This window comes from Rhinoraja longicauda, chromosome 20, assembly GCF_053455715.1.
Source record: "Rhinoraja longicauda isolate Sanriku21f chromosome 20, sRhiLon1.1, whole genome shotgun sequence".
Lineage (NCBI taxonomy): Eukaryota > Metazoa > Chordata > Chondrichthyes > Rajiformes > Arhynchobatidae > Rhinoraja > Rhinoraja longicauda.
Window position 1 is genome coordinate 35,451,952 of NC_135972.1, and position 60,948 is coordinate 35,512,899.

The 60,948-nt window shown below is 43.9% G+C and overlaps 2 protein-coding genes across 2 annotated transcripts; both read right to left on the reverse strand.

The window, feature by feature from the left end:
- Positions 1-35,678: 35,678 nt before the first annotated feature.
- LOC144603462 (interleukin-22-like) lies at positions 35,679-37,018 on the reverse strand. The gene is made up of 5 exons (XM_078416672.1): positions 36,857-37,018; positions 36,699-36,764; positions 36,433-36,582; positions 36,086-36,148; positions 35,679-35,786 (listed from the first exon to the last, which is right to left on the reverse strand). Exons 1-5 carry the CDS (start codon positions 37,016-37,018, stop codon positions 35,679-35,681), a joined length of 549 nt encoding a protein of 182 aa, XP_078272798.1.
- A 20,608-nt stretch (positions 37,019-57,626) lies between these two features.
- LOC144603463 (interleukin-22-like) lies at positions 57,627-59,451 on the reverse strand. Its single transcript, XM_078416673.1, has 5 exons — positions 59,290-59,451; positions 59,132-59,197; positions 58,867-59,016; positions 58,375-58,437; positions 57,627-57,719 (listed from the first exon to the last, which is right to left on the reverse strand). Exons 1-5 carry the CDS (start codon positions 59,449-59,451, stop codon positions 57,627-57,629), a joined length of 534 nt encoding a protein of 177 aa, XP_078272799.1.
- Between the last annotated feature and the right edge of the window lie 1,497 nt (positions 59,452-60,948).

Consider the following 60,948-nt stretch of genomic DNA (forward strand, 5'->3'; position numbering starts at 1 on the left):
CTATTCTGAAGTGTGAAAGTGTGAATGTGTGATTATGAAATAATATTTGTGAAAAGCTAATTACTGTTGGCACAGCGAGTCTCTTTGCCTCAGGTTCAATTGACCATTTCATATCATATCATATCATATATATACAGCCGGAAACAGGCCTTTTCGGCCCACCAAGTCCGTGCCGCCCAGCGATCCCCGTACATTAACACTATCCTACACCCACTAGGGACAATTTTTTACATTTACCCAGCCAATTAACCTACATACCTGTTTTTCTATTACAGCTGGAGCAGTTATTGCTGAACACTAATTTTGTGCTTTGTGGGTTATAGTGCAGCAAGTAGCAAGTCACATTGTGCCATTGTGATTTCCTGCTGGTTTAGTTTGGTTCAGAAATACCATGTGGAAACAGGCCCTTCGACCCACTTTGTCCATGCCGACCATCGATCACCCGTAGACTATTTCCATCCTACACTCTAGGGACAATTTACAATTTACTGAAGCCAGATTAACCTACAGACCTTTGATGCCTTCAGAATGAGGGAGCAAACCGGAGCACCCGGAGAAAACCCACGCAGTCGTAGGGAGAATATGCAAACTCGGTACAGACAGCACCCATAGTCAGGATGGAACCCAGGTCTCTGGCGCTGTAAGGCAGCAACTCAACTGCTGCGTTACTGTGCCTTTCCCTTGATCAAGGTGCAGGACATGGATTGATCTGGTCTGTAAACACGACTCTTTACTTTCGACTTTAGACTTTAGAGATGCAGAGTGGAAGCAGGCCCTTCAGCCCACTGATTCCGCTCTGACCAGCAATCACCCCGTATGCTAACACTATCCTACACACTAGGGGCAATTTACAATTTACCGAAGCCAAATTAACCTTTGATGTCTTTGGAGTGTGGGAGAAAACCAGAGCACCCAGAGGAAACCCACATGGTCACAGGGAGAACGTACAAACCCCATATAGACAGCATCCTTACTCAGGATCGAACCCGGGACTCTGGCGCCGTAAGGCAGTAAGTCCATTATTGTGCCACCCTGTGCTGGTTCATGGTTGTTTAGACATTATAATGCTACCATTCACTTAGTTGAAAAAACACGTTGGATTCACGTGCCCAGATTTTTAAGAAGCTGCAAAGGTACAGCCAGATAGCATTTGTTCTTGCACCTAGTGATGTTGCACAACTTAGCTACTCGCAGGGACTGGCACATAGTGCACCCACTTGCAGAAAGCACTTCCTGCAGTGGTAGTCCTTTATAATAGTGCCACCTGGAGTCTTGCTGCAGAGCGTGCCATTGCCAATATAAACTCTACCCATGAACAGAACTCTGCAGAAAATCCATCTCCAACTTCAATATCTGAAAAATAATTCGTATACTTGATAGAGTTTCAAACACTGTCCCAATTTTTTGCTTGTTAATAAATAAATAGACTTTATTTTGAATAGAGAGTTAAGGGCCTGTCCCACTTAGGCGATTTTTTTAGGCGACTGCCGGCGACAGTCAAAGTCGTAGCAGATCGCCGAAAAAATGAACCCTACGACAATGTCCACTACAATGACCACGACAATGCCCGCGACAAGCTACCACATAGGCGACGGCAAGCTGACGACAACCCGCGACTCAGTCTTCGCTACCTCGGACGTCCACTACGACAGGGACTACGGCAAGCTAAGACAACCAACGAAAACCTGCACTTATGTGGAGGTGACACAAGCACAACTCACACGTGAACAAACCGACAGTGACATTTCTAGGTAAATTTTACATTCGTTTGAAGTGTCCGTTTAAAAAAAAAGATTTTGGCATGCAGTTATCCATCCTCCATAGGGATATATTGTTTTTGAATAAAGTTGATTTTGGTGATTTTTTAAAAAATAGGTGTCGGAATTTATTGTATTTCTAAGTATTTTATCACGACATCTCATTCAAAGATTCTAGTCGCATTCATTTTGACCATTAAAATCAAACGCTGACACACGCACTGCGCCATGAGAACTCTTTTCATTCATTTACTTAGATCAATGAGGCAAACACATGCACAGGCATTTCACTACGTTTACTAAAGGCCAAAGCTCACACATAGACAGACACTACTAACACAAAGATAAACTGAGTTTTACTGCTATGCTGTTTGTAGGGGGTATGCACACCTGACCATAAGGATAGCAAGGTCCGGCGGGCCCAGCTTTGACAGCATCGCGATCTCCGCCCACAACCCACACCTGGCTGTTGTAGCTGCTTCTCAGTGGACGGGTTTAGACCACAGGTGTAATGCTCAGAGGCACCATTAACGTGTGAAATGGTCTGGCCGGACCTTGCTGTCCTTATGGTCAGTTGCGTATGGATTATGGGCCAAATGCAGGCAGGTGGGACTAGTGTGGATGGGGCATTTTGGTTGGCATTGACAAGTTGGGTCGTGGGGTTTCTTTCCATGACTCCATGTCTCTATGAGTTTATGACTTTATGACTTTATGACTCCATGACTCTATGACTTTATGACTCTATGACCCTGTGACTCTATGACTCTATGACTGTGACTCTATGACTCTATGACTGTGACTCTATGACTCTATGACTCTATGACTCTATGACTCTATGACTGTGACTCTATGACTCTATGACTGTGACTCTATGACTCTGTGACTCTATGACTCTATGACTGTGACTCTATGACTCTATGACTGTGACTCTATGACCCTGTGACTCTATGACTCTATGACTGTGACTCTATGACTCTATGACTCTATGACTCTGTGACTCTATGACTCTGTGACTGTGACTTTATGACTCTATGACTCTATGACTCTATGACTCCATGACTCCATGACTCCATGACTCCATCCACTGGCCCAACTTCCCATTACTCACAGTAGGATTGTTCCATAAACTTCCCATCCCCATCACAATCTGGTGGGAATAAGATAGATGAGGAATTAAAAGGGGACTTCTTCCTTTCTGCCTAAAAGTGTGTAAGGGAATTTCCAATCACAGTCACCAGCGACATCCCCCACATTGATACTCTGGGGCACAGAGGAGACACATGTATTTGCTTGCGTTCCATGGACCTTATCTGGGCTCAACATATTATTTTAGCCTGAGGCCTGTGTGAAGACTTCCCCGTCAGGATGGCACTCCCAAGAGCAACAAAGGCCAGATGAGACAATAGACAATAGACAATAGGTGCAGGAGGAGGCCATTCGGCCCTTCGAGCCAGCACCGCCATTCAATGTGATCATGGCTGATCATTCTCAATCAGTACCCCGTTCCTGCCTTCTCCCCATACCCCCTGACTCCGCTATCCTTAAGAGCTCTATCTAACTCTCTCTTGAATGCATTCAGAGAATTGGCCTCCACTGCCTTCTGAGGCAGAGAATTCCACAGATTCACAACTCTCTGACTGAAAAAGGTTTTCCTCATCTCAGTTTTCCTCATCTCACAACAGAATATGTAAACGTAGTACACTGTTAACAATATAATAAACGAGAAAAAGTTCAGTGTGCGTATATATATATATATATATACAGATACTCACAAATACATATATATATATATAGATAGATTATATATATAAATATGAAGGAACTGCAGGTACCGGTTTAATCCGAAGAAAGACACAAAATGCTGAAGTAACTCAGCGGGACAGGCAGCATCTCTGGAGAGAAGGAATCGGTGACGTTTCCTGGCCATCGTACCAAAAGGTCTGAAGATGGGGCTCGACTTTTCACCCATTCCTTCTCTCCAGAGACCCAGCATATTGAGTGTTTTTTAAACAAAAAATAAGCAGTTGAAGAAACTCGGCAGGTCATACAGCATCTGTGGAAACAAAGAGAGAATTGACTTTTCAGATCATGATCCTGCATCTGGATCAAGAATGTAGGGGGGAAATGGCTTGTATAGAGAGGAAGACTCAGGAGTGAGATAGGGGGCAAGAGGAATGAGGAATGTGGCGGATAATGGGCGGATGTATTTTTGAAAACTTGCTTTGTGGACTACGAGTGAGGGACGTCCTTAACTACATACAAAGTGACCTTTGGTCTCCCCTTCCATGGTTCCCCTTTCTCTCCTTGCCTGATATTCACCAGCCAACACATTTGTTTCATGCTGGGGGGTATTCCATTAACTTATAGATGGTGGCCACTATTGTCAAATTAAAGAGCTGAACTTTACCCACTTAATCAATCCCCTTCATCAGAGAAAAAAAGCAAGCAAAGGTGTAAAGAGCCCCAGCTGTAAACATTGCCCAATCCCATGGAGTCACCTAAGGCTGCAATCTTGCACTGGAGGTTAAAATTGAACCCAGGGTTTCCTGGTCTGATAACATTTCCTAACCCTTTATCTCAGAGTTTAGTTTAGTTTAGTTGAGTTGAGTTGAGTTGAGTTGAGTTGAGTTTAGTTTAGTTGAGTTGAGTTGAGTTGAGTTGAGTTGAGTTGAGTTGAGTTTAGTTTAGTTTAGAGATATAGCGCAGAAACAGGCTCTGTGGTCCATTGCGTTGGCGATCCCCACACACTAACACTATCCTACACACACTGGGGACAATTTTACATTTATATCAAGCCATTTAACCTGCCAATCTGTATTTCTTGGGAGTGTGAGAGCAAACCGGAGCAACCGGGGCGAACTCATAAGCACACGGGGAGAACATACAACTCCGTACAGACAGCACCCGTAGTCAGGATCGAACCCGGGTCTCTGGCGTGTAAGGCAGCAACTCTACCTCTGCACCACTGTGCCTCTCCTTAAAGTTGGACAGTTGACTCTGAAAATCAGGACTCAAATATTTTTAATACTTCATTGTAAATGTAAAAATACTATTGTGTTGGTATAGCATTTAGTTATAAATAAAAGCCAAGTGAACAGCTGCCTTCCCCCAAAATGTGTTTATCTTTGTGAGTTTGGATTCCCAGACATACTAGTGAACACAGGGAGTTAGGCAGGGCTGCCATTTTATAAAGGCTTGGATGGAGCTGGCTTGTTATTACACTGTACGAAGATGGCCCTACTGGGAGAGAGAGAGAGCTAAACTTAATCTCCTATTGGGAAATTAGGCTGGGCAAGTGACTGATGTGTTGGAGGAGGCACCCTTTGAGACCAGTGGCCTTAACTTGTTTAAAAATTGTTATGCAAAAGATAGAACTAGTCCACAAATAAAAATCCTGAAATGGGGCAAGTAAAATTTTGTAGACAGGAATTTGCAAAGGTTGATTGGGAGAGGCTACTTGTAGGTAAAGGGCTGTCTGGCAAATGGGATGCGTTTAACAGTGAAACAGGAAGAGCTCAGGGACAGCATGATCCCATTAGGGTGAAGGGCAAGGCTGGTAAGATTAGGGAACCCTGGTTCCCTAGTTTCAATATTCCCGATATCCTTCAATAATCCCGAAGGATATTGAAGGATTGGGGCGGCACGGTGGCGCAGTGGTAGAGTTGCTGCCTTCCAGCGAATGCAGCGCCAGAGACCCAGGTTTGATCCCGACTACGGATGCAGTCTGCAAGGAGTTTGTACGTTCTCCCCGTGACCTGCGTGGGTTTTCTCCGAGATCTTCGGTTTCCTCCCACACTCCAAAGACGTACAGGTTTATAGGTTAATTGGTAAATGTAAAAATTGTCCCTAGTGTGTTGTGTGTGTAGAATAGTGTGTTAATGTGCGGGGATTGTTGATCGGCGCGGACCCGGTGGGCCGAAGGGCCCGTTTCCGCGATGTATCTCCAAAATAAACTAAATAAACTAAACTAAAGCACTGGACAGGCCAAAGAAGGAGGCAGGTAAGAACCAGTGGGATCAAACAAATCCCTTGAGGAGTATAAAAGATGGAGTGCACTTAGAGAGGAATCCAAAGGGCACAAAGAGGACAAAGGATAGCTTTATCAAATAAGGTAGCTGACAATTCTACCAGTTTCTGCATACATTAAGAGCAAAATGGTAAATGGGGAAAAAATTGATCCCTTTAAAGTTTAAAGTGGTTGTCTATGTACGGAGCCACTGGAGAAGGGTGAGGATTTAAAGAATATTTATTGCCAGTATTGAACATGGTGGTGGTCATGCAAGCTAAGGAATTAGGGGAATCAATTGTGGAACATATCAACATGGAACATATCTACATTACTAAAGAGGATATGCTGGGTGCCCTGAAGAATGTTAGCATGGATACTAACTATTTTTCGAGTTAGAGCAGAAATGGTCCCATCAGCTCATTGAGTCTGGGCTGATCATCAAACACCCATTTGCACAAATCCCATTTTATTATCCGTTCATTCTCGTCACTCCCTCCAGATTCCTCACACACTTGGAAACTGGTGGCAATTTACAGTGACCAATTGGCCAACCAACCCCCATGTTTTTGGGACCTGGGAGAAAGCAAAGTCCCAAAGGGAAACCAGCTTGGTGACAGGGAGATTCCAGTAGCACATTGACGGCACACTAGGCCAAGATCAAACCCAGGTTACAACTGTGTTGCTTTAGGCCTTAAGTACTTTGTAAATATTATACTGTACATTCTGTTGCTCTTAAACTCCACCAAAGTTATCCTAAATATGCCATCTGCCGAAAACGCATTGGCGTAACCTTCTCTAGCCCATGTCCTGCTGCAAAATAAAATCAGCACTTTGAATTGACTAAAAAACTTTAGACTTTAGACTTCAGACATGCAGCACGGAAACAGGCCCTTCAGCCCACCGAGTCCTCACCAACCAGTGATCACTATCCTACACACTAGGGACCATTTACAATTTTATTTTACTGAAGCCAATTAACCTACAAACCTGTACGTCTTGGGAGGAAACCGGACAAAACCCACATGGTCACAGCGAGAACGTACAAACTCAGTATAGACAGCACCCATAGTCCAGATGGAACCCGGGTCTCTGGCGCTGTAAGGCAGCAACTCTACCGCTGCGCCACCGTGCACTGTGACACTTCAATCATTTGACTATAAATAATTAAAATGCATTAACAATTTTAAATCGTTTGAGTTTATCTTTAGCTTATTTTAAACTGGGCAAGTTGTCAAAAGGCTGCCATGTGATCTGGCATCTTAGTCTCGGTAAGTTACCACTCAGGGCCCTCTCTGCCTCATAGGTGCCTCTGGGAAGCAGAAGGTAAGGCCAGACAGCTCTCGACCAGGAAAAGGTGAGCTTGAGTGGGCAGGTAGCACGTGCATTGAGCCAGGTCCAGCACACTCCAGCCAAATATATTTGGTTCAAAGACAAATTATTGCTGGAAACACTCAGCCGTTCGGGCAGCATGAACGGGGAAGGAATCAGTCAATGTTCGGGGTCAAGAACCCTTTATCGGAACTGATGAAGTGAGAAGTCTAGCATGTTCTAAGCTGCAGAGACGGTGAGGGATGGAGAGAATAGGGTGATTGGCTGAGAAAGGGTGCAGACCAAAGTTAGCACGGTTGCAATTACATATAAAAGTAACAAATGGAACAAAATGAGATAGAGACAGATTGAAACTTGACATGAATTCAGCCAAATGCAACCACCTACAAGTCTTGGAGCAAAAGACACTTCTGCAAACATGAAACCATCAAAAATTGCTTCAAAGCTGCAAAATGTGAGTAAGCACCGCAGTTATCTGGGTTACCGCTGCTTGGACATGCAAGAACGTTGACATCCAATATTTGTGCTTTGCTTTTTGTAGCAATTCAAGACATTTACACTCATGGTGAGCTACCGAATGAAATGTTAGACTCATAGATTGATACATTGTGGAAACAGGCCTTCGGTCCAACTTGCCCATACCGGCCAACATGTCCCAGCTACACATGTCCCACCTGCCAGCATTTGGTCCATATCCCTCCAAACCTGGCCTATCCATGTACCTGTCTAACTATTTCTTAAATGTTGGGATAGTTCCAGCCTCAACTACCTCCTCTGGCAACTTGTTCCATACACCCACCACCTTTTGTGTGAAAAAGTTACCCCTCAGATTACTATTTAATCTTTTCCCCTTCACCTTAAACCTATGTTTCCTAGTGCTCAATTCACTTACTCTGGGCAAGAGACTCTGTGCATCTACCCGGTCTATTCCTCTCATGATCTTATGCACCTCTATAAGATCACCCCTCACCCTCCTGTGCTCCAAGGTATAAAGTCCCAGCCTACTCAACCTCTCCCTATAGCTCAGACCCTCTAGTCCTGGAAACATCCTCATAAATCTTCTCTGTACCCTTTCCAGCTTGACAACATCTTTCCTATAACACGCTGCCCAGAACTAAACACAATACTCTAAATGCGGCCTCACCAACGTCTTATACAACTGCAACATGACCTCACAACTTCTATACTCAGTACTCTGACTGATGAAGGCCAAAGTGCCAAAAGCCTTTTTGACCACCCAATCTACATGCAACTCCACCTTCAAGGAACCATGCACCTGCACTCCTGGATCCCTCTGCTCTACAACACTACCCAGAACCCTACCATTCACCGTGTAGGTCCTGCCCTTGTTAAACTTCCCAGAATGCAACACCTCACATTGCTCTGCATTAAATTCCATCTATTATTCCTCAGCCCACCTGGCCAATCGATCCAGATCCTGCTGCAATCTTTTACAACCATCTTCGCTATCTGCAAAACCATCCTCCAAACTTACTTGCCGTGCATGTTCGAATCCAAATCATTGATATAGATGACAAACATTAACGGGCCCAGCCCTGAACATTGAGGCACACCACTAGTCACAGGCCTCCAGTCCGAGAAGCAACCTTCCACCGTCACCCTCTGCTCAATCCGTGAAGCCAATTTTCTATCCATTGAGCTATCTCTTCTTGGACCCCATGTGATCTGACCTTCCAGAGCAGCCTACCATGCGGAACTTTGTCGAATGCTTTGCACACAAGGCCAGTGGATGATTTCAGAAGGAGACCTGCTCTTTAAAATGAAGCATTCTTACCTGCAAAAGGAAAACTGTTCATTACCGACTACTTCAGGAGATCTGCTCTGTAACATTCTCCACCGTAATTGTAGCCAAAGTTTCTTCTTTTTGTCCGAAACAAATAACCTTCCAGCCATTGCAAAATGAAAAATATTATAAATGGTCAGTCGCAAAGCCATCAATGACATTGTTCAAATTATATCTCTTTTCAAGAATTGAATAATCATGTGAGGTGAAAGGTAGATGAAAAATTAGATAATTATTTTCCAAAGCATTTTTTTTTTTAAAATGCCAATATTTTTAATCCGAAAACTTTGACCGGATTCTACAAGGCGATATGTTGAGACTTGCAGTTTTAAACATATGCATATCAATATTTTTTATTTTATTTGCGCTGCTGATTATACATTTTTCATATACAATGTTTTATCCCACTTACTGTAAGTTGCCAATATTTTATCATCATAACAGATAAAGATAAATCATCCTGGAATGATCTCATGTTTCATGTATTTTGTGTTTTTATGACTGTTGGCAGATCAATTTCCTCCTAGGATAAATATTCCATCATATCGTACCGTATCGTATTGTATTTACACGTGAAAAAGAATGTGATTACCAAGATCATTTTCATGCATTTCAGTACATATCAAAACTAATGAGATCAATAAAAGGCTGGCTTCAATAAACAATGAAATTCAACGATGGGCAAGAAGGCAAAAGTGAACATCAATCTAAAGTCCAAAAATGTCATAGAAAAATAGTGGATGATTATTTGGATTCAGTGGGTCAGGAAGTATCCGTGGAGGGATGGTGTATGGTCATTGTTTCAGGTCAAGATCCTGCATGAGGCCCTATCTGACTGACCTATAAATAGATTTTCTGTCTTGTTGCCAATTGAGGTACAAGTGCCACTAATCGTTCACCAAGGTTATGATGAATAATTAGGAGACATTTCCCTTTTTCAGCCATTTAGCGTAAATGCACCTGAAATAAAAGTACTGACCTTCCTCTAGTTAGCCTCGAGCTCCAAGTTAGCGGCAATCTCCCTTTAATTGTTTAGTTAGGAAATATACTTCTGGTTTAGGTTTTAGATTTAGGTTAGGTTTATTATTGTCACGCGTAACAAAGTGCAGTGAAAAGCATTGTTTTGCATGCTATCCAATCTAATCGCATAATACGATACATACATACTATCAGGCCAAACTCAAGTACAATAGGTAGAGCAAAGGGAAAGATGCAGAGTGCAGAATTATTTTTATTCAATATCCCCCTTTCCTTCCTGGTACCCTAGTACGATGTTGGAGATGGCAGAGTTATGGATGTTTCCAACAGCTGTCCTAAAATACCCAGTCTGCCCACCAGGAGGTGCAGTTGGTTAAAAAAGTTCCCAATTCTTAATTTGTTGCCACACTCAAGAACCAGTCATCTAACAAAATACCTGGTGTTTTATGTTTCACCATTAAATAAAACGTTGTGCAGAAACACCAACTTTAAGGTCATAAAGATAAAATGTGTAAAGTAATTAAGACAACCAGGAATCATTAAGATCGTTAATACTATTGAAGTAAAGTCAGCTGTTAAACCATAGAATATCTGAGGGCACAGAGAGAGGCCATTTGTCCCGCCATATGCATATCAGGCATATCCGCCAAAATATGAGCTATTCATCCCAACTCAATGCATATCATTATAGATGGTGACGTCACCAAGCACCAAGTAGTATTTGTGCCTCCTGTGCTGCCTCATGCTCCAGACACACGCCATCATCTAAGTGATAAACATATTCCCCCTCATCCTTCTCCAAGAGTTAAAACACAAAGTGCTGGAATAACTCCAAGGTTCAGGCAGCATCTGTGAATAGACAATAGACAATAGACAATAGGTGCAGGAGGAGGCCATTCGGCCCTTCGAGCCAGCACCGCCATTCAATGTGATCATGGCTGATCATTCTCATTCAGTACCCCGTTCCTGCCTTCTCCCCATACCCCCTGAAGGGAATGGATAGGCAACGTTTTGGGTTGGGACCCTTCTTCAGACTTTCAGGTCCAAACCAGAAAGTTCACCTATCATCCATTTCCTCCACAGATTTAATTTAGTTTAGTTTAGAGATGCAGTGTGGAAACATGCCCTTTAGCCCACTGGTCCAAGCCGACCAGCGATCACACATATACTATGTTCCATCCTACAGGCTAGGGACAAGTTACGAAAGCCAAGTAACCTACAAACCTGCACGTCTTTGGAATGTGGGAGGAAACCGGAGCACCCGGAGAAAACCCATGCAGTCACAGGGAGAATGTACAACCTCCATACAGACAGCACCCGTAATCGGGATCGAACCCAGGTCTCTGGTGTTGTAAGGTAGCAACCCTACCACTGTGCCACTGTGCAGCTACCTGTTGCTGCCCGATCCACTGTGGCACGTTGTATTTTACTCAAGATTCCAGCATCTGCAGTCCCTTGTGACTCCCTTCCACAAGAGAGGCACGGTAACCTCCTCCACAAGGATCCTCTGACTGCTGAACTTTGATGCATTCCAAAATCTGCTCACGTTCTGTTGGTAATTATGTCCCCATATTTACAAAACATAAATTTCTACATTTGTGACGATTTGTATAAATAGGGTAATTTTTTGAAGCTACAAATCAAAGTCTAATAATATTATCAACTTGTTGATATAACTTCCTTCTCTCTGAAGGGTATACCAGTCTTGGAGTCTGCAGAGAAGCTTTACAAAATTGATTTCTGAAATGAGGGGTAAAAAACAAATTTGCTGGAGGAACTCAGCAGGTCAAGCAGCATCTTTGGAGACATATGGATGGTTGGCATTTCAGGCTGAGAGCCTGCACCAAGGTTGGGAGCATAGAGAGAAGATCGCTAGTGTACAGAGGTGAGAGGGTGAGGCAGAAGCTGGAGGTTTGATGGAACCAGCTGAGGTAGGAGGTGGATGGAGCCAGGTAGGGGATGGGGGAGGTGGAAGATAGAGGCAGAGGCTGGAAGGTGATGAGTGGAACCCGATAAGGGAGGGATGATGGGCAAATGGGGAAGGTGATGGGAAGAGAAGACCAAGGGAGAAGCAATGGGAGGTGGGTGGGAGTGCAGATGATGTGTTGATGGGAGAGGGTGACCAATCTATGTAATGGGTGGGTGGGGGAGGGTCAGGTGAACAAAAGAGAGGGAGATAGATACAAAAAGCTGGAGTAACTCACCAGGACATGCAGCATCTCTGGGGAGAAGGGATGGGTGACGTTTCGGTTGGGACCCTTCTTCAGACTAGTTGGGGATAAGGGAAACGAGAGATATAGACGGTGATGTGGAGAGATTAAGAACAATAAGTGAAAGATATGCAAAAAAGTAACGATGATAAAGGAAGCAGGCCATTGTTAGCTGTTTGTTGGGTGAAAACGAGAAGCTGGTGCGACCTTGATGGGGGAGGGATAGAGAGAGAGGGAATGACGGGGTTGCTTGAAGTTAGCTAAATGAAAATTCATACCACTGGGCTGTAAGCTGCCAAAGCGAAATATGAAGTGCTGTTCCTCCAATTTGTGTTTAGCTTCAGTCTGACAATGGAGGAGACCTAGGGCAGAAAGGTCTGTGTGGTAATGGGAAGGAGAATTAAAGTGAAAGAGAGGAAGAACCTGGGCAGACTGGTCATAGGAAGATAGGGACACAGGGGTGCTTGGTTTTCTCTCCATCCCCCCCCCTTCCCCCCTTCCCTCCCCCCCCCCCCCCCCCCCCCATGCCCCATTACCATGGTTGTCATTCAACGCTAAGATGAGAAGTAAATTCTTCTGTCTGAGGATTTAATCTTTACAATTCTCAGGAGTTGTAAATTTGGAGTCACTAAGTGCATTCAATGTTCACTATTTGAGTTGGAACTGTAGAAAAATCAAAGGTTATGGGGAAATGGGCAGGAAAATGGAGTTGAGGCCATCCATCAGATTACTAGATGACAGAGCTGGCTTGAGTAGCTGCCACTGTTCCCTGTTTTTATTCTTACAACATAAAATGTTGAGCAATGTTGGACCATTTTAGTTCCATGCAGATCGATAATGGTAAGACCTGTCGATGAAAAGATGGGTGAGAATACTTCTTAAAAGCTTACGGACATGCAGTAGAATTCTAATAAATTAGAACTAGAGGTAGAACTTTGAGACAGTTACCTAAACATATTTATTTTGCACTGTCAATGGGATGTTTATTGATGTCATGGTTACTGATCACTATGGTTACTAAGCTGTCCACAGTGTACAGACAGAGATGATGGATAAAGGTACAACATTTAGTACAAAGATATATCATTAAAGTCTGTTAAACAGTTAGGAAGGTAAAGGGTATGTTGGGCTCCATTGCAAAATGATTTGAACACAGGACCAAAATGTCTGGCTGGACCTTTGCAGGTTACAATAGACTCCTTCTGGAATTCTGTACACAGCTTTGGCCTCATTATTTAAGGAAGGATGTTCTTGCCATGGGGTAAGAGTAACAAAGGCTTCCTTGACTAATGTGTATGAAGTCTGGTCTGAAGAAGGGTCTGGACCTGAAACATCGCCTGTTCCTTTTCTCCAGAGATGCTGCCTGATCAGCTGAGTTACTCCAGCAATATGCGTCTATCTTCCTTGACCAATTGCTAAAATAGCAGGTCTGATTCATGAGGAGTGAATCGGTTTGTTAGACATAGGCACTGAGTTCGAGTTTCAAGTAATGGTAATTCGAGTTTCACAGCACCTTAATCGCTACACGTGACAATAAACTGGCCTTTGAACCTTTGAGTATAGAAAAATGAGAGGGAATCTCATGAAAAGCTATAAAATTTGGAACAACAGAGAGACTGGATAAAGGGAAGATGTTCCTGACGACTGGACTGCCCAGAATTGGGGGGCCACAACCTGAGAGTGAGGGAAACCATATAGAACCAAGATCAGGAAAGCATTCCTCACCTGAAGGACAGTGTATCTGTGGAATTCTCCGGCACGCACAGTAGTGGAGGCCAAAGCATTCAATATATTCAAGAAGCTTCGTCTGTTCTTTCCCTCCACAGCTGCTGCCTGACCCGCTGAGTTACTCCAGTACACTGTGTTTTGTTCATCTTTCCAGCATCTGCAGTGCCTTGTGTCCCTCGCCAATTATATAACGCTTTTTTTTTTTTAATGAAATACTCTGCTTGTTGTCTTGGGGGTGTATTGTTACTCCCCGTGTCACAGTGCGGAAGATTCCTTACAACTGTGTTCTCCAAAGCAGAACAGGGTTTGAGACCTGACCTTTAGAGCTCAGGTGTAAATGATCCCTTTCATGATGTCTCTCTTCATGTTCCCCCGTTGCTTTGCAAACATTCTTGTTTCATTTTCATAGTTTTGAAATAGCGTTCCCAGACCATTCGGTGTTTGATATCAATGCGAGAAAGCTCTAATAAATATCTCTTTATGACGATTCATACAATTAAAATGCAAGTTTATCTGCGAACTTATAAGTGAACAAGGGACTATTTGTAAGAAAATGACTGCAGATGCTGGTACAAATCGAAGGTATTTATTCACAAGATGCTGGAGTAACTCAGCAGGTCAGGCAGCATCACAGGAGAGAAGGAATGGGTGACGTTTCCCATTCCCAAACGTCACCCATTCCTTCTCTCCTGAGATGCTGCCTGACCTGCTGAGTTACTCCAGCATTTTGTGAATAAATAAGGGACTATTTGTACGCCTTTCCCCCCCGGGATGCCATATATTTAATAACTATCTTCTAGTTAAATAATTGGTTTATGAACAATGACTTTGAAAAAAAGATTTTCACAGTACCTCGGTATAGGTGACAATAACAAACAAAACAAAACTAAAATGCCTGGGATGTGGAGGAAGGAACTGCAGGTGCCGGTCTAAACCGAAGAGAGACACAAAATGCTGGAGTAACTCAGCAGGTCAGGCAGCGTCTCTGGAGAGAAGGAATGGCTGACGTTTCGGGTCGAGACCTTTCATCAGTCTGAAGAAGTCACCTATTCCTTTTCTCCGGAGATGTTTTTTGACCCGCTGGGTTACTCCAGTTGTTTGGGTCTATTCTTCGTCTTAAACTACAATTCCTATAGTTAAAAAACACAGACAGCGTCTCTGGAGAGCATGGATTGACAATAGACAATAGACAATAGACAATAGGTGCAGGAGGAGGCCATTCGGCCCTTCGAGCCAGCACCGCCATTCAATGTGATCATGGCTGATCATTCTCAATCAGTACCCCGTTCCTGCCTTCTCCCCATACCCCCTGACTCCGCTATCCTTAAGAGCTCTATCTAGCTCTCTCTTGAATGCATTCAGAGAATTGGCCTCTGCCTTCTGAGGCAGAGAATTCCACAGATTCACAACTCTCTGACTGAAAAAGTTTTCCTCATCTCAGTTCTAAATGGCCTACTCCTTATTCTTAAACTGTGGCCCCTTGTTCTGGACTCCCCCAACATTGGGAACACGTTTCCTGCCTCTAACGTGTCCAACCCCTTAATAATCTTATACGTTTCATAGAGTCATAGAGTCCTACAGCACAGAAAGAGGCCCTTCGGCCCATCGTGTCCGTGCCGCCCGTTACCAAACACAGTCTAATTTTAATCCCATTTTCCCGCATTTGGACCGTAGCCCTGAATGTTGTAGCATTTCAAGTGCCCATCCAAATGCCTCTTAAACGTTGTGAGTGTTCCCGCCTCCACCACCACCCCAGGCAGTGAGTTCCAGACTCGATAAGATCTCCTCTCATCCTTCTAAATTCCAGTGTATACAAGCCTAGTCGCTCCAGTCTTTCAACATATGACAGTCCCGCCATTCCGGGAATTAACCTAGTGTTCGACGTTGCGGGTCGGGATCTGTGAAGAACTGCGGAAGGTGCTTCGAGCGAGTAAATGAACTTTACTCTGCGGGAAAGACGCCAGTATGGGGAAGGCATGGCCCTCCATCAGCATCATGGATGTGTGACTCTGTGAGAACCGCTGCCTTATCTCGGCTGCTCTCACCCGCAGTGATTCGTCTTATCGAGGTTTTGTACTGTAGATTATCTAACACACATGAAAAAGCCTCAATGCCACACAGACCCACCCGGCAGCGCACACACTCTTTCCGATATCGATCACTTCCTGCGAGAGATAAGAGTTCTGTTCTCAGTTACAATTACAATAACAATAAAAATGATTTTTCTGGGATTGCGCTGGATGTCAGTCAGTCAGTGTGGTTTGGAACCTGTCTCGTTTGATTCATTTCGGGTGATTGTGGAGAGTGGGGACAGGTCAACAGGTCTATGAATCCACGTATATAAATCCATAGAATCCATATTCATCCATATAAATGTCGTGTAGCACCTGTGAAATTTACGACTGGGGTGCGCTATAATATTACAGGCTCAGATGAAGAATTCAACTCGTTACACGAATTGGGATCTTTAATGAAAGATACTGTGTTTAGGATCAACGTCTCTCATTAGTTCTATATCTCTCTACATCACCGTCTACATCTCTCGTTTCCCTTCCTCCCTAACTCTAGTCTGAAGAAGGGTCTCGACCCGATACGTCACCCATTCCTTCTCTCCAGAGATACTGCCTGACCCGCTGAGTTACTCCAGCATTCTGAGTCTATAGAACTGTACAACAGGAACAGGCCGTTCGGCCCACGGTGTCTGTGCTGCACATGATGTCATGACCAACTCTAATCCGCCCGCACATAATCCATATCCTTCCATTGTTTGCATATCTACGTGCCTATCCAAAAGTCTCTTCAATGTCACCATCTACCTCACCACCCTCTGTGTAGAAAAACATGTCCAACACATCTCCTTTAAACTTTGCCCCTCTTACTTTAGATCTAGTGAACATTTCCATCCTGGGGAAAGAGTTCTGACTGTGTGATTGCATTTGATTGTCCTTGTTAAACTTTAATACCTATTCTTGGATTTTTTTTTAAATCCGTTGTATTTTTTGTTGGAACCGAATCCCGTCTTTATGCCACGCTCCAAACCAATGGGACTCCAAAAATTGGCATTAAATCTGTAAAGATAGATCTCTCTTGGAGTGATTGCCGTGGAAAGACAACCTGCCCGGGAGCGACCTCATCGCCGGTCAAACGGGTCACGGGTCAGTGAGATGCCTGGCCTCCTCGTTTAGTCCAGAACACGAAGTGCTGGGGTAACTCAGCGGGTCTGGCAGCATCTGTGCAGGACATGGATGGGTGATGTTCCTGGTCTGGACCCTTGTTCGGACTGGAGAAGGGTCCCAACCCGAACCATCACCCATCCAGATGCTGCCAGACCCGCTGAGTTACCCCAGCACTTTGTGTTCCACGCAAGGAATGAAGTTGCTCGTGTGTCCACTCCTTGTCCTCGAGTCCCTCCTTTCAGCGAGAAATACTGCTGAACAGAGTTAGCGGAATGAAAGTCAAAATTAGAGTTTGGCGCTTTCAAAGCTGCCCTCCATCGTCTTTGAACACATCCAGTGACGTGCATCGCAAAACCACCGGCCTGCGTTTGTCTTTCTAAAATATCTGGCTCTCCAAGCTATTTTTAAAGACAAAGGCAAAGATTTATTTTTGAAAAAGCCGCCTTTCTTGTCCTCTGACGTGTCTCACCTTCAAACTTACTGGAACTGTTGAACTGCTTCGTGCTTCCAAGAACCGTGAGGGTTTTTTGTTTCATTCAATGCAGCCTTTGAGGTTTTTACATGTTGCTTTGCAAATGAAGCTTGCCCACAATATGAACCCGGAACTTCTCACCCCTTCAATAAGTCAAACCACTCTAAGAGAGTCTTATCCTTTGTCCTGTCAACCACAGGTGCCTCGCAGAGGTCCAAGATCACTAACAGTACACAGGTTACACTTAATCACCACACCACTAGCCATCAAATCTACATTAATAATACAATTCAGCAAACCTCTGTAATAAAAGTGTAAGAAGGAACTGCAGATGCTGGTTTAAACCAAAGATAGACACAAAAAGCTGGAGTAACTCAGCGGGACAGGCAGCATCTCTGGAGAGAAGGAATGGGTGACATTTCACACCAGTCTGAAGAAGGGTCTCGACCCGAAACGTCACCCATTCCTTCTCTCCAGAGATGCTGCCTGTCCCGCTGAGTTGCTTCATCTTTTTGTGTCTTTCTCCGTAATAAAAGTGTCTGCCAAGTCAGATAAAGTCCATTCTACAGTTTTAAGTTATCTATTACATTGAGCGGAGTAAGAAGGAATTGCAGATGCTGGTTTAAACAGAAGATAGACACAAAATGCTGGAGTAGCTCAGCGGGACAGGCAGCATCTCAGGAGAGAAGGAATGGGTGACTTTTCGGGTCGAGACCCTTCTTCAGACTTTCTATCCTAGGCCTCCTCCACTGTCAGCTATCTGACAACAACTACCTAACTTATGAAAACAATGAAAGAACAACCTTAGATGCAGTAAAACTCACACTGTTTAATACACCCCTTCAACATGCATACATCAACCTAGTTAAAATATGCCACAAAATGAAAATGTGTCTATCTTCTTTGAACACTTTTCCCAATAATATCGGTATTTTATGTTCAAGACATTGATCTGGCTAAAAAACTCGACTAATTAACTTTTGACGGTGAATCTTCTGAGACTTCACTTGTAGAATTTTATTTAAAGGGAGCAAACACAACAGAAATGGTCTCTGGGGTCACAAGACCAAAATGCAATGTTCAGGATGTACAGGCTTTCCCTTTGTTGATCCTATTAAAATTAGATGAAAACAATTCTGGTATCAATTCTAAATTTGCCTTTAACCAATGTGAAAACATTTGCTGTACTCTAAAACTGTATTTTAGGGAATACCCTGTAAACAAATATATTGCTTTATATTCCTTCCTGAGTTACATTTCTATTGTTCCATTTCTCAAGGCTGAAAAACAGGTTTCCCCAGTCTTTACTCATACCCCATATCAGTGATAATTCCGTCTGAACCATCTTCCAAGTTTAGATCTTTGCCTTGTATCTTGTTGAACAAACAGGATATTATACTCAAGATATGGCCTGATCTAAATGCCACATTATTTGAATAGGACTTCCTTTGACCTGCATTCTGTTGTGTTCAGAATTACTACTTGCTTTGAAGGTTGCTGCTTTGTAGCGGTGGGGGGTTGAGTTTAAACACCACAAATCACCTAAATGAACTACCAATTCATGTTTTTTTAATTTTACATATTTCATCTTATCATCATCATTTTAATTTGACATTTTTTTTCCTCGCACAGATATAATTTGTTAAACGGCTTAATTTTCAAGAAGTCCCTTTGGATTTGTTACATTGTGTCTATTTTACAATGGTTTTATGGGGGTTTAAATTAATACTTGAGAAATTAAAGTCACCATAAATTGAACAAGGTTACATGCCAGGAAGGCACCTTGCAAAATGTAGTATGGTGCAAAAACCAATCTGGTGGAGGAGCCCAGTAGGTCAAGCAGCAGCAATGGACAGGTCAGGAACCTTCTTCAGAGTGTATTCCTGTGTGGTTCTCCATTTATTCCATACATTGAGCAATATCTTTGACAATGTTCTGGTACATATAAGTAATTAAGCATCAATCAATAGGGTCGGGATACATCGGGATACCAGTCTTCTGAAATCTATTTACTTAACATATAACTGTTCTTCCACCAATAAAAAAGAACAGTACAATCAATAAGGAGCAGAGATATTTCCATATTTTCTTACTATGTAAGAGACCATCAAGTCTATGCTGCCTCTGAGAGTACTCCCGTTGGTATTGAACATATTGGAATGAAGTCAGGTGTACTGTTTAAAATACCAACAAGAATCTGAGGCATTGAAGCATGCAGGTACAGCAGGCAGTGAAGAAAGCTAATGGCACGTTGGCCTTCATGACAAGAGGAGTTGAGTATGGGAGCAAAGAGGTCCTTCTGCAGTTGTACAGGGCCCTAGTGAGACCACACCTGTAGTACTGTGTGCAGTTTTGGTCTCCAAATTTGAGGAAGGACATTCTTGCTATTGAGAGAGTGCAGCGTAGTTTCACTAGGTTAATTCACAGAATGGCTGGACTTTCCCATATGTTGAAAGACTGGAGCGACTGGGATTGTATACACTGGAATTTAGAAGAATGAGAGGGGATTTTATTGAAACATATAAGATTATTAAGGGATTGGACACGCCCAGGAAATATGTTCCCAATGTTGGGAGAGTCCAGAACCAGGGGCCACAGCTTAAGAATAAGGAGTAGGCCATTTAGAACGGAGATGAGGAAAAACTTTTTCACTCAGGGAGTTGTAAATCTGTGGAATTCTCTGCCTCAGAAGACAGTGGAGGCCAATTCTCTGGATGCTTTCAAGAGAGAGTTAGATAGAGCTCTTAATGATAGTGGAGTCAGGGGGTATGGGGAGAGGGCAGGAACGGGGTACTGATTGTGGATGATCAGCCATGATCATATTGAATGGCGGTGCTGGCTCGAAGAGCCAAATCGCCTACTCCTGCACCTAGTGTCTATTGTCTATTGTCTATAACTTAATGGTTGAATCTTGCAGAAAAATTGTCTATTCCAGATTCAAATTAGTTTATTGTCACATACATCAGGATGCAATGAAGGTCTATGAGGAAACCAGAGCTCCCAGGGAAAACTCACGCAGGTCACGGGGGGAACGTACAAACTCCATACAGGCAGCACCCGTAGTCAGGATGGAACCCAGGTCCCTGGCACTGTAAGGCTGGAGCTGTACTGCTACGGCGATGTATTTTTAATGCAGAATCATTGACCAGAGCAGTTCAGCAAAAGAAAAACGAAAAATCACAAAAATCAATTTAATAAAAATTATAGATTACACTATTTACCTTAATCTACAGGTTTTCCTTGCCACCACAGGCAATGGGGGATCAGAAACTAATGTTGACATAACAAGGTGTCAAAAACTGACATGATGATACAGCAAGATAAACATAGATGAGTGCAGAAGCGGTTTTTGCAATATTGTGGTTTGAAATCTTTTACCTTGTGAGAAGGTTATCACTGGGCCAAGACATCAAATGTATAACTGAAGATCTCCCAAATGCTATGATGTATTTAAAAGTCAGTTTTTATCAATTTGTAGAAAATGGCACCCAAGGGCAAAGTACAAGCAGTTGGTGGAAACCAGAAATAAAAATAGAAAATGCTATAAATGCACAACAGGTCAGACAATAGGAGATTGAAAATTAATGTTAACATTTCAGGTCAATATTTGCAAAGCTCATCAACCTCAAACATTAACTGTTTTCCCCTCCCAATGATGCTGCAAGATTTATTGAGCATCTCTACCATTTTCCCCTTTTATTTAATATAGACCAAGTGGGCCCAAACCTCTCCTGCATTGGTGCAGCACCCTCTCCTCCCCCTCCCCTTTCCCCTCCCCCTCCTCCCCCAACCACCCTCCCCCCCCTTCCTCCCCTCCCCTCCCCCTCCCCCTCCCTCCCCCTGCCCCCTTCCCCTTCCCCTCCCCACATCCCCCTTCACCCCCCTTATCCTTCCTCGTCCCTCCCCCTCCCACCCTCCCTAGGAGATAGATTTAAACTTTTAAAATATAACACCGATTTCAATGAAACTTCTTCCATTAGCACCAAAGGGACAGCAGTGAGTAAGGTGGGCCTAAAATTGTCGCGCTATCATGTACTGATTTGGCTGTAGTTCAGGAACAAACAAACAAACAAACAAACAAGAGTTTTAGTATATAGATATCAATGAATGTCAGATTACCTACGTGGCAATAATTTAAATGGAACTCCTGAAAGATCATATCTTTGTATTTATCGTGAAAAGATTTAGACCCAAACACTCTGAATTTTGGTAGAATCAGAAACATAAGATGTTTTCGTGTTTCATTATTTTAAGTGGCTTCACATAATTGAAGCTGCGATGTTGTCCCTCAGACTGGAATGTCAGGAAACAAGGGTCTTGGTCTCAAAGTAGGGATGTCAACCATTTATTACTGAGAAGAGAAATTTCTTCACCATGAGGTAGTGAAAATCTGTTCTCAACTCAGTTCAGCTGTAAAGGCTCGATCATAGAGAAGATTCAAGGCAGGGACCAAGGTATTTTTAGATGTTCGGAGAATTAAGAGATAGTCATAGAGTCATAATGCAAAGAAACAGATCATTTGGCACACCAGGTTTATGCTAACCATTGTACATTTCTATACTGATCCCATTTATATTGAATAGGCCCATAGAATTCTAGGCCAAGAACATACTCAAATGTTCTTCCATCTGCTTCTTAAATATTGTGAGCATATTTTATTCCAGGTTCCAACAACTTTGTGTGAAACAAAAATCTCCTCGTTTCCCATTTTAAACCACCTACTTCTCATCTTAAACCTACATTTTCTCAGACACACACACCAGAGTAAATGATTCTTAATTCTTAAAAGATTCTACTCATGTGATATTGGGCAATCAAGTTTCATTCATGCAACCATGTTACGTTTTTTTTTTAATCCTTTGAAGATATACGCTCAAAAAGGTTATTTGCACCGAAACCTCTCTTGACTCCCACATTATACAGTATTGTGCATCCTGCCATTGGCTCTACACCTTCAGTAGTGCTAAAAGATCATCACCCACATTAGGGAACAGGATCTTTGCTTTAGCTATTCAGGTTTTGTCATGGGCTTTATTGTAATATTTTACCCGCTGGGCATAACAAATTAATTGGTGATTGCTGATCTCCATGTCCCATCCATACCGCGCACAGCAACTTTGTGTTTCCCTCCGCTTCTCTCTTTATCTGACACCTTATTGTCTCCTTTTCCCTCTAGCCTTTATCGCTTGCTCCACCCATCTGCCAATCAAAACCCCCCACGCCTGTACCACCTATCCCTTTCCAGGCTTTCTCCCCCCCACACTATTTTTGCTACCTCTCTCCCTCCTACTCCTAACAGTCTGAAGAAGGGTCTCGACACGAAATATCATCTGGTCATTCCCTCCACAGACGCTGCCTGACCTGCAGAGTTCCTCCAACACTTTGTGTTTTGCTCAAGATTCCAGCATCTAGTTTTGTGTGTCTCATAAACTTATTATCTTTATGCATAAAGCATTTGAACTGTCGTGGACTATGGGAGTCATGGCCATTTCCAGATACCTCGTATGTAGGAGCCGGGATTGAAATAGAAGCTCTTTGTACATTAAATGAACCATCTGCTTTCCCGTGGTTCCTCAGTTTTCGCTTAGCCTGACAGGCCCCAGTGGCCCAGTGTTTGTCACTGATCACGCTTGGAAAAAAAGGCTTACACCCTGGGATTCTGTGCCAAACGTCAGTGCCAAATTTCAGTGAAGTGATGTTCAAATGTGTTTAACATGAAATTTTGTTTGTTCTTATTCACATGCTTGAGGCCCATTATGGTCTGATGGGACTTAAGCAGAGATCTCAGTGACTGTCTCTACTTTGTATCTTTCTAGCTCCAAGCAAAATAATTAGCTGGTCTCCAAACTAAATTCTGAGGGGTAAATTTTTGTGAGGAGAAATTTCCAAAGTTAAGAAAGGAATCAAACGTGATTTTTCCAAGTTTGTTGATCTTGTAAAGTTGGAAGACTCCTGACCGAGGGACCTGTGCAGCCTCATCTATGCCTCACTGAAACTTAACATACAGATACGGCAAACTCTTAGGAAGCCAAGTTGCACATAGGCATTTGTTGCAAGAAGCTAGAATAAGAATGTCTTACTCTAAGTATACAGAATCCTGGTAATAATTGCATCTGGATTATTGTGCACAAGGAAGGAAATACAAAGAATGAACACAGCTAAGATTGATTACTTGGATGTGTGGTGATCCTAAGGCAAAAGATTAAGCAGACTGGAAATATATTGTTTATTGTTTTGAAGAATGGAAGGTGACATCATTTGCACAAACAATTGTCTTGACTGGCTTGACAAGCTAAATGCAAGAATGATGTTTGCCTTGGCTGGGTTACTTAGGATCTGGGATTGTTGTTTCAATGGGTTAGCCTTTAGGGATTGAGATGGGAAGAAATCTCTTCATACCAGAGGATGGTGAATCTTTCTCTACCCAGGTTGGTAGTTGAGACTCAATCATTGAGTATATTCATGACAGCGACTAATAGATATTTTGGGTATACAAGGAATCAATACAGGAAAGTGCCACTGAGATAAAAAGATCAGGTATGATCTCAATGATCGGCAGAGGACGCTAATGCCCCACATGCGTCTTTACTTCTTATGTTCTAATGTTCTCTTGTCCCCTGTGCAAATGGTGATAAACAGAAAGGTAAGAGTCTTGGATAAGGCCATGCTTACAATGGTTAGTTAACATTGTTCACCCAACATTCGTTAGTTGAATATTGAGTTTCTAACCAATTAAATATAGATTTCCAAACAGTGTCTATTCCAGGCTGAATAATCATAATCATAATCATAATTGTAATTTGTTAGCCAAGTATGTTTTGCAACATACGAGGAATTTGGTTTGCCATACTGTTTATACCCAAAAAGCAACAAGACACACAATTATATAAAAGACTGACATAAACATTCACCATAGCAGCTGCTCCACATTCCCTACTGTGATGAAAGGCAATGAAGTCTTATCTTCTTCCCTCCTTTTCTGGAGAATGCACAAAAGGATATCATGAGTATCCAATACTTCACATTGCATACTCCATATTCATCCTTGGCCTCTGTGTGTGAGGGTGGACATGCGCTGGGGTTTCTTGGTAGTTGATACCAATGAACAGCAGCTATCGACATTTCTTTTTACCGGAGAAATTATCGAGGCACAAGTGTTTCCAATATTTGATGTGAGGATAAATTTTTCATTCTGCAAATTAGATTTATTTTAATTTGGTGTCTATCCACGATATCTATATACTAAAACTCTCGTTTGTTTGTTTGTTCCTGAACTACAGCCAAAACGGTACACCATAGCGCAACAATTTTAGGCCCACCTTACTCACCGTCGTCCCTTTGGTGCTAATGGAAGATGTTTCATTGAAATCGGTGTTATATTTTTTAAGTTATTCACATTTTAAAGTTTAAACCTATCTCCTAGGGAGGGAGGGGGAGGGGGGAGGGAAGGGGGTGGAGGGAGGGAAGGGGGTGGAGGGAGGGAAGGGGAGGAGGGAGGATAAGAGGGTTGAGGGGGATGGAGTGGGGGGAAGGGGAAGGGGGGAGGGGGAGGGGAAGGGGAGGGGGAGGGGGAGGGAGGTGGGGACGGGGAGGGGAGGAGGGAGGGGGGAAGGGGAGGAGAGAGTGCTGCACCAATGCAGGAGAGGTTTGGGCCCAACTTGGTCTAGTATTTTATAATATTAATGGAAGTTTTGCAGTAAAAGAATAATCATCACGATTGACCATCTGTAAAGTAAGTACACAAACCATAATTCTAATCTGTGGATTCAGCACAGACTAAATCCCAGTGCAGACAAGGGCCAAACAAAAATCCGTCTTTGTTCCAATTATCTTCTCAACATTTCATCATCACTTCATCTCCAAGGAGCTTCCCGTTGGAGTGGAGCTGAAATGCAGGATCAATGGGAAAATATTCTTCATTCCAACCTCAGTCATCAAGCTGCAGTTCACGGTGTCCCTTGTGTCAGTGTACAGTGGGAGGCTCTAGATCATTATTGACTCATTCTCTAAAATGGACAAGAGAATGTGCCTTGCTCCAGACAACAGTAAAGCACTCTGTAGGCTTTCCCCCACTGGCCAAACTACTCAACAGTCAAGGACCATGAATTATTTTTCATACGTCAGAGACCAGCTCACAGCACAAGCAGGCATCAGTCGTAACATTCCCCACTTCTTCCAGTACATCAGCGTAGCCCTTTCTCTATCTGAGGACAAGGTGTTTGAAATACAAGGCCTGAAATCAAATTCGAGATCTATCTGGTAGCAGTGATCCCCATCCGTGGGTACTCTTCAGAGACCTGGACCACCTACAACACGCAGCTCACAGCACTGCACCTCCAAAAAAAATTCCAAACCCATGGGCATGATGAGTAAATCAGGCCAACATCCCCAGCATTAAGGTGCTTATTATATTCTGCCCACCTCCATTCCTGGGAAACATCCTGGGACCGATATCCTGCTCTGAGCTGTGGAGCAATCAGAGGAAACATTTCAGGATTGTCCACAAAGCCTCCTTGCTCTGAGCATAATATCCTCACTGATGAATCAGAATGAGAACCCATGGCCTTTGACTGCTCAAAGTGGAGAAGGGGCAATGAGTATCTTCATATATTGCACCGTTAATGCCATCCCCTCTTGCTCAACCACCACCTTATGCTTCACCTGTGACACAAGATGTGAATCCCACAAAGCTACCTGACAGAACTCTTTGCAATACCAAGATCTAATCCAGGAAGGTGAATCATGCTTCGGGTGCAAAGTTACTTCTGGATGCTTTTACATTTTGCAGAATGGGTGCGCTTTTGAGAGGAAATTCCAGTGTGAAATCATTATTCATAATATAACTGCAACATTTCTGTTATCTCCCAGCATCATTTCCAGATTATGTCGTGTGAATTCTACAAATTCACCAGCCTGAAGTATATTGCTTCCGCTCCATTTGCACCAGTATCACGTTGGGTCCACTTTCAGAATTTAGACAGCACTTGCACTATCACTAAAACTATAATCCAAATATCTATAACATTTAAGCCAGAACGGTGGGAATTGTTTTGCCAATATTTAAGTATGATACAAAATGTTCTCAGCTCATACAGCGTTCTACTTATTTATTTTTAAATGTGGTTTTGCACCTGATTAGAGTTTAAAGCTGTGAGAACCTGCCTTTGAAAAACCAGCTATTTCCGCAGGCAACAGATTGATTCACGTACAGTTAGAGTTGTACTGTAAGTTTCACAAAGCAAAACTGGCAGTATAACCATGCCCCATTGAAGTCACAAAACTAGGACATCCTACTTTCATTTGCAGGTCCAGGTCTCTACCTTTCGAACTTCCAGGTCTCTACCTTTCGAACGTGTGGCAGACTGATCCAGATCACTCTAACATGTTTGAGATATAATTTACTTCCTTGAAAAAAGACTGCCTCTCTGGAATAAACGTGTCAATAATTTTCATATTGTGAGAAAACCCAGGATATGATGCGCTTTAGCAAAATAAACACTGAAGTGACTTCAGTCTGCAGCTCACTGCTGCTGTCATGTGAGTCAAGAGTCAAGAGTCTCAGGTGTGTTTAATTGTCACATGCACCAGGAACGAGACAATTAAATTTTTATTTGCTGTGGATTATTAGGCCTATTAACAAAGTAACACAACAAATAAACATACAGTAACATCTATTACACCAAAATATCAGTAATATTAGGTAACAAGACCATAATAATGCAAATCGAAGTATGTAATGGAACCGAAACAAAGTCCATCGTAGAGTCCGAAGAAGGGTCCCGACCCAAAACATCCTTTTCCTCCATAGATGCTGCTTGACCCATTGAGTTGATCTCCAGCACTTTGTGTCTATCCTCAGTATATACCAGCATCTGCAGTACCTTTCTACACCTATCCATAGTAGATTTACTGAGTTAGGGTTTTGCTGAGGGATGTATAGTATGTGTAGCTCAAGATCCTGATGGTTCATGGGAAGAGTTTATATTTGAACCTGGAGGTGATGGTTCAGGCTCCTGTACCTTCTTTGCTTTGTAACCAGAGAGCGAGGGCAGAGTGGTGTGGTTCTTTAAAGTTATTTACGGCTTTTTTAAGGCAATAGCTGGGGTAAAGCCTTTTGATGGTGGGGAGGTCAATACCCGTGATAGACCGCAAAATACCCACCACTTTCTGCAGCCTCCTAGATTCTTGGCTGTTCGAGTTACCAAACCTGGCCATAATGCAACCAGTCAGTATGCTATCGATGTACAATTGTCAAAATTTGATGGTGTTTGACAATCTCCTCAAGCTTTTAAGCAAGTAGGGGCGTTGATGAGCTTTCTTTGTGATTACATCAATGTCCTGGACCCAGGACATATCTCCAGAGTCATTCATGTCCAGGAGCTTTGTCAGATTGAAACAATACTGTTGCTGTTGCATTTTACAATTGAACTTTCATGTCCAGAAGATCTACAAAATAAACTTTCTGCAAACTTAAAAACATATGTATCTTGGATCAAATTAGAATAAGTTCACATCAATATTTTCTTTCATCATTTAAAGAGCAATTGTGTGGCAAGTATTTGGGAGAGAACAGGTATTTTTAGCAATCATCAATAAATGACCAAATAAACTTGGTGCCTTTGGGGAAGAATTGTAATGCAACAGCAACAGTATTGGTGGAGAAATGTTGCGCCCTGGAGCCATCCACCTGGTTTTGTAGTCACCGTGTATCAACTAGCAACCGCAATGCAGGTAGTAAATCCAAAGTTGTGCCAGCAACCATTTCCCTGTACAGCTGTGTTGCCACATTGACCAAGGTGAAGCTCCAATGTTAACCAAACATCCCCACAGAAAGTTGTGGTCACATCTGCAAACAGGAAAACGGCGGAGTCAGAAAATGGCACATAGCAGTGAGGGGAAGATGTACGGAAAAAATGACTAATGGCCATGTGAGAGTGGAGATCAAGAGAAACTAAATGACTCAGATGGTGAAGACAGAGGGTTGCAAAGACCCTGCGAACTCATCCTGCCCATGCTAACCACCTCATGTGTTGTCAGAGTTCTGATTGTATGGTTTGAAGGTTGACATTTCATAGAGGTTTTGCAATAGTAGAGAACAAATATTGCATCCCATACAGTTTGATAGGAAGCAATGCTGTGAGCACTGTGAAACAGCTTCATGAAATTATTTTAATCTGGACATGATTTGCTCCCCTTTTACTTCAGATATTACTAAACGAGTTGCTTTATGAGCTGTTTTATGGAAATCAAATCTTCGCCCTACAATTGAGTGCATCTTTCCTAAACATGTCAGCATAAGTTGTTTGTGCATCAGAGGTGGTTTAACTCATGGTTCACTGAAATGAATAAGCACATGAAGTTGAAGGATGAAGCAAATTATTTATTTTAAAATCACACTCTGGTTTTCAGATCGCTGCATGGCTTCAATCACTCTCTGTGATCTCCTCCAGCCAGCTTGCACTCTGCTATCTGCACTCTGAAAATGCTGGCCTCTTGAGTATTGCCAATTTAATTTCTCCACCATTCAACTGCCAAAGTACCAAACCCTGAAGCTCTCTCCCTCAGTCTGGTTGCCTTTCTATCGCGATTTCTTCTCTCACGGCATGCTTTGCAACCTACCTCAGTGATCGAGGTTTAGGCCTAAAATTGCTTCAGGTCATATTGTGTCATGCTTTAGTTGATAATGCCCTAAGAGTTCACCTTTACTCTGAGGGAACTCACTATCCACATTCACGTTCTTCACAAAACTGCCCATTGGAACATAAATGTTTCATTGCCTTTTAATCTAAGTTCTTGTAGTAATTTTAATCCTATATTGCTCAGTCTCCACGTTGTACCTGTGTAGATAACATTACTAAATAATATTAGGCTATCATTGGGAGGAGTTGGCTGCGCCTAACGGCTGCGGCTCTCTGACAGTCTGTTGTCTTTTTTTCTTCTTTTTTTTTTCTTTTTTTTTGTTTGTGTTGGTGTTGGGATGGTTTTTGTTTCTGTTTTTGGCTGTGTATGTGTGGTGGGGGGGTGGGGGGGGGGGTGGGGCGGGGGGAAACCTTTCTTTTATTAGGTCTCTTCCCCGGGGCGCAGCTCGCCCACGGGGCCTTCCATCGCCCGGCACGGCTCGGCCGCTGGACTTAACATCGCCAGCGCGGCTCGGCCACGGGACGTTTCAGTGCACGGTGCGGCTCGGCCACTGGACTTAACAACGCCAGTGCGGCTCGGCCACGGGACGTTTCAGTGCCCGGTGCAGCTCGGCCGCGGGACGTTTCAGTGCCCGGTGCGGCTCGGCCGCTGGACTTAACATCGCCTGGTGCGGCCGCGGGACGTTTCAGTGCCCGGTGCGGCTCAGCCGCGGGACGTTTCAGTGCCCGGTGCGGCTTGGCCGCTGGACTTAACATCGCCAGCGTGGCTCGGCCGCGGGACGTTTCGGTGCCCGGTGCGGCTCGGCCGCTGGACTTAACATCGCCCGGTGTGGCCGCGGGACGTTTCGGTGCCCGGGGCGGCTCGGCCGCGGGGCCTTCCATCCCCTTGCGGGGGCTGAGCGTGTCGTTTGCCTCGGTAGGGGTCGAGCTGCCTGTCCGTGGGTGCGGGGGGAAGAGAGGGGAAGTTTTGTTGCCTCCATCACAGTGAGGGGGTGTTTGGAGTCACTGTGATGGATGTTTGTGTTGGGGTCGGGTGTCCTGTGTTCTTTTCTTTTGTGTCTTGTGACTGCTGAAATTTCGTTCAGTGTTTGTGCCAAGTGACAATAAAGTGTTGTTATGTTATGTTATGTTATGTTAATTAGAATAAGCTTGGAATAATGAAAATGACAACAAGCATTATGAAATTACTGGACTGCAACATGAATTCAAATATTCTGATGAGCCATGTTTTAGAATTAACTGTGCCCCTAGCTGAGTCAGATCTGTACTGTATACAATACTTTCAAACCTGGTGCCTACCCAAAGAAGTGGAACATTGTTCAACTGTATACACAAAGGGCATGACAAATCCAAATCAGCCAGTTACTATCAGTTACTATCATCCATCTCAGTTACTGGAATGTGTAAGATTTGAGAAGTTTTCCCTCATTCTGAAAGCAACAAAAAAAACAAAGAGCTGCAGTTTGGACATTTTAAACGGGAGACTGGGGCTGATAGCGGAGAAAGGCTGCGGTCGGTTTTTTCCAAGGGACCAGCCACAAAAGCAAAAACCTTTCAGCCCAGTCTCTAGGTTTCTGCAAAGCCACGGCCAGAACAATGGATGGGTATTGGCCATGCAGAAACCTGCGAAACCAGGTCGAAGTCCAGACACTGGGGCGCTGACATCAGCATACTCACAATGCCCCAAGCCGACCTACACAGTTAATCTTGTTAAGGGGGCACAATAGCCCATAGAAAACTACCTGGTAGGTGATGGGAAACCAGTTAAACCCATCACCTCGCAACGAAATACCAATTAACACCGTCTGGCCATCCCCGGTACCCCCGGACATAAGCGCAGATCAGAGAGAAAACTCATACATATCTTTTTAAACAAAGAGATCCCAAGATCTGGCGGGAGATAGGACGGGTCAGAATAGTATAACTGGCCACGACTTTTGGGTTTTAAACTCACGCAAGAAGGGAGTCAAACGGATGCAGGAGAAAGAAAAGACAGTCAAGTCAAACGGATGCAGGAGGAAGAAAAGACAGGCAAGAAGAAGCGAAGTGCAAGAGAGAGGAACCGGCACGCAACTCGAGAAGAAATACTGCAAGAAAACCTGCAAGGAACGCAAGAAACGGAAGGAAGAAACTCAGGGGACAAGCACGACCCTCACGGAAAGCAGCGGAGAAGCAGCCGAACAGCCAGTAACCCCAGTAATAGCCCTATGGTGAGCATGTACTCCGATCCTGCATATCCTGGACATAGTTTAGTGTAGAGGGGTGGGTGGTTTGAATAAACGTGGGTGTGTAAAGGAATATGTGTTGGTCAATTTTGCGATGTGTCGTACGTTCCCCATCTTACAGTCGTGTATATGTCTTGTAGAACTGTGCGTTTTAGAATTCAGAGTAAAAGGTATTCATGTATATGTCTTGTAGAACTGTGCGTTTTATGATTCATAGTCAAAAGTATTCATGTAATTCGGTATGTGTCTTATAGATATGTCTTATAGAACTGTATAAGTATTCATGGACAATAGTCCCAAGCGCTCAATAAAAGCCTTTTCCATTTAAACCCTGGTCTTCAAATCTGGTCTGGTTGAATTTTTCTGCACTATAAACGCTCCTGCATCTAAGTCCAGTGTCTAGAACCACTCACGGGGAACCAGTGTGCGCGGCCTGGTCAAGGGATCAGAGCAAGGCACGGGGACCTTAGGTCGGGCGAAAGCTAGGCGCAGAAACCCCTTACAAATGAATGAATGAATGAATGAATGAATGAATGAATGAATGAATGAATGAATGAATGAATGAATGAATGAATGAATGAATGAATGAGTTTATTGGCCAAGTATGTGCATTTACAAGGAATGTGCCTTGGTGCTCTGCTCACAAATGGCAACACAAACATATAGTTAACAATTAAGAATAAAGCATAAATACATCAAACAATGATACAACATTACGGTCTAAACATGTGGGTGAAAATAAACCAGAGCAAACAAGAGACTACAGACTTTGGTTATTGAGTAGAACTACTACTCGTGGAAAAAAGCTGTTTTTATGTCTGGCTGTGGCTGCTTTGACAGTCCGGAGTCGCCTTCCAGAGGGAAGTGCTTCAAAGAGTTTGTGGCCAGGGTGAGAGGGGTCAGATATGATCTTGCCCGCTCGCTTCCTGGCCCTTGCTGTGTACAGTTTGTCAATGGGGGGGAAGGTTGCAGCCAACAACCTTCTCAGCTGTGCAAATGATCCGTTGCAGCCTCCGGATGTCGTGCTTGGTGGCTGAGCCAAACCAGACCATGATGGAGAAGGTGAGGATGGACTCAATGATAGCAGTATAGAATGGACCATCATTGCCTGTGGCATTAACAGGAGTCATTAACAGTGCTATCAAATACTCACTAATGTTGAAAGTGGGGTTTGACAAGATCACCACATTTCAAAGCTTATGACAGCCAAACAGGACAGGGGCGAGAGATGAAACTTGGAGGTGAGATGAGAATAACTGAAATGGCCAGAAAAGTAGCATTTAGCCACGTGGCTTTAAGAAGCCCTGTGGAAATTAAGTCAATGGGAATGGGAGAGAACCTACAGGATAGAAGCATGTTTAAAACAAAACAGATTATTCTTCATTCGTTCGGGACCCTAGTGTTTCCATGCTTGGAAAATCTTGGCTGGATCAAAATTGGGTTTGCTTTTAAGAAAGGTTATCCACTTCAAAACTCCGAAATTAAAACAATACATTGCACTTATTACCGTCATCCATTGATCAAAGATGAACCCACTCATTTACACTGACCGCTTCCTACTACAGTATCTCCACATTCCCATCAACTCCCACCCAGAGCTAACACTAGTGGCGAACATTTTTCCTCAGACGGAGAACGGCGATACATTTTACACATTATCCTGGTCATGTCGACATTACACAATTAGATCATGTCATTTTAAATGTTTCACAAAATGCTGGAGTAACTCAGCGGGTCAGGCAGCATCTCAGGAGAGAAGGAATGGGCGACGTTTCGGGTCGAGACCCTTCTTCCGACTTCTTTGTGATTACATCAATGTCCTGGACTCAGGACATATCTCCAGAGTCATTCATGTCCAGGAGCTTTGTCAGATTGAAACAATACTGTTGCTGTTGCATTTTACAATTGAACTTTCATGTCCAGAAGATCTATAAACGTAGGCCATTCCTTCTCTCCTGAGATGCTGCCTGACCTGCTGGGTTACTCCAGCATTTTGTGAATAAATACCTTCGATTTGTACCAGCATCTGCAGTTATTTTCTTACACTATTTTAAATGTTTCAAGTGCATGAGTGGAAAAAAGATGTATCACGTACAGGCAGAGGAGATTAATATCATTTTGCATCAAATACAGCATGGGCATTGTGGGCCGAAGGGACCGCTATGGGACTGTTACACTATACTGCACAATGTGCAATTATAGAACTCTCTGTTCTACAAATTGCACCCCAGTATAAACTCTCAATAAACTTTCTCATCAGCTTCTGATGTCCGTCTTCGCCATGGACTGACTGCGAGCCTGGTGGTGAACCTCTGGGGGTTGACTGTCCTGAAAAGGCCGCATCCGATTAAGGTCCTAGCAGTTACTCTGCAATTCAGAAATATTTCTCCTGCTCATGATTTTTGAGAGGAACTCTCTAATCCCATCAGATGTTTAGATATGCCGCCGTATTCATTCCAAAGCGACGGTCCTCTTTCTCTGTGTAAGAATAGTAACTTGGCTTTTAAGTGCTGTAGTTTATATGAGAGCATATCATTTTAGCCATTGTTGTGACCAACCGTGTTTGTTCATTGTTTCATCCAGATGTTTGCAACTTCTATTTTGCGTGGAGGTATTTTTTTAACAGATCCTTCTAAAACTAATACGCTTAGATAACACACAAGGTTAGGAAAAAGACCCAATTAGATCAGGTAATTCACCTTTATCCATGTCTTTCTCGGGTAATAATAATAATAATAATAATAATATGCCTTTATTGTCATTGTACGAACAGTACAACGAAATTAGAAGTGCTACATCTGAAACAGTGCGACAGTGCAAATCTTCCAAAGACAATCGCACAAACATAGGAACCAACACAACAAATACCAATATCAATAAAAAAACAATAAAAAAAACCTAATCAATAATAAATGAGTATTACACCTAAAATGCTGAAAATATTTTAAAAGTGCGACGAAAGTGAGAGTCACATCAAGGCAAGTGTTTCCATTCACAGTTCTTATGGCCCAGGGAAAGAAACTGTGTTTTAAGTGGGTTTGTTCTGGCCCTTAGGCTCCTGTAGCGCCTCCCAGAGGGCAGGAGAGCAAACAGTTCATAGAAACATAGAAACAGAGAAAATAGGTGCAGGAGTAGGCCATTCGGCCCTTCGAGCCTGCACCGCCATTCAATATGATCATGGCTGATCATCCAGCTCAGTATCCTGTACCTGCCTTCTCTCCATACCCCCTGATCCCTTTAGCAAAAAGGGCCACATCTAACTCCCTCTTAAATATAGCCAATGAACTGGCCTCAGCTACCTTCTGTGGCAGAGAATTCCACAGACTCACCACTCTCTGTGTGAAGAAATGTTTTCTCATCTCGGTCCTAAAAGACTTCCCCCTTATCCTTAAGCTGTGACCCCTGGTTCTGGACTCCCCCAACATCGGGAACAATCTTCCCGCATCTAGCCTCTCCAACCCCTTAAGAATTTTATATGTTTCTATAAGATCCCCCCTCAGTCTTCTAAATTCCAGCGAGTACAAGCCCAGTCTATCCAGTCTTTCTTCATATGTAAGTCCCGCCATCCCAGGGATCAATCATATCCTGGGTGTGTGCTGTCCTTAATTATATTTCTGGCGGAAATATAACTAACGGAGTTAAAGCCCCAACAGTTAATTCAGCTGTTCCCACTTATGTTGGTCAGTGGGTATGTTCCCACGTTACCTGCCACTATTAAAACTATTAAAAACGAAACCGAGAACTTGATTAACATTTAGTTTATCTTCGCCTCCATGCCAGTGAGTTATAAATCAGTCTGAAGAAGGGTGTCGACCCCAAACGTCGCCCAATCCTTCTTTCCAGAGATGCTGCCAGTCCCGCTGAGCATTTCGTGTCTACTTAGATATAAAAGAGAGTCTTGTGTGTTGCGCGGCACCTCAGTGTTTCCCAGTGACACCGCGATATAATTGGCTGTTGACCACATCAGGAGAGTGCAGACCTTACAATAAAACCCCAGAACACTTCGTGGCTCCTTTGCCCTTACAGAATGGGTTGTACTGAAAACTCTTCCACCACGCAACTCCCGAAATATGGACGAATAACATGTGGGCTGTTTAATTTCAAATATGTATTTATTTTATAAAACGTGATCTTCGCCTTTCTAAATAACAAGATTAAATATAGAACGTTACAAGTGTCCACCAGCACTACAATGTGGATTGCTACACATAACTTACTGTAAGTAATTACAATGATGTGTATAACGTAACACACAATAAATACATCAGAAATAAATATATGTCATTTGTTAAGTTAACAAAACGTGTTCTTGAGAAACTATTACAGTGTCCTTGTGTTTTGAGCTATGTCTTCATCCACCGATTCCAGGTTCCCTTCCCGCGGTTGAGCAGCGGCTCCCTATCTCCTGAAGAAGGATGAAAAGTTCCCCCACGACCTTGGCCTTCCTCGCCTCGCCCAGCTGCAGCAGATGAGCACAAATAACAAGAACATCAGTCACATTCACTTAGTGCAAGAAAACCAAGAAACTGCTGTGCGCGGAGCATCGAGTCAGAAGGGCAGTCACTGAAAGTCGTGCTGCTGAACTCAGCTGGGGTCGGTTCTTTTCCTGACTCTTGGTCTCATCACAACGTGAAGTGTCGGGGGCTTTGATGCACCATATTCACGTGTGCACAGGTGACCCCTGACTATCAAAGCATCGACATGACTGTTTTTCGCCTTTAATCTGATACACATGTGTATTTTTTTGTTGTAAATTACCTGCTCCACTTTCTGCTTCAGTCGGTCAATGTTTTCGTTGGCTTTCGTTTTCTCTTCTGTATCCTGAAACGAACACACAACCAGTTCAATGTGTAGGAAGGAACTGCAGATGCCGAAGATAGACACAAAATGCTGGAGTAATTCAGCGGGACAGGCAGCATCTCTGGGGAGAAGGAAGGGGTGACGTTTCGGGTCGAGACCCTTCATCAGACTGATGCAGGAGAGTCTGGACTAGAAACGTGACCCATTCCTTCTCTCCAGAGATGATGCCTGTCCCGCTGAGTTTACCCCAGCATTTTGTGTCTATCTTCTCCCGAATTGGTTCGATCACAACAGGAAACACTTACGCAATCAGACATGTGCCGTTTCATCAGGACGGTGAGAAACTCCTTCACCTCGTCCAGATGCGGATAGTTGGTCTGCAATTCGTCGGAGTTCAGAACTGTTATAAGATAGAAGTCAATCACCTCTCTGAGCACGTAGCAGCTGCCAGATTCCTGCAAAAATAAACCAGGGGTCTCTCAGATATTCTCCAAACAACAACTTAATGCTGTGAATTGTTTAACTTGTGCCCGGTGAAATTGATGATCGTCGCACTAATGCGAGATTGTACCTCTAGTCCCCGGAATAGGTCCTTCCCCACCAGCCTGGTGTCCGTGTCTTCGTCGTGCCTTTGAGCCTGTGGGATGATTGGTGTGAATTAATGTTATTCTGAAAGCACGGAACAGCAATAACTTCCACACAGAGTGAAAGACAGAAACATTCACTCACATCTCTAGACAACACGTGGACCTTGTGTCTCATCTGTCGCAGTAATCGTTCTTCAACTCGACAAACCGCATTCGTTGTCTTTGAATTCAACCTCGGGGCACAGTTCCCCAGGACTGCAAAGCAGCCAAGGACCAACACAGCTGCGGTGGTGAAGGGGTGCATTCTGAGAGCAATGTATCAGACAGACTTGGCACACTTGCAAATCAAAACCGCCTCACGTCCCTGCACCTCAACTGGATTGAGATAAGGCTGACAACCAAAAGTGAGCAAGATGCGTGAAGATACAAACTTTACCGCTCTACCTTCTATTCTGAATGATCGCTGGTGAACATTGTTTATATATCCTGCACAGGTAGTTCAGAAATTTCCCTGAATGACCCGATGACGTGTGACATTTGCTGGCTCAAGTTCCGCTCTCTTGCAGGTAATTTGCAGTATTTTCAGCCGATTGTGCAGATTCATGCTTTTCTAGTAAAGTCATCGCTACAACGTGAAGTCAGCGCTATAACGTGAAATATGAAAATGTAGGTATCGTCTGCAATTATTTTATTGTTCAACGATGCTAAATAACGCCCATAGAGACAGGAACAGCAGGTGACAACCAAAAAGACAAAAAGTGCTGGAGTGAGCCGGCGGGTTAGGCAGCATCTCTGGAGAACATGGATAGGTGACGCTTCAGATAGTGCTGGAGTAACTCAGCGGGTCAGGCAGCATCTCTGGGGAACATGGATAGGTGACGCTTCGGGTCGGGACCCTTCTTCAGACCAGCTTCTAGGTTTTTTTTAATGAAACCACACCAGTTTGATTTTACTCAAAGGATTATCATGTTCATTTATTATCGCGATTGGACTGTTCGATAAGATTGTCGACTGATCGTCAGTGTGTGGAGCCCCCAGGTGGAAATTAAAAAAAGAATTATCCTCGACCATCCTTCTGAATTTAGAATATATTGTGTCCATGAGATACTGCCCGCCCCGCTGAGTTACTCCAGCGGTTTGTGTCTATATTCTATTTAAACCAGCATCTGCAGTTCTTTCCGACACTGTAGACCGATGCCACAGCTTGAAAATCCTGGTGGAAAGAGTCAACATTTTTTATTGGCACATGTCCCGAAAAGGACTTGTAGCGCCATAACGGATATGTAAAAATAGTGCTCTGTAAAAATCCATAAGAAACAACATAAAAAAAATAATACAATATAATGTAGTATAATATCAGTATAGTTTGGAGCAAGGATAAGTCTGGACATTGTGGGAAAGTACCAAATTGGGGCAAGGTAATTGATTTGCTTCAGACCGCAGCGGTAGACTTGGTGCCTTACAATGCCAGAGACCCGGGTTCGATCCTGACTCCGGGTGTTGTCTGTACGGAGTTTGTACGTTCTCCCCGTGACCTGCGTGGGTGTCCGTCTCCCTCCCACACTCCAAAGACATACAGTTTGTAAGCTAGTTGGCTTGGTAAAATTGTAAGGTAAATTGTCCCTCGTGTGGGTAGTGTTGGTGTGCGAGGATCGCTGGTCAGTGCTGACTGGGTGGGCCGAAGGGCCTGTTTCCGCGCTGTATCTCTAAAACTAATAAGGGTCAAGACCCGAAACTTCACATATCCATGTTCTCCAGGGATTCTGCCTGGCCCGTTGAGTTACTCCAGCATGTTGTGTCTTTCCCAGATAAACCAGCATCTGCAGTTCCTTGTTTCTGCATGTTTACTGCATTGTTCGGTTGGAGCTTTAGGGAGAGTAAATTGGAAGCAGTTGTTATTGGGCCAATGGGCATCTGACATGTGGGTGTCCTTTAAGGTCAGCTTCACCATGCCTCAATGACCACTGCCCCCGTGACACTGACTTTGGTCGTTATGAAGTGTTTCAAGCAGCTGGTCAAGGCATACATTAACGCCTCCATCCCAAACACACTGGACCCCCACCAATATGCACACAGGCAGAACAGCCCCACTGAGGATGCAATGGCTTCTGCCACCCATCTAGGCCTGTCTCACCTAGAAAATAAAAATACCTATGCACGTCTGCTGTTCATCGACTTTAGCTCAGCGTTTAACACCATCATCCCCCAGACCCTGTTAAGTAAGATGAGCTCTCCCGGTCGGAGCACCTCAATGTGCAATTGGATTTTGGACTTTCTAAGTAACAGGACACGGATGGTCAGAGTCCACACTCGGTCATCTCTCAGCGCCACTGTGAACACTGGAGCCCCCCAGGGCTGTGTGCTGAGCCCATTTCTGTTTACACAGCTGAGCCACGACTGTGCCGCCATACACCAGGCCAACCACATCATCAAACACGCGGATGACACCACAGTCGTGGGGCTCATCACCAACTGCGATGAATCCGCCTACAGGGACGAGGTGAGGCAGCTTGAGCTCTGGTGCCGAGACAACAACCTCTCTCTGAATGTCGACAAGACGACGGAGATGATTGTCGACTTCAGAAGGGCTGGAGCAACTCACTCCCCCCTACAAAGATATTATTCTGCCTGGACCAGTGTGGCCTGCAGGGATCTGTTCTGAGCCCTCTGTTGCTTGGGATATACATGAAATTACTTGGATGTAAATGTAGATGGATTGTTGAGTAAATATGCAGAAGACATCAAAATTGGTGGAGATGAGGTCAGTGAGGAAAGCTGTCAATATCTACAGTGGGATTTAGATCAGCTTCAGAAATGGGTGGAGAAAGAGCAGATGGAGTGTCCTGCAGAGAGTGCCCGGCTTCTACCGGGACCTGCTGAGAGTCTGGAACTTGGTCGTGAGAGCAGAAGGCCCTTGTCCCGCCCCACCAGGTGTCGGGGAAGCTCAACGTTCTTGCGGCTGAGCAAACCCCCCCTCAGCCGGAAGTACTTGTCGGACCCAGGCTCCGAAATCCTTCCCGGGAGCCGGTCCCACACAACCTGTGCCACCACCTGCTAAGACTGCCCACCGGCAAAATCATCCTCTTCCTTACTGGCTGGTAGATTGCGAAATACTGTATACAATTGGCTTCCACCCCACAGTTGCATTTATCACTTCCGAATATATTTGTGAATAAAGACTTCCTTTTGTCTATCTCTCATTTCAATCTCTGAAAATGGCTTCATAGCCCACACAAAAATCAGCCACTTTTCCTGAAGCCATTTAGCTGAGTCCATGGAAACTGAACATTTTTTTCTGGATTTCCAATGAGATCAAATAGTTTCTCTTTAACTATTCAGTAAAATTAATTAATTAGTGAAACATACCTTCTACACTTCCACAAAAAAAACTCTTTGGAATATCAAAGCAGGACCAGACCTTCAAAGTGAATGATATTGCCCTTATGAGTGTTGTGGAGCAGAAGGATCGTGTACAGAGTTCCCTGAAATTGATATCGGAGGTAGATGGGGTGGTAAAGAAAACTTCTGCATGTTGGTCTTCATCAGAAAAAGGGATTGTGGAGAAGTTAGGACATTATGTTATAGTTATACCAAACATTGGTCACACCAAACTTGGTATATTGTGTTCGGTTTTGGTCACCCTGAAGCCTTAAAGACCACAGAGAAGATTTACGAGAACATTGGCCAGACTCAATCACTGGGTGATGTACTTCAAGGGCCTTACCATGTATAGTGAATATAATGATTTTTTATGGGGTTGCCCAGGAAAGTGGGACTGAGGGAAAAGATTAACTGTTAATTAATTGAATAGTGAAGCAAACTTGTGGGACTGAATGGATGAGAGTTATAGTCAAGTCAAGTTTATTTATCACATACACATACACGATGTGCAGTGAAATGAAAGTGGCAATGCCTGCGGATTGTGCACAAAAAATAATTACAGTTACAGCATATAAATAAAGTTAATAAAGTTAATACAGAGAAGACAAAATTTAGTCCCTGGAGGTATAAAAGTTGACAGTCCTGATGGCCTGTGGGAAGAAACTCCGTCTCATCCTCTCCGTTTTCACAGCGTGACAGCGGAGGCGTTTGCCTGACCGTAGCATCTGCCTGACCGTCACAGTCCATTACTGGGGTGGCAGAGGTCCCTCATAATCTTGCTTGCTCTGGATTTACACCTCCTGATGTATAGGCCCTGCAGGGGGACGAGTGTAGTTCCCATGGTGCGTTCTGCTAAACGCACTACTCTCTGCAGGGCCATCCTGTCCTGGGCAGAGCTGTTCCCAAACCAGACTGTGATGTTGCCGGACAGGATGCTCTCTACAGCCCCAGAGTAGAAGCAATGAAGGATCCTCAGAGACACTCTGAATTTCCTCAGCTGTCTAAGGTGGTAAAGGCACCTTTAGGTACAACAGGTATCAGTTCAATGCAACATGTACTCAACTGTTTTCTCTTTGTTCTTTCCAAAGGTAAAATATGTTAGCACACAAGGACTGAAATGGAAGAACCTTGAAGATTCACTAAACTAAAATCATCTTCACAGGTTTTCTTTGGAAGCACAGCAGCCACATGAGTGCTGTACCTGTTCATAAGAGCAGTGTTTTTGCACCACTTGTCGTATGGAACAAAGCCTGAGATATGGAGGAGAATGCAGTGGGATTGAAAACAAAAGTATGTTGCATTTTGTTATGGCACGGCCCGAAGACAGGGTCCTCCATGTTGAATGCAGAATTCAGCAACATTTCACCAAAAAATAAATACATTTAGTGTCATGTAGCATAAATTGAGCGATAATTTACGTAATATGTGAAAGTGCAAGTCTAAGTTGATGAATTGTGAAGAGAATTTAGCCAACACCATAAAGCAAAGGATCTGCTCTGAACATGCTGACAGAGTGAGGGCCTAGTCAGATTGTACACGCAACCATTATCAGATTGCAAGAACCAGGTTGGAAACTAGGAGGTCTGATAGAGATACACTTCCACACAATTTTCAAATGTTCAGTAATGATCAGCCCCACAGTGAATAGACGCAATGCTGAGTTACTGTAAGATAGCAGTAATGCTGAAAAGAACAAGCTGAGTAAATGCCTATTATTACTCCTAACATTGGTGCAGATGGAAGTAATTTTCAGAAAGTGAGGAATTTCTCTTCATCTAACTGTGATGTTGGGCAATCAAGCAGCCATGTTACTTTTTCTGAACATGCTTTGAAGATAGTCCAGTAAATGTATGCATACTGAAACCACACTTGAATGTCACACAATGCAACATTGTGCACGTTGTCATTGATTTCTACACCTTCAAGTGCTAAAAGGTTATCCACCCACGTTAAGCAACAGAGACTTTGCTTTACATCTCCAGGTTTCAGCGTGGGCTTTATTGTGGTACTTTACCTGCTGGACATAATGAACTCATTGTGCAATTACCAACATCCATAAACCCTCCCGTATCCCACCCTCCAATTTTTACATTTCACTCCACCTCTCTTTTCTCCTTATCTGACATCCTTTTGTCTCCTTTTCCCCCCAAGGCTTTGTCACTTACTCAAAAAATTGATGATAAACAAATATGAACAATATTTCGGGCTCCTTGCAAGTTTTGTTGTGTCATTTACTGTTTTTTTGTGAAATTGACTCTGTTTTCCACCGATCAACCGCACTTTGGTGCGGCCGCGGGGCCTTCCATCGCCCGGCGCGGCTTGGCCGCGGGGCCTTCCATCGCCCGGCATGGCTCGGCCGCGGGGCCTTCCATCGCCCAGTGCGGCGCGGCCGCGGGACACCATTCTGCTTTAGTTAAACATTTTGTTCAAGATGGCCGCGCCGTTGTGTTTGGCTGCCTGCCACTGTATGTTTCTTTTTTTTCCCCTTAGTACCTAATCAGATGTGCAGCACTTTTGTCAACGTGGGTTGTTTTTAAATGTGCTATACAAATAAAATTGACTTGACTTGACTTGACTTGACTTTGCTGTAGGTACAAGCCATACCTAACTGCTGATGTATATAGAACATAGTTATTACTTTAACTATGAACTTTGGAGATAGAAGCTCACCACTAAGCCTGGAAATGTGGTGAATTCTTCTGTGATTTGCAAATAGCGACGTAAGAATTACTCATCGTGCAGTTAACACTTTCCTAGAATTGGGGCTCTCTGCTTAGATTTTAACAGCTAAAACCACGAACGTTGGCACATCAGGTCTGCACTTTCATATCACTGCAGTTGAGAATGCATTATGCAGTTAATTACTGTAGGTCTAAACTGTTAAGGAAATGCCTCTCAGCTCAAACCAGGGGATATTTTCACATTTCCACTTTTGGCAAGTCAAAGTACAAGTGTCAAGTGATGCAGACATAAGTCTGCACCTCAAGAGGATATGGGGCCGTATGGGGTGGGGGTGGGGGGGGTGGTGGTGGGTGGGGGGTGTGGGTGGGTGGGGGGGTGGGGGGTGGTGGTGGGGGGGGGGTGGTGGGGGGTGGTGGTGGGTGGGTGGTGTGGGGGGGGTATGGGTGGGGGCGGGGGGGCGGTGGTGGGTGGGGGTGGGGGGTGGGGGGGGGAAACCTTTCTTTTTTAGGTCTCTTCCTCGCGGGGCGCGGCTCGGCTCGGCCACGGGGCCTTCCATCGCCCGGCGCGGCTTGGCCGCGGGACTTAGCTGCGCACGGTACGGCCACGGGGCCTTCCATCGCCCGGCTCGGCCGCGGGATGTTTCAGCGCCCGGTGCGGCTCGGCCGCGGGGACTGTGCGGGTCGGTCGGGGACGAGCTGTCTGTCCGTTGGCGTGGGGAAGAGAGCGGAAGTTTTGTTGCCTCCATCACAGTGAGGGGGTGTTTGGAGTCACTGTGATGGATGTTGTCATGATGACGAATCATGATGATGATATGCAAATATCGTGATGTGTGTATCAGGTGACCGGAGAGCAGGAGAGTGTGCTTGCTAAAGGCTGCAAGGCCTAGAAACAATAAACAGTCAAACGAAGCAATGTAATCACCACGGATTGTGTCTGTTTCATTACTACACATCTGAGGCGGAGATGTGACATTGGCGACGAGGATATTTTGGATATTCTGGATATTCTGGATATTTTGGATTCTGAATCCGAGACTACCTGCTGGAAAAAAAAAGGTTAGAAAAAGGTTGTTATGGCTGTTGCTGGAGCTGATTTCTTAGCACTTCGCGGATTTCCACACTTTGATCCGACAGGTGATGCGAGTACTGTCAGCTTGAAATGGAAAGCTTGGCTGGAGGAATTCGAGGCCTACGCCGACAGTCACGGGCTCTTTCTTGATGAGAGTACGCTGGCGCAGAAGGCACAGCGGAGAGCGTTGCTTCTCTTCACTGCGGGGCCTGCAGTTCGAGAGATGTTTAAAACACTCACTGACACCGGTATGAAGGATGACTATAAGAAAGCCGTTGATGCATTGAACAGTCATTATGTGGTGGTACCGAATGCTACATTTCAGCGCCATTTATTCCGCAAAACAACCCAGGAAGAAGGCGAAACTGTTGCTCAATTTGTGACGAAACTCAGACAGGTGTCTGTAGGATGCAAATATGTGGCTGCTGATGTGGAAAACCAGATATTGGATCAGGTTGTCCAGCATTGCAGGTCAGACAAGCTCAGGAGAAGGCTGCTAGAAAAAGGCGGTGAGTTAAACTTAAATGATGCTTTGTCGATTGCGGCAGCACTGGAAGCTGTTGAGGGACAGTTTCACAGCATGAAATTAAAAGATTCCAAGATTGGGCTAGTTAATTGGTTGTCCCACGGGAGACAAAGAAGTAAGCCTGAACGTGAGATTGAATGTTACAGGTGTGGCAACATGAGTCACGTAGGGAAAGATGCATGTTGTCCAGCAAAAGGTAGAACGTGTAGGAAATGTGGAGGCAAAGATCATTTTGCAAAGAAATGCAAAAGTAAGGCCAGGGACAATACAAGGGATTACAAAAGTGAATCTTCCAAGGCAAGGGAGAAAGTGAAGTCCAGTGACAAATTAGACAGACCGTGGCAGAAAAAGAAGAGTCACGTCCGTCACGTAGAAGATGAGTTCGGAAGTGATGAGGATGGTGAGCATGCTATTAAAAGGGATTATCAGTTTGCATTGAATGATAGCCATCTGGAAAAAGTTGCAGTGACCATCGGAGGTATTACAGTGCCAGTGATTGTAGATTCTGGTAGTGACTGCAACGTAATTGACAGATCACTGTGGGAATGCTTGAAACAGCAGAAAATCAAGTGCATGTCAAGGAGGTGTAGTAGGAAGTTATATCCATACACCGCAACTGAACCGTTGCAGACCATTGGATGTTTCACGGCTGACGTAGAAGTCGGAGATAGAAAATCTGTTGCAGAATTCGTGGTGATAGAGGAGAAAGGAGAACCCCTGCTCAGCAGAAATACAGCTGGAGAGCTGGGAGTGCTTCACATCGGAGTGCATGTCAATTCAGTGCAGTCATATGAGGACATGAAGCAGGAATTTCACTCAGTATTCCAAGGAGTTGGAAAATTGAAAGGCCGGCAAGTGAAATTAGCTGTTGATGGAACTGTTAAGCCAATAGCACAACCAGTGCGGGGAACGCCATTTGGACTTCGTGGAAAAGTAGAAGCTAAAATCAAGGAGTTGATTGATCAGGACATTATCGAGCCAGTTGAACATTCAACACCATGGGTGAGTCCAGTAGTGATAGTGCCGAAACCCAATAATGATATCAGACTGTGCGTGGACAAGAGGAGAGCCAATGAAGCAATAATCAGAGAAAGACACCCAATTCCGACGATCGAGGAAGTCCTACAAGAGTTATCAACTAGTAAAGTGTTCTCCAAAATTGATCTCAAGTGGGGATATCATCAATTGGAATTACATCCAGAGTCAAGAGAGGTGACAACATTTGTCACTCACTGCGGATTGTACCGGTACAAAAGATTGATGTTTGGAATCAATGCTGCCCCTGAGATCTATCAGTATGAAATCCACAGAGTGATTCAAGGGGTACCTGGAGCAGCAAACATATCAGATGACATCATCGTCCATGCATCAATTCGTGAAGAGCATGACAGGAGATTGAAGCTAGTGTTGACTAGACTTCAAAAAGCGGGTCTCACTGTGAATGAGGACAAGTGCAAGTTTGGTGTCTCTGAGATGGATTTCATGGGACACAGACTCACAAGTGAAGGGCTGAACCCGGCAAAGGCTAAAGTGAAAGATGTTGCAGATGCACGTGAACCTCAGAATGCAACCGAGATGAGGAGCTTTCTAGGACTGGTCAATTACTGTGCAAAGTTTATCCCAAATTTTGCTACACTGGCAGATCCGCTGAGAAAGTTGACCAGGAAAGACATACCGTTCCATTTTGGAAATGAACAGAGACAGGCATTCAATACCTTGAAACAGTGTCTAATGAGTGCAGAAACCCTTGGATATTATGATCTAGCTGCACCAACAAAAGTCATAGCAGATGCTAGTCCAGTTGGTTTGGGGGCAGTGCTGGTACAGGCACATGCTGATGGACCCAGAATCATAGCATATGCCAGTCGATCTTTAACCAGCGTGGAAAGAAGGTATTCTCAAACAGAGAAAGAAGCACTGGGACTAGTGTGGGCCTGTGAAAGGTTCCATGCTTACTTGTACGGTATTGAATTTGAACTTGTTACTGATCACAAGCCGCCGGAAGTGATCTATTCAACAAGGTCCAAGCCCTGTGCCAGAATAGAACGCTGGGTGCTGAGACTCCAACAGTACAAGTACAAAGTAGTCCACATTGCTGGAAAAGCAAATATTGCGGACCCGCTGTCGAGACTGCTAGGAGTAACATCCACTTTAGGGATGGAAGCAGAAAACTTTGTGCGCTTTGTTGCAATTCAGTCAACGCCAAGAGCCGTGGCAACAAGGGAAGTCGAAAGGGAATCAGAACATGATCCTGAACTTAATGATATCAGAAAGAGTATTTATAGTGGGCAATGGGACCAATGCCCTTACAAAGCATATGTTCCCATAAAAGATGAATTTTGTGTGATTGGTCAGTGTGTGCTTAGAGGTAACAGATTGGTGATCCCGCAGGCATTACGAGCAAGGATCATGTCATTAGCTCATGAGGGACATTTAGGCATCGTTGGTACCAAACAAAATTTGCGGAGCAAAGTGTGGTGGCCAGGTTATGACAGAGATGCCGAAAAAGTTGTCAGGACCTGCCACGGATGCCAAATCACAAGCAGGAGCAACCCATCAGAACCAATTAGAAGTACGAAATTGCCAACAGGACCATGGGTCGACGTAGCTGTTGACTTTCTAGGACCACTTCCAACAGGTGAATCAATTATGGTAGTGGTAGACTACTACAGCAGATACTATGAATATGCGGTGATGCAGTCAACTACGGCAGAAAAGACTGTACAGGCATTGGCAGAGATTTTCGCCAGACATGGGTTGCCTGTTACATTGTACTCCGACAATGGACCACAGTTTGTGTCAGAGACGTTTGCTGAGTACATGAGAACCACCGGTATTCATCATCATAGAGTGACTCCTAAATGGCCACAGGCTAATGGAGAAGTCGAGAGACAAAATCAGTCCATAGACAAGAGGATACGAATCGCCCATGCCGAAGGGAAAAATTGGAAGGAGGCGCTGCTAGCATACGTAGCTGTATATCGGGCGATCACTCACTCAACAACAGGGAAAAGCCCGGCAGAAGCCTTGTTTGGAAGGAAAATTCGCACTAAAATGTCAGAAGTACGAGAGATCACGGAAGACCAGGAGCTGAGAGACCGTGATGCCGAAAAGAAAGGTGCGGCGAAATGGTATGCCGACTTGAAACGAGGAGCCAGGCACTCAGAAATAATGCCTGGTGATGACGTACTTGTGAGGCGAGATGATGGTGGTAAGATGGACACTCCTTACCATTGTGAGCCATACAATGTTGTATCGAGGAGCGGTAGCAGGGTGACAGTCAAGTCTCCAGAAGGGGTTATGTACAAGAGGAATATATCGAATGTAAAAAAGTACATGTCGAGAGACAGTCGAATCGAGGGCCAAAGTCCACCGAGAGTTACCGATTCAGAGGGACCAGAAGACATTCCTGAGGTGGTGACCAGAGTTCCAGAGGCAGCAGACTGCGATGCAGGTGTTGAGCAGAGACAGTATCTGGATGACAACACCTTAGCAGATTCAACAGACTTTGATGTTCTTGTGCCAGCTGGTAGACCACAACGTGAAAGGAGAGTTCCCAAAAGATACGACGATTTTGTGTTATAGACTATAGTTATAGTTTTGTTTAGTAATTATATGATATTTGTTTAGAGGCAAAGGAAACTTACAAGTTATTATTTGTATATTATTTGTATATTTGTATTAAGGAAAATTAACATAGTAAGTAAAGAATTGTTTAATTGGGGGAAAAGAACACAGTAATTTAAAGTTTAATTCTGGTAAAGGAGGGATGTCATGATGACGAATCATGATGATGATATGCAAATATGGTGATGTGTGTATCAGGTGACCGGAGAGCAGGAGAGTGTGCTTGCTGTGTGTGCTAAAGGCTGCAAGGCCTAGAAACAATAAACAGTCAAACGAAGCAATGTAATCACCACGGATTGTGTCTGCTTCATTATTACACATCTGGGACGGAGATGTGACAGATGTTTGTGTTGGGGTTATGTGTCGTGTGTTCTTTTTTGTTGTGTGACTGCTGGAAATGTAATCTCGTTCGGTACCTCGGTACCGAATGACAAATAAAGCTCTGTATTCTCTGTATTCTGTAATTGCACTAAACATCTATAAGGCAAAGGCAGTCTCTAATCCTAACCCCACTGGACAAACTACCAACCAACAGTAAAGTTCCTCACAGGGACCCTGAACATCATGGAATGGTTTTCATACCTCAGAGGTCACCTCCCAGCACAAGCAGTCACCTGCAATAACATTCACCACTACCTCACGTACACCGGCATAGCCTTTCTTTGTCTGCGGAAAAGGTGCTTGAAAATCAAGACCTCAAACAAAATTCATGATCTAGAGGGTGGCAATGATCCCCATCCTTAGTCCCCCTTTAGAGGCATGGACTACTTATAGGAAACACCTCAAACACTGCATCTCCTAAAGCTTCCATTGGCAAGTTGACCAAATCAGACCAAAGTCATTTCAATGAGGTGCTACAATCAGCCCGCTCCACTGGTGGGTCAGAACATTTGTTTTCCCCAGAACCAATACCCTAATCTGATCTCTGGAGCAATCAAAAGAAACAATTCAAGGATGATCTTGGAATAAACATAACATCCAGGGATCCCGACAGTCCTTTCAGGTTAGACACATGTACCTTCTCTCACCTCATCTACTGCATCCTGATGTGGAATCCTGTACATCAGCAAGACCAAACGTAGACTCAGCGATAGTTTCGCTGAGCACTTACGTTCGGCCCACCTGGGCCTACACGATCTCCCAGTTGTCAACCATTTCAACTCCCCTTCCCATTCCCATACTGATCTTTCAGTCTTAGGCCTCTTCCATTGCCAGAGTTAGGCCACACGCACATTGGAAGAACGGCACCATATATTTCACTTGTGTAGCTTACAACCCAGCGGTATGAACATTGAATTCTCTAATTTTAAGTAACTTCTAATTACACTCCCCTCCCCTCCCACCTTCCCCCTTGCCCCCTTCCTCCACCCTAGTCATTTTACCAGCTCCATAATGTTTCTCTCTTGAGATCACACCTTCCTGAGTCAACAATGGGCCCACCAAGCACCACGCAGCCTGAGGTCATTTGTGACTGGCCCTGATTTTTTTAGTTTAGTTTAGAGATACAGCTCAGAAACAAGCCCTTCGGCACAACGAGTCCGCGTCGACCAGCGATCCCCGCGGATAAAAACACTATCCTACTATAGTGTGGGAGGAAACCGAAGATCTCGGAGAAAACCCACTCAGATCACGGGGAGAACGTACAAACTCCGTACAGACAGCACCCGTAGTCAGGATCGTACCCGGGTCTCCGGCTCTACAATCGCTGTAAGGCAACAACTCTACCGCTGCGCCACCATGACCACCCTGATTGGTCTTGTTCTTTTCACTCCTGCAGCTCTTCACCAACCTACCTTCCCCCACTCCCTACTCTGTCTGAAGAAGGGTCCTGATCCGAAACATCATCCATCCGAATTCTCCAGAGATGCTGCCTGACCCACCGAGTTCCTCCCACACATTGTGTCTATCTTTGGTATAAACTAGCACCTGCTGTTCCTTGTTTTCACGTGACATCATCACTGCCTTGTGGGACTGCCTGGCCCTTGGATAATGAAAATGGCAATAGGGGTTGGCACTGAATATCTTCAAATATCACATGAGGAACCCCAGTGCATATAACACCCGTAATGCCATCCACACGCCAGCTCGTCCACTACCTCCTGTCTCCCTGTGACACAATGAGAGAATATCACAAACCCATCAGACATAACTCTTTGTAATACCAAGACCTTATCCAGGTGAAACATGCTCAAGGTTACTTCCAGATGCTTTTAAATTCTGCAGAATGGATGCGATTCTGAGAGGTAATTCCAGTGTGAAAGCATTATTTATAATATTATAGCAACGTTTCTGTTATCTCAGCATAATCTCTGGATGACATCTCAATGAATTATACTAAGTCAAAACCCTGAATTATAATGTTCCCCACCATTTGCTCAAATACCATGTTGGGTCCCCTTTCAGGATTTAGGTGGCATTTACACCATAACTGAAACTTTAATGCAGATATCCATAAACATTAGGCTCGAGCAGCGGGATTTGATTTGCTCAAATTTAAATATGATGCAAAATGTTCTCAGCTCATCCAGTTATCAACGTGAGTGGTTTCAAATGTGGTTTTGCACCTGATTAGAGTTTTCATGCACTGATAGTTTAAAGCAGTGAGTGCCTGCCTTTGTAATACCAACTATTTCCTGAATGCTTCAAGTACAGTTTGAGTTGTGCTGTACGCTTCACAAAGCAGAACTGGCAGTCTAACCACATCCCAATGATGTCACAAAACTAGGATATTTTTACTTTCATTTGTCTCTACCTTTCAAACATGTGACACAAGTGTCAGATCCAGATCACTCAAACTCGTTTGAGGTACAATTTACTTCCTTGAAAAAATCTACCCATTACTTCTCTGGAATAAACGTGACCGACCAGAAGTTTCTGACACATTACAAACTGAGTTATGGTCATATTTTGGGATTGGGAAACTCCATATGTTTGTCAATATTTTCATACTCATGAGAAAACCCAGCACATGATGAGCTCTAGCAACATAAACATTGAGGTGACTTCATTCTGCAGCTTCCTGCTACTGAGTCAAGAGTCAGGAGAGTCATGAGTGTTTAACTGTCAAATGTACCAGGAACGGAACAATGAGATTCTTACTTGCTGCAGATTAGCAGGCCCATTAATACTAACAACAAATAAATATACAATCATAAATAGTTTAGTTTTTTAGTTTAGAGATACAGCACGGAAACAGGCCCTTCGGCCAAACCGAGTCTGCACTGATCAGCGATCCCCGCACACTAACACTATCCTACACACACTAGGGACAGATTACATTTATAGCAAGCCAATTAACCTACAAACCTGTACGTCTTTTAAATATGGGAGGAAACCGAAGATCTGGGAGAAAGCCCATGCCGGTCACGGGGAGAACATACATACTCCGTACAGACAGCACCCGTAGTCAGGATCGAACCCGGGTCTTTGCAACTCTACACAAGGCAGCAACTCTACCGCTGCGCAACCGTGCCACCCAAATAATACAATAAACTATTTAATTGAATTGAATAAATTTTATTAGCCAAGTATGTACACATACAAGGAATTTGCCTTGGTGCTTTGCTCACAAGTAACAACATGAGCAAAGCACCAAGGCAAATTAGGTACTATTAGATCAAAAGGCCATAAAAGAACGTAGTGCAACCAAAACAAAGTCCATAGTACATTGATGCTGCGGTAGGGGTGTGGTTAGCGATGTGTAGTGTGCTTCAAGATTCCAATGATAAATGGGAAGAATCTGTACTTGAACCTGGAGGGTATGATTCTCAGGCTCCTGTACCTTCTTTCTTCTGGTACCAGCAAGATGAGAGCAAAACCAGGGTGGTATGGATCTTTGATGAGGCACAGTGCCACATTGGAACTTTTTGATGGTGGGGACGGCAATAACTGTGAAGGACTGAGCAATGCCGAACACTTACTTCAGCCTCCTTTGATCTTAGCCGTTCGAGTTACCAAATACAACCAGTCAGTATGCTCACAACGGTATAATTGTCGAAGATTCACAGGGTATTTGGCAACTGGGTGAATCTCCTCAAGCTTCTAAGGAAGGAGAGGCATCGTTGAGCTTTCTTTGTGATTGTTTTGATGTCCTGGACACAGGGGATCTCCAGAGATCTGCACACCCAGGAGCTTTGTCAGATTGAAACAATACTGTTGTTGTATTTTACAATTGGATTTTCATATCCAGGAGATAAATAAACTTTCTGCAGACTTAAAAAACACATGCATCTTGGAACATATTAGAATGAGTTCAAATTCTTTTTTTTTAATTCACTGTTTAAAGAGCAATCGTGTGGCAAATAATTTGGGAGAGGAAGCTTTTATTTTGGTATACACCAATAAATGATCAAATAAGCTTGATACCTTTGCTGGAGATATGTTTTGCCCTGTGGACCCATCCACCCAGTATCGTGGTCAGTACGTTGTGTATCATTTGGCAACTGTACAAACTGTGGTAAATCCAGAGTTGTACCAGCAGCCTTTTTCCTGTACAGCTGTGGTGTTAGCCTTGACCAAGGTGGAGCTCGAATGTAAAGCAAACATCCCTCACAGAAAGTAGACACAAAATACTGGAGTAACTCAGCGGGTCATGCAGCATCTCTGGAGAGAAGGAATGGGCAACGTTTTGGGTCGAGACCCTTCTTCAGACTGATGTCAGGGGAGTGGGTGAGACAAAGATAGAATGTAGTCAGAGACAGTCAGACTAGTGGGAGAACTGGGAAGGGGGATGGGGATGGAGAGAAATGGAAAGCAAGGGCTATTTGAAGTTAGAGAAGTCATTAACTTCAGTAGAGCGTACCGCTGGGGTGTAAGCTACCCAAGCGAAATATGAGGTGCTGTTCCTCCAATTTGTGCTGGGCCTTACTCTGACAATGGAGAAGGCCCAGGACAGAAAGGTCAGATTGGGAATGGGAAGGGGAGTTGGAGTGCTGAGCAACCAGGAGATCAGGTAGGTTAAGGCAGACTGAGCGAAGGTGTTCAGCGAAATGATCGCCGATCCTGCGCTTGGTCTCGCCGATGTACAGAAGTTGACACCTGGAACAGCGGATACAGTAGATGAGGTTGGAGGAAGTGCAAGTGAACCTCTGCCTCACCTGGAAAGATTGTTGGGGTCCTTGGATGGAGTCAAAGTTGTGCCACATCTGCAAAGAGGAAAGCACAGCTAACATTTCAGGTTGATTAACCTGAAGCTGAACCAGGAAACATAAGATAATAGCATACAGCAGTGAAGGGAAAAGGTGGGGAAAACAATGTTTATGGTTGCGATATAGTGGAGATCAAGAGAAACTGAATAAAACAGATGGTGAAGACCAACAGTTATAAAGACTCATTAATCACAGCTCATCCTTCTGAAATACAGGAAGATTTAAGCAGAAGATTCTGTTTATGTTAGATTAGCTGTAATATATGGCCTTCTAGAATATGGGCTAATTTTCATTAGCTTCCATAAACCAACAAAAAGCACAAAGTTCATTATATCACAGCGTTTACAACTCTTGTATTTCATATATTTAATCCCCAGAATAGGAAAGTTTATTTGGTACATGACCCAATTTCATTCTCATTTCTACACTGGTAGGTGACTATAAGTTTAAACTGAATATTACCATTGAACTATGTGGTGGAAAAGTTTATAAAGATGGGTGGGCAGCAAAATACTGCAGCTTGTGTCAGGAGTATGAGTCAGGAGAGTCATTAACTGTCATTTGCACCAGGAATGAAACAGTGAGATTCTTGCTCGCTGCACATTAGCAGGACCATTAATACTAACAGCAAATACATATGCAATAATAAATAATACAATAATCTGTTAGGTAAAATGGCCATAATAGTGTAAGCCAAAGTATGTAGTGCAACCAAACCAACGTCAATAGCAGTTTGTTGCTCAGGTAGGGTTATAGAAACATAGAAACATAGAAAGTAGGTGCAGGAGTAGGCCATTCGGCCCTTCGAGCCTGCACCGCCATTCAATATGATCATGGCTGATCATCCAACTCAGTATCCTGTACCTGCCTTCTCTCCATACCCCCTGATCCCTTTAGCCACAAGGGCCACATCTAACTCCCTCTTAAATATAGCCAATGAACTGGCCTCAACTACCTTCTGTGGCAGAGAATTCCACAGATTCACCACTCTCTGTGTGAAAAAAACCTTTCTCATCTCGGTCCTAAAAGACTTCCCCCTTATCCTTAAACTGTGACCCCTTGTTCTGGACTTCCCCAACATCGGGAACAATCTTCCTGCAGCTAGCCTGTCCAACCACTTAAGAATTTTGTAAGTTTCTGTAAGATCCCCCCTCAATCTTCTAAATTCCAGCGAGTACAAGCCGAGTCTATCCAGTCTTTCTTCATATGAAAGTCCTGCCATCCCAGGAATCAATCTGGTGAACCTTCTCTGTACTCCCTCTATGGCAAGAATGTCTTTCCTCAGATTAGGAGACCAAAACTGTACCCAATACTCCAGGTGTGGTCTCACCAATGCCCTGTACAACTGCAGTAGAACCTCCCTGCTCCTATACTCAAATCCTTTTGCTATGAATGCTAACATACCATTCACTTTCTTCACTGCCTGCTGCACCTGCATGCCTACTTTCAATGACTAGTGTACCACGACACCCAGGTCTCGTTGCATCTCCCCTTCTCCTAATCGGCCACCAGTCAGATAATAGTCTGCTTTCCTGTTCTTGCCACCAAAGTGGATAACCTCACATTTATCCACATTATACTGCACTGCCATGCATTTGCCCACTCACCTAACCTATCCAAGTCACCTTGCAGCCTCCTAGCATCCTCCTCACAGCTAACACTGCCCCCCAGCTTCATGTCATCCGTAAACCTGGAGATGTTGCATTCAATTCCCTCGTCCAAATCACTAATATATATTGTAAATAGCTGGGGTCCCAGCACTGAGCCTTGCGGTACCCCACTAGTCACTGCCTGCCATTCTGAAAAGGACCCGTTTATTCCTACTCTTTGCTTCCTGTCTGCCAGCCAGTTCTCTATCCACATCAATACTGAACCTACAATACCGTGTGCTTTAAGTTTGCATACTAATCTCTTATGTGGGACCTTGTCGAAAGCCTTCTGGAAGTCCAGATATAACACATCGACTGGTTCTCCCTTATCCACTCTACTAGTTACATCCTCGAAAAATTCTATAAGATTCGTCAGGCATGATTTGCCTTTCATAAATCCATGCTGACTTTGTCCAATGATTTCACCACTTTCCAAATGTGCTGCTATCCCATCTTTAGTAACTGACTCTAGCATTTTCCCCACTACCGATGTTAGACTAACTGGTCTGTAATTCCCCGTTTTCTCTCTCCCTCCCTTTTTGAAAAGTGGGGTTCCATTAGCTACCCTCCAATCCTCAGGAACTACTCCAGAATCTAAAGAGTTTTGAAAAATTATCACTAATGCATCCACTATTTCTGGGGCTACCTCCTTAAGCACTCTGGGATGCAGCCTATCTGGCCCTGGGGATTTATCGGCCTTTAATCCATTCAATTTACCTAACACCACTTCCCAACTAACCTGGATTTCACTCAGTTCCTCCATCTCATTTGACCCCCGGTCCCCTGCTATTTCCGCAGATTATTTATGTCTTCCTTATTGAAGACTGAACCAAAGTAGTTATTCAATTGGTCTGCCATGTCCTTGTTCCCCATGATCAATTCACCTGTTTTTGACTGCAAGGGACCTACATTTGTTTTAACTAATCTTTTTTTCTTCACATATCTATAAAAGCCTTTGCAGTCAGTTTTTATGTTCCCTGACAGTTTTCTTTCATAATCTATCTTCCCTTTCCTAATTAAGCCCTTTGTCCTCCTCTGCTGGACTCTGAATTTCTCCCAGTCCTCTGGTAGGCTGCTTTTTCTTGCCAATTTGTATGCTTCATCTTTTGTTTTGATACTATCCCTAATTTCCCTTGTTAGCCACGGATACACTACCTTCCCTGATTTATTCTTTTGCCAAACTGGGATGGACAATTGTTGTAGTTCATCCATGTGGTCTTTAAATGCCTTCCATTGCATGTCCACCGTCAACCCTTTAAGAATTAATTGCCAGTCTATCTTGGCCAATTCACGTCTCATACCCTCAAAGTTACGGTTGGTTGGGGATGTGTAGACTGCGACTGAGATGGCCCTTCAGCCCATCCGCTCCACGTGCCATCAAATGCCATCAAACACCCGTTTATACTAGCCCCTTTTTAATCTCTCCAAATTCCCATCAACTCCCATCCAGATTCTACTACCTGTGGCAAACAGTTTTCCTCCTTTGGAGAACGGCGAAACATTTTAGATCTCTAATGTCACCCTGGTCATGGTGACATTACACCAGTCGGATAATGTCATTTTAAATGTCTCAAATGCAGGAAATGAAAGAATGTGGATCACGTACTGACAGGGGAGATTAATATAATGTGGCATCATGTTCAGCATGGACATTGTGGGCCGAAGTGCCTGTTCCTGTGCTGTACTGTTCTCTGTCTATGTTTTATGCACCGGACTCCATTACATAATCGCAACAACTTTCTCCTCAGCATCTTCCCTCTTCCCCCGGACCGCCAAGCGAGCCTGACTTTATGTCTTCGGCGACCCTGTCATTTCCAGGCGTTGGGTTTATTTATGCGACTGGAGGAATGTTTCTCCTGTTTGTGATTTTTGAGAGGAACTCTCTATCCTCGCTAGATGTTCCGATATTCTGGCGTTTTGATCCCAAACCGACGGTCCTGTTTCGAAGCAGTAACTCGGCTTTTAAGTCTTTTATTTGACAGAATACGGGTTTTAGTTATTTCTGTGATAAAACAGTGTGTGTCCGTTGTTCCGACCGGCTGTTTGCTAATTCTATCCGCGGAAAGGTAATCCTTGGCAGATCCCTCCAAAACGAAGACGTTTGGACAGACACAAAATTAGAAAAAATAATCAAATCATTCGCCTTTATGCTTGATTTTCTCGGGTAACTTTAACGGAAAGTTAAAATCCCAACTCTTTGTTAATCTGCTCCCACTGAACCGTGTTGTTTGGGGTGGGTTTTGGTCACATGTTACCAGCCACTGTTAAACTCAAGGCAGATAACTTTTCTTTCACATTTAGGTTATCTAAGTCACCGCGCCATTCAGATTTAAAGGCGAGTCTAGTGTGTTACACGGCACTTAAATGTTTCCCAGCGACACTACAGAAAGGGTTGTACGGAAAACTGTGTAGGAAAGAACTCCAGATGCTGGATGACACCGTAGATAGACACAACATGCTGGAGTAACTCAGCAGGTCAGGCAGCATCTCTGGAGAGAAGGAATGGGTGACGTTTCGAATCGAGACCCTTCTTCAGAATCTTCATTCACAAAAATAATGAACGGATAACACGTGGTCTGTTTAATTTCAAATATGTATTTATTTTATAAAAGATAATCTTCAATTTTCTAAATAACAAGATTAAATATAGAACGTTCCAAGTGTCCACCAGCAATGTGGATTGCTACACATAACTTACTGTAAATAATTACAATGATGTGTATAACGTTATACACAATAAATACATCAGAAATAAATATATGTCATTTGTTAAGTTAACAAAACGTGTTTTTGAGAAACTATTACAGTGTCCTTGTGTCTTGAGCTATTTCTTCATCCCCTTCCCGCGGTTGAGCAGCGGCTCCCTATCTCCTGAAGAAGGATGAAAAGTTCCCCCACGACCTTGGCCTTCCTCGCCTCGCCCAGCTGCAGCAGATGAGCACAAATAACAAGAACATCAGTCACATTCACTTAGTGCAAGAAAACCAAGAAACTGCTGGAGTCAGAAGGGCAGTGACTGAAAGTCGTGCTGCTGAACTCAGCTGGGATCCGTTCTTTTCCTGACTCTTGGTCTTAATTCAATCTTATCACAAACTTACAAGAATAATGAAAGGCGTTGATAGAGTGGATGTGGAAAGGATGTTTCCACTGGTGGGAGAGTCCAGGACCAGAGGCCAGAGCCTCAGAATTATAGGGCGCGCTTTTAGAAAGGAGGAGAGGAGGAATTTATTTAGTCAGAGGGTAGTTAATCTGTGGAACTCATTGCCGCAGAGGGTCGTGGAGGCCAAGTCAGTGCATATTTTTACGGCAAATTCTTGATTAGAACGGGTGTCAAGGGTTATGGGGAGAAGGCAGGAAAATGGGATTAGCAGGCAGAGATCAGCCAGGATTGAATGGCGGAGTAGACTCAATGGGCCGAATGGCCTAATTCTACTCCTATAACGTGAACTTGTGAATGTTCAGAGCATTGAGGCTTTGATGCGCCATATTCACAAGTGTACTGCTGACCCCTGACTATCAAAGCGTTTTACGCCTTTAACACGATAGAGAACATGATGTGCACAACTTATTTGTAAATTACCTGCTCCACTTTCTGCTTCAGCCGGTCAATGTTTTCGTTGGCTTTCGCTTTCTCTTCTGTATCCTGAAAAGAACACAATCAGTTAGTTCAATGTGTAGGAAGGGACTGCAGATGGTGGTTTACACCGAAGATAGACACAAGATGCTGCAGTAACTCAGCGGGCCAGGCAGCGCAATAACACTATCCTCCACACGCTAGCGACAGTTCACATTTATAACAAGCCAATTAACCTACAAACCTGTGCGTCTTTTGAGTGTGGGAAGAAACCGAAGATCTCGGAGGAAACCTACGCAAGTCACGGAGCGAAAGAATGGGCGACGGGTCGGCTGGAGGACACCACACGTTGTACAGAATATAATCTGCAGAAGGGTCTCCACCCGAAACGTCACCCATTCCTTCTCTCCAGAGATGCTGCCTGTCCCGCTGAGTTTACCCCAGCATTTTGTGTCTATGTTTTCCCGAATTGGTTCGATCACAACAGGAAACACTTACGCAATCAGACATGTGCCGTTTCATCAGGACGGTGAGAAACCCCTTCACCTCGTCCAGATGCGGATAGTTGGTCTGCAATTCGTCGGAGTTCAGAACTGTTATGAGATAGAAGTCAATCACCTCTCTGAGCACGTAGCAGCTGCCAGATTCCTGCAAAATAAACCAGGGGTCTCTCAGATATTCTCCAAACAACAACTTAATGCTGTGAATTGTTTAACTTGTTCCCGGTGAAATTGATGAGCGTCGCACCAATGCGAGATTGTACCTCTAGTCCCCGGAATAGGTCCTTCCCCACCAGCCTGGTGTCCGTGTCTTCGTCGTGCCTTTGAGCCTGTGGGATGATTGGTGTGAATTAATGTTATTGTGAAAGCACGGAACAGCAATAACTTCCACACAGAGTGAAAGACAGAAACATTCACTCACATCTCTAGACAACACGTGGACCTTGTGTCTCATCTGTTGCAGTAATCGTTCTTCAACTCGACAAACCGCATTCGTTCTCTGTGAATTCAACCTCGGGGCACAGTTCCCCAGGACTGCAAAGCAGCCAAGGACCAACACAGCTGCGGTGGTGAAGGGGTGCATTCTGAGAGCAATGTATCAGACAGACTTGGCACACTTGCAAATCAAAACCGCCTCACGTCCCTGCACCTCAACCGGATTGAGATAAGGCTGACAACCAAAAGTGAGCAAGATGCGTGAAGATACAAACTTTACCGCTCTACCTTCTATTCTGAATGATCGCTGGTGAACATTGTTTATATATCCTGCACAGGTAGTTCAGAAATTTTGCTGAATGACATAGTGACGTGCGGCATTTACTCAGTAAATTTCCGCTCTCTTGCAGGTGATTTGCCGGATTTTCTGCAGATTGTGCAAATTCACGCCGCTGTCATAAAGTCATCATGTCAGCGCTATAATCTGAAATATGACCATTCGGGGTTCGTATGTGATCATTTTGCACTATTGGTCAATCGTGGCAGCTTCCCTGGTTTCTTATGAAATCGCAGCCTTGTTTATTTTTACATAAAAGGTAAATATCAGGAACATTTATTGTTTTAAAAAAACGCGCGATGTTGACTGGTGCCATCAGGTGGACTTTAAAATAAAATCATCCTGGATTATCAAAATTTAGAAGATGTGGATCACCTTGAAAATGCTAGGATCGGTTGATAATGTAGTTAAAAGTTCACGCGGAAGGGTTTCCTATATTAGATCATAATAATATAATATATAATAAGAATAGAATATAATATATTAATATATATAATAAGAATATAATAAAGAATATAATAATATAATAGCTAATCGGTGCTGGAGGGTTATTGATAAGCATTTTGCGCCACATCTTGAAAAATGCTGGTCAACACATCACAGGGAAGATGTAGTTGGACTGGAGTGGGATGCAGAGGAGATTTACCAGGAGAAATCTCCTGCTATGGTGGAAAAATTGAGTAATATGTTTTTTTTCTTTGGTACACAGGAGATGGGGGTGGACTTAAAAAGGGCTTATTACTCAAATTATTAAATTGAGGATCGACCTACATTGAGTAAATGGGAAGGAGCTTCTGCCCCACAGCTGAGTGTTTAAATTCGTTTAGTTCAGTTTAGTTTATTGTCACGTGTACCGAGGTACAGTGAAAAGCTTTTGTTGCGTGCTAACCAGTCAGCAGAAAGACAATACATGATTACAATCGAGCCATTTACAGTGTGCAGATACATGATAAGGGAATAATGTTTAGTGCAAGGTAGAGACAGCAAAGTTTGATCAAGGATAATCCGAGGGTCACTAAAGAGGTAGATAATAGTCCAGTACTGCTCTCTGGTTGTGGCAGGATGATTCAGTTGCCTGATAACAGCTGGGCAGAAACAATCCCTAAATATGGTGGTGTGTATTTCCTCACTTTGATACCTTTTGCCCGATGGGAGAGGGGAGAAGAGGGAGTGGCCAGGGTGCGACTTGTCCTTGCTTATGCTGCTGGCCTTGCCGAGGCAGCGTGAGGTATAAGTGGAATCAATAGAAGGGAGGTTGGTTTGTGTGATGGCCTGGGTTAGGGTTGGTAGGGCACAGGGGAACTGGAG

What these genes read in the sequence shown, in the direction of transcription:
- LOC144603462 (XM_078416672.1), bottom strand. Translation starts at nt 37,018, where the DNA reads ATGCACCCCTTCACCACCGCAGCTGTGTTGGTCCTTGGCTGCTTTGCA. An exon ending in ACCTATTCCGGGGACTAGAG is followed by an intron (nt 36,583 to 36,698) that starts GTACAATCTCGC and finishes TTATTTTTGCAG; the next exon opens with GAATCTGGCAGCTGCTACGT. An exon ending in TGAAGCAGAAAGTGGAGCAG is followed by an intron (nt 35,787 to 36,085) that starts GTAATTTACAAC and finishes CATCTGCTGCAG; the next exon opens with CTGGGCGAGGCGAGGAAGGC.
- LOC144603463 (XM_078416673.1), bottom strand. Translation starts at nt 59,451, where the DNA reads ATGCACCCCTTCACCACCGCAGCTGTGTTGGTCCTTGGCTGCTTTGCA. An exon ending in AACGGCACATGTCTGATTGC is followed by an intron (nt 58,438 to 58,866) that starts GTAAGTGTTTCC and finishes TGTTCTTTTCAG; the next exon opens with GATACAGAAGAGAAAGCGAA. An exon ending in TGAAGCAGAAAGTGGAGCAG is followed by an intron (nt 57,720 to 58,374) that starts GTAATTTACAAA and finishes CATCTGCTGCAG; the next exon opens with CTGGGCGAGGCGAGGAAGGC.